Genomic DNA, 72,089 nt, shown 5'->3' on the forward strand with positions numbered 1-72,089 from the left:
CAATCATGCACAACCCCGGTATTGGCCAAGTAATTGTTTTCGCACTCTTACTTTCTCAAACCTTTTTCAACTCTCACGCAATACATGAGCGTGAGCCATGGATATAGCACTATAGGTGGAATAGAGTGTGGTTGAGTTTGTGAGGCAAAAGGGAGGAGATGGTCACATCGACTCGGCGTATCAAAGGGCTATGGAGATGCCCATCAATAGATTTCAATGTGAAAGAATAGGGGTTACCATACAACGGATGCACTTAGAGCTATATGTGTTTGAAAGCTCAAAAGGAGAACTAGTGGGTGTGCATCCAACTTGCTTGCTCATGAATACCTAGGGCAATTTTGAGGAAGCCCATCATTAGAATATATAAGCCAAGTTACATAATGAAGTTTCCCACTAGTATATGGTGGTGACAAAACAAGAGACTATCAATCATGAAGAACATGGTGCTATTGTGAATAACAAGTGTGGAAAAAGATAGTAGCATTGTCCCTTCTCTCTTTTTCTCTCTCTTTTTATTTGTTTGGGCTCTTCGGCCTCTCTTTTTTCATTTTTTGGTGGGAAACTTTGGCCTCTTTTCATTTTCCCCACATGGGACAATGCTCTAATAATGATGATCATCACACTTCATTTACTCACAGCTCAATGCTTAGGACAATGATGACTCTATAGGAAATGCCTCCGGCAGTGTACCGTGATGTGCGATGATCTAGCTTAGCGTATGACATTGAAACATCTCGCTAGCTATCTTACAATCATGCAATGGCAATATGGAAGTGACGGCACATGTCATAAGATGGATCGGTGGAAGTTGCATGGCAATATATCTCGGAATGGCTATGAAAAGGCCATGATAGGTAGGTATGGTGGCTGTTTTTAGGAAGGTATATGGTGGTTTTGTGCACCGGCGAAAGTTGCGTGGCACTAGAGAAGCTAGCGATGGTTGAAGGTGAAAGTGCATCTATACCATGGACTCACATTAGTCGTGAAGAACTCATATACTTATTGCGAAAGTTTTATTAGTAATCCAAACAAAGTGCTAAACGCATACTCCTAGGGGAAGGGTTGGTAGGTGTTAACCATCGCGTGATCCCGACCGCAACACAAAGGAAGGCAATCAATAAATCAATTATGCTCCGACTTCCTAACATAGCGGTTCACCATACGTGCATGTTACGGGATTCACTAACTTCAACACAAGTATTTCTAGATTCACAACACCTTACTAACATGACTCTTAATATTACCAAATCCATGTCTCAAAACTAATTGAGAGGAATCAAACTTATCTTTACTAATCAATGCACATGAATATGGAAGTTTTATTGTATACTCTTTGGATGCCTATCATCTTTAGGACTACTTTCATAGCACCAGCCAACTACCATGCTACTCAAAGAGAGCACTCTCAAAAAGATATAAGTGAAGATCGAGAGTTCTTATTTCTCCAAAATATGACACCGCCGTGCTCTAAAAATATATAAGTGAAGCACATGCGAGCTAAATTGCCTAACTCAAAAGATATAAGCGAAGCTCAATGAGTATTCTAGCAAATTCACGATGAGTGCATGTCTCTCTCAAAAGGTTTGCAGCAAGGATGATTGTGACACAACAAAAATAAAAGACTCCTATAATACATGACGCTCCAAGCAAAACACATATCATGAGGTGAATGAAAATATAGCTCCAAGTAATGTCACCGATGGATTGAAGACGAAAGAGGGGATGCCTTCCCGGGGCATCCCAAACTTAGGCTTTTTGGTGTCCTTGAATTTGGCTTGGGATTACTTGGGCATCCCCAAGCTTGAGCTCTTTCCACTCTTTATCCCACTGTCCAGGAAAACATCACCCAAAACTTGAAAACTCACAACACAAAACTTAATCAGAAACTCGTGATATCATTAGCACAAGAAAACAAACTACCACCTTTTTAGGTACTGTAGAAAACTTGATTTCTATTTATATTGGTGTTATATTACTGTATTCTCACTTTTCCATGGCTAGTACCCCCCGATACTATCCATAGTTTCATCAAAATAAGCAATCAACACAACAAAAAACAGAATCTGTCAAAAACAGACCAGTCTATAGCAATCTGTATACTTCGTATACTTCTACTATATCAAAAATTCTGAACAATTATGACAACTTGGGCAATTGGCATATCAACCGGCAGAAAAATAAATCAACTCAAAAGCTCTTATTGGATAAAAATGAAAAATACTTTCGTGAGCGAAACGTTTCTGTCTTTTTCAGCACGATCAAACAACCATCACCAAAACTAGTCATAAAGGTTTTACTTGGCTCAAACAGTAAAAGAATCACAAATAACATAATCATAACAGAATTATGATGGTGTGTACGCAAAAAAACAGAAAGCAAAAAAGCAAAGATAAATTCATTGGGTTGCCTCCCAACAAGCGCTATTGTTTAACGCCCTTAGCTAGGAATAAGGCGATAGAATCACGTATCGTCATCTTTGGTGCTCAAACCATAAGTAGCCCTCATCATTGATTCATAAGGCAATCTTATTTTATTTCTAGGAAAATGTTCCATGCCCTTCTTTAATGGAAATTGAAATCTAATATTCCCTTCCTTCATATTGATGACAGCACCAATAGTCCTTAGGAAAGGTCTACCAAGAATGATAGGACATGTTGGATTGCAATCAATATCAAGCACATTGAAATCCACGGGCACATAGTTCCTATTTGCAATAATAAGAACATCATTGATCCTTCCCATGGGTTTCTTAACAGTAGAATCACCAAGATGCAGATTAAGAGATGACTGATCAATCTCATTGAAGCCTAGAACATCACATAAAGACTTTGGAATCGCGGAAACACTAGCACCCAAATCACACAAAGCATTGCATTCATAGTTTTTGATGTTGATTTTTATAGTAGGTTCCCACTCATCATGAAGTTTTCTAGGAATAGAAACTTCCAATTCAAGTTTCTCTTCAAGAGATTTCATCATAGCATCGACGATATGACCAGTAAAAGCCTTGTTTTGGGTATAAGCGTGTGGAGAGTTTAGCATGGATTGCATCAAGGAAATACATTCAATCAAAGAGCAACTATCATAATTGAATTCCTTGAAATCCAAAGTAGTAGTTTCATTACTACTCAAAGTTTTGATATCCTCTACTCCACTTTCAATGCTTTTTGCATCAAGATAGATAGACTCCGAATCATTGGGGCGTTTTTCAACCAAAGTGGATTCATATCCAGCACCATCATAATTAGGTTTGACACTAGAAAACAAGGATTCAATGGGAGTCACACCAAGCACTTTAAGATCTTCGTGATTCTCATCACGAGAACACGCCTTTTTAAGCCATTCTTGTCTAGCACGGATTTGGGTGGTTCTTTCTTTACTCTCATTCATGGAAACACGCATAGCTTTCAAAGTTTCATCCATATTGATCTTGGGAGGAGCACATCTCACTTTCAAAGCATCAATATCAAGAGACATTCTATCAACGGTCCTAGCCAAGTCATCTATTTTGAGTAGTTTTTCTTTTATGGACGCATTGAAAATCTTTTGCGAGTTGATAAACTCTTTAATATTACTCTCTAAATCAGAGGGTAATATATTGTATATTCCATGAGCATTGTTGTAGGAATTGCCAAAGTTATTAGAGGGATTACTAGGAAAAGGCCTAGGAGTATAGTTACCTCTAAAAGGATTGTTGTGGCCAAAATTATTCATACCAACAAAATTAACGTCGAAGCTCTCATTGCTACTCTCAATCAAGGAAGACTAGGGCATATCATTAGGATCTAAAGGAGCACCTTTACTAGCAAACAATTTCATTAACTCATTCATCTTAGCACTCAACGAGTTAATTTCTTCTATAGCATGCACCTTCTTACTAGTAGGTGACCTTTCAGTGTGCCACTGAGAATAGTTTGTCATGATATTGTCTAGGAGTTTTGTGGCTTCTCCTAATGTGATTTCCATGAAAGTTCCACCGGAGGCGGAATCAAGGATATTTCTAGAAGCAAAATTCAAACCAGCATAGAAGATTTGTATAATCATCCAAAGACTCAAGCAATGAGCAGGACAATTTCTACTCATCAATTTCATTCTCTCCCAAGATTGTGCAACAGATTCAATATCTGGTTGCTTAAAATTCATGATATCATTACAGATAGAGATAATCTGAGCCGGTGGAAAATACTTGGATATATAAGAATATTTGTACTTGTTCCAACAATCAATACTATTTTTGGGCAAAGATGAAAACCAAGTTTTTGCTCGATCTCGCAATGAGAACGGAAATAGCTTCAATTTAATCACATCATTATCCACATCTTTCTTCTTTTGTATACCGCATATCTCAATGAAGGTATTAAGATGGGATGCATCATCTTCACTAGGAAGGCCGGAGAATTGCTCTTTAGAACAAGATTCAGCAAAGCAACATTGATTTCATATGCTTCCGCACTAGTGGCGGGAGCAATCGGAGTACTAATAAAATCATTATTATTAGTATTCGAGAAGTCACAAAGTTTGGTGTTTTCAGTCATGGCGACTTCAGCAAGCACACAAGCACACAAGCGAACAGAAAGCAAGCGAAAGAAAATGGTGAACGAAAAGGCAAATATTTTTGTAAATTTTTGTTTTTTCAGAAGTGGGGGAGAGGAAAACGAGAGGCAAAAAAGGTAAATGCAAGAGATGAGTTTGCGCGGGTTACTTGGATAAGCTTCACTCAGAATAGTCCCCGGTGCCAGAAATTGACACGTTGGAGGAAGACTATTCTTGACTTGATGCTCCTCGACAACGGCGCCAGAAATTCTTCTTGCTACCTCTTGAGCTTGCATTGGTTTTTCCCTTGAAGAGGAAAGGGTGATGCAGCATAGTAGCAGTAAGTATTTCCCTGAGTTTGCGAACCAAGGTATCAATCCAGTAGGAGTATCAAGCCAAGTCCCCAAAGTACCTGCGCAAAAACAGCAAACTTGCACCCGACACTACAAAGGGGTTGTCAATCCCTTCACGATTGATTGCAAGGTGAGATCTAAAGGCGGAAAGTGCAACAAAGTAAAAGTGTAAGGCTGAAAATATGATGTGGAGTAGACTCGGGAGCCATAGTGTTCACTAGAGGCTTCTCTCAAGATAGCAAATATTACGGTGGGTGAACAAATTACTGTCGAGCAATTGATAGAACCGCGCAAAGTCATGACGATATCTAAGGCAATGATCATATATCTAGGCATCATGTCCAAGACAAGTAGACCGATACTTTCTGCATGTACTACTATTACTCCAGACATCGAGGTCACCGCACGGTATGAACCCAAAACCAAGTACTTCTCCCATTGCAAGAACTATAGATCAAGTTGTCCAAACGAAACCCACAACTCGAAGAGAATTACAAGTATATGAAATCATGCATATAAGAGATGAGAAGAAACTCAAATAAGATTCATAGATAATCTGATCATAAATCCACAATTCATCGGATCTCGACAAACACACCGCAAAAGAGGATTACATCGGATATATCTTCATGAAGATCATGGAGAACTTTGTATTGAAGATCCAAGAGAGAGAAGAAGCCATCTAGCTAGTAGCTATGGACACGAAGGTGTGTGGTGAACTACTCATGCATCATCGGAGAGGCAATGGTGTTGATGGAGAAGCCCTCCTGTCCGAATCCCCCTCCGGCAGGGCACCAGAACGTGCCCCGATGGGATCTTGTGGAGACAGAAGCTTGCGGCGGCGGAAAAGTATTTCCGTGGCTCTCTCTCGTGGTTTCAGATTTTTCGGGGATTTATAGGCGGAAGTAGGGCAAAGGAGCCACGGGGGCCCACAATCCTGCTAGACGTGACCCCTCGAGGCCGCTGCTAGGGGGCTTGTGGCCTCCCCTGGTGCGCTTTGCCTTGGTTCTCAAGCTCCCTGAGTATCATCTGTTCCGGAAAAAATCTTTTCGGAGTTTTTATTCCGTTTGGACTTCGTTTGATATTCTCCTCTGAAAAAGGTCAAAAACACGGAAAAAACAGGAACTGGCACTTGGCACTGAGTTAATAAGTTAGTCCCAAAAAAGATATAAAATGCATACAAAACATCCAAAGTTTGACAAGATAATAGCGTGGAACCATAAAAAAATATAGATACGTTGGAGACGTATCAGAAGGCAGCGCGAAGTGCATCTCTCTTGCCCCCGTCCAGAGCAGGCAAGGCCACAGAGCTTGCAGGCTTGGGGGCCGACACATGGTGCGAACCCCCAGCGATCGGCGCTTGTGGGCTGGAGGATGCACGAAGATGGATGGTCTTCTGGCCAATGGCGATTAGCTCCATGATGTGGTCCGCCCAGGCATCAAAGCCCCCTCGTGTCGGTCGTTGACGGAACATCTCTCTTGACATGCGCAATGCGTCGTGTGCGCTGAGGTCTCCCAAGTTGATGCGGCGCACTACGGGTGCGTGGGCTGCCGCCCAGCCCCCATGCTCCTCGGTAGCACAGGTGGTTGTCACGATGGAGACGGTATTGACGGCCTGGTACAAGCCACCCGGTCCCGCGACACCGACGTGCGAGCTTCTAGCCGCTGTGACGTGGTGGTAGGAGACCAGCTCAACGAGGCACGGAGAAGCTAGTTGGTCCCCCGCCATCGATGGAGCGGCCGGGGAAGGAGGAAGCTAGGAGAAAGCCTGCACACGCCCTCTACCAAGCGCCACAAATTTTCGATTTCGGGCTCCACAAAACCCTAAGAATTCGAACACAGGGGCGTGAACGAAGGTCCCTCCCTGCTTTGCCTCGCCTAGCTCACTACTCAATGGAAACGGCAAAGAACTCACGCGACGGTGAGGAGAACACAGAACACAACAGTTTACCCAGGTTCGGGCCGCTACAAAACGTAAAACCCTACTCCTGGTTTTGGTGGATTGCCTCTCATGGAGATTGGTGGATGAACTAGTACAGTGCTCACGAGCCTTCGGAGGCCAAGTGTCTAGGCGTGTTGCTCTAGGGTTTCAATGATCTGATCGATCCCCCCTCTCAAGTATCCTACCTTCTCTATTTTTAGTGGAGGCCCGGGTCCTCTTCCCTTATCGTAGGCGAGAAGGGATCCCACAACGGCCAGTTTCGGTGGGAGACAAGGGAACATGCTTCCCCTGTCAAAAGTGGTCTTCGCCTGCAAAGCAGCTGCCAGCGTCACAGAGGTGGGCACAAGGATGATGCTCGTCCTACTCGCGGGCGGCCATGGTCTTGTTGCACTTGAAGGGAAACATTTGGAAGATGCCTTTGGGACCCTGATATGTTCCTTCCTCTTTTGCACCAAAGGGGAAATTGTCCCGTCGTGCCATCTGCTGCTTGCCTGTCCTTCCATGGTGTCATCCTTGACTCCTGAGGCCTGGCCATGCCTTGAAATATCCGTCGCTCTGGAGGGGTCCTGAGGAGGCCCCCTGCGGGTCATGATGTCGCCCTTCCTCACGAGGGCCTTGTTCGGGGTGGTGCTATTCCTTGCCGATCTTGCGTTGATGAAGTGGGCCAGCCCTGGGCCGTAGGCAGGCAGGTCTGGGTAACCCCGTTCCTAGAACGTTGACAATCTACTAGCCCACAACCCTTCAAGTCGCCTCGGCGATACTAATGAGATGTGAAGCATGACAATACCACGCCAAGCATATACACCTATCAGCACAAGCACTTCAAACCCTACTGCTCTGGTTGCCATTTTTGGTCTGGGGGCCTGACATCGTCGGTCCCCTCCCCCATGCTACTGGGGGCTTCAAGTTCTTATTCGTCTCCATCGACAAGTTCACGAATTGGACCGAGGTTAAGCCTGTGAGAAAGATAACAATGTAGGCAGTAGTCAAGTTCCTCAGAGGGATTGTCTGCCATTTCGGGGTCCCAAACAGGAATACACTGATAACGTCACAGAGTTGACCAATAGCACTTTCATGCAATACTATCTAGATATCGGCACCAAAGTGTGCTTCACCTTAGTTCCTTAGAGAAACGGGAAAGTGGAGTGGGCAAATGTTGAAGGGCTAGGGGACCTCAAGACTAGTACTTTCGACAAGCATTGCAAGCGCGGAAGGCGTTGGATTGATGAACTTTCGGCAGTTCTTTTGTTGATCTGAATGTTGCCAAGTCAAGCCATCGGCGAGACACCCTTCGCCCTAGTCTACGGGGTGGAGGTAGTTCTCCCCACGGAACTCACATACGGGTCATTGAGAATGGAGGCCTTTGATGAGGACCAGCAAGAGCGGCTACATCATGAAGATACCACGCTCCTCAAGGAAGATCATCTCCACGCCGCATTGCGCGCTGCTAGGTACTAGGAAGCCTAGCACCACTACCATAGCCGCAAAGTATGCACTAGGATTGTTCAGCAACACAACCTTGTCCTTTGACGGATTGAGTCTCCGAAGGGATCAAACAAGTGGACGTCGAAGAGTGAAGTCCCTTACCGAGTACTACGGGTCACCATGCATGGTATAATTTACCTGGAGACCGGGCATGGCACCCTAGTGCAAAACTCGTGGAATATCGACCATCTTCGGAAGTTGTCGACCATCTGCGCAAGTTGTACTCGTGATGCACGGTTGTCCGGTTCCCCGGCAACCACTTTTGTACAAGTCTCGCATCAATGCATGTAATCCATTGTACAAAGCCAGGTGATGACCCTGTGCGCAGTTAATAAACCTAGATATCCTTCAACTTTTTCTTCTGCCCATGTACATATTTTCATTATGTTCATTGTGCTTATTATTGCGGTAGTTCATTCTCAGTATAAGGTCGTTGTCGAACTGCTAAAAGCCCCTAGGACATCCTATTTTTCTCTTCTTTCTTTTCCTCAAAAGAAAGATGGGTTTTCCGAGAAGGGCGCTCCCCGCGCACAAGTCATCCCAGGGGGAGGAGGAGCGACGATGGCGGATGCTTTCGAGAAAACCACCTTGCGGCAAGAAAGTCGGCAGAGGAATGAAAAGATAAGTAAATTGTTTCCCTACTACATAGATACCACCTGTATGAGAGGACCTGGGCATGGTTGGGCCCTTATAAGAATCGTTGCGCACTGTGGGTTGGAAACATGCCGAACACCCCGGGTTGTCGCGATGAGGATAACAAGTCAACCTTGTTGAGTGTAGCGCCACTGAAAGGGTGCTTGGGATCTATCGTTAGAAGCTCCCCGTGTCAAGATAGTGCGCATTGAAAAGCGTTCCCGTTAAGCGTTGAGGTCGGAAGGGTGCGAGGGCGCAACCTTTGCGTTCGGAAGGAAGTCAAAACACATAGATGCAGAGAAGCAAGACAAACCCTTGAAACAATAGTCGTACCCAACGTTTTTCTTTGATTTTCTTTTAGAATTACACTAGGTACTATTCAAATACAAAAGGACAATTCCAAGGTCTGCGGCGACGGTGATGACGTCAAGTCGGAGTACGATTTCCTCTAACATTACTGTCAGCGTATGTGAGGAGATCTTCCACTACGATGTCGTGATTGATCCAAAAATGGTGTTCGGGAACATCGCATCGGAAACAAAAATTTCCCTACTCTCACCAAGATAGATCTATGTAGACTAACATCTACGAGAGGGGGAGTGCATCTACATACCCGTGTAGATAGCCAAGCAAAAGTGTATATAACGTGGTTGATCTGGTCTAACGTTTTCGCGATCCAATCATGATCCGTCTCGCGATCCATCCCGATCTGGTGTCGAACAGATGCACCTCCGCGTTCAGCACACGTACATCTTGATGATGATCTCCACCTACTTGATCCAGCAAGTGAGGGTGGAGAGTTAGATGAGTTCTCCGCCACCACAACGGCATGTCGGTGGCGTAGGTGGAGCTGATCCGGTAGGGCTGCGTCGTGCACTACCGAATCATTGTAGAGGTGGAACGAACTAGAGGAGGGAGAGAGAGAGCTGCGCCATGACCTAATTGGGTGCGGCGGCGCGCCATAACCTTTTCAGGTGTGGCGGCGCTAGCTCCACTCCAATATTTATATGAGGGAGGGGAAGGGGTAGCACCATGACCTAATTGGGTGTGGGGGTGCTACGAGGAGTCCTCCTCCTATTCGGACTCCTCTCCACCTCCTCACTTTGGGTGCATAGGTTCATAGGGGATGGCACCCAGCCCACGAGGGGCTGGTGCGCCACCTCTTAGTCTTATGTGCCCCCACCGGGTTGGGTGGCCCCTTCCGCGGAACCCATTCGTCACTCCGAGTAATTTACTAGTAATGCTCGAAACCTTTCTGAAACCCGTATACCTCCTTCCTATATATCAATCTTCGTTTCCGGATCATTCCGGAACTCCTCGTGATGTCCGGGATCTCACATGGTACTCCGATCAACCTTTGGTCATGAACATACATAACTCAACGAACATAAATAACTCAACTATACCGAAATGTCACCGAACCTTAAGTGTACAGTCCCTACGGGTTCGAGAACTATGCAGACATGACGTGAGACACTCTCCGGTCAATAACCAATAGCGGGACCTGGATGCCCATATTGGCTTTTATATATTCTACGAAGATATTTATCGGTCGAACCACGATGCCAAGGATCCAATCAATCATGTATACTGTTCCCTTTGCCCATCGGTATGTTACTTCCCCGAGATTTGATCGTCGGTATCTCCATACCTAGTTCAGTATCGTTACCGGCAAGTCTCTTTACTTAATCTGTAATACAAGATCTCGTGACTAACGCCTTAGTCACATTGCTTGCAAGCTTACTATGATGTTGTATTACCGAGAGGGCCCTAGAGATACCTCTCCGTCATACAGAGTGACAAATCCCAGTCTCAATTCACGCCAACCCAATAGAAACCTTAGAGCACCTTTATAGTCACCCGATTACATTGACACTTTTGATACACACAAGGCATTCCTCCGGTGCCCGGGAGTTGGATGATCTCATGGTCATAGAAACATATACTTGATATGCAGAAAACAGTAGAAACAAACTGACACGAGCACATGCTATGTTCATAGTTTGGGTCTTTTCCATCACATCATTCTCCTAATGATGTGATTCCATTATCAAATGACAACTCATGTCTATGGCCCGAAAACCTTGACCATCTTTGATCAACGAGCTAGTCCTTAGAAGCTCCCTAGGGACAGTGTGTTGTCTATGTACCCACACATGTATTTGAGTTTGCAATCAATACAATTATAGCATGGATAACAAACGATTATCATGAAAAGGAAATATAGTAATAACTTATTTATTGTTGCCTCTAGGGAATATTTCCAACACTTTCCCACTTGCACTAGAGTCAATAATCTAGTTCACATCACTATGTGATTCATACCCAGTAAGTTCTGGGGTTTATCATGTTTTGCTTGCGAGAGAGGTTTTAGTCACCGGGTCTGAACCTTTCAGATTCGTGTGTGCTATAAAAATCTATATGGCATACTGTAGATGTTGCTACCATGCTCCATTTGGAACTATTCCAAAGGACTCATCCATTATACGAATCTAGTCTGCTACTCAGAGTCATTTGGATTGGTGTCAAAGCTTGCATCAACATAACCCTTTACGACGAACTCTTTTATCACCTCCATTATTGAGAAACATTTCCTTAGTCCTCAAGTTACTAAGGATAATTTTAACCGCTATCCATTAATCCATTCCTAGATCACTCTTGTTCCCCTTGATAGATTCATGGCAAGGCACACATCACGTGCGGTACACAACATAGCATACTATAGAGCCTACGGCTAAGGCATAGGGGACGACCATCGTCCTTTCTCTTTCTTCTGCCATGGTCAATCTTTGAGTCTTACTCAAATTCACACATTACAACACAGCTAAGAACTCCTTCTTTTACCAATCTATTTTGAACTCCTTCAAAATCTTGTCATGGTATGTATTCATTGAAAGTTTTATCAAGCGTTTTGATCTATCTCTATAGATCTTGATTCGTAGTGTTCAAGTAGCTTAATCTATGTTTTCCTTTGAAAAACTCCTTTCAAACCACCCAATATGCTTTCAAAAAACTACATTATTTCCGATCAACAATACGTCAACCACATATACATATTAGAAATTCTATAGTGCTCCCACTCACTTTACTGGAAATACAAGTTTCTCATAAACTTTGCATAAACCAAAAAGCTTTGATCATCTCATCAAAGCGAATATTCCAACTCTGAGATATTTCCACCAGTCCATAGAAGGATCGCTAGAGCTTGCATACTTGTTAGCATCCTTAGGAATGACAAAACCATTTAGGTTGTATCACATACAACCTATCCTCAAGGAAATTGTCAAGGAAACAATGTTTTGACATCCATCTGCAGAATTTCATAATCGAAAAATGCAGCACTATTAACATAATTCCAACAGAATTTAGCATCACTATGGGTGAGAACGTCTCATCATAGTCAACTCCTTGAACTTGTCGGAAACCTCTTTGCGACAAGCCGAGCTTTCTAAATGGTGATATTTACCATCATCGTCAGTCTTCCTTCTAAAGATCCATTTGTACTTAATAGCCTTACGACCATCAAATAGTTCCTCCAAAGTCCAGACTTTGGTTTTATACATGCATCATATCTCGGATTTCATGGTCTCCATCCATTTGTCGGAATCCGGGCCCACTATCGCTTCTCCATAGCTCGTATGTTCATTGTTGTCCAACAACATGACCTCTAAGATAGGATTATCGTAGCATTCTGGAGTAGTACATGTCCTTGTCGACCTACGAGGTTCGGTAGTAACTTGATCTGATGCTTCATGATCATCATCATTGGCTTGCTCTTGAATTTGGTGTAGGCGCCATAGAAACAACTTCCTGCGCCCCGCTACACTCTATTTGAAGTGACGGTTCAACAACCTCATCAAGTTCCACCATCTTCCGACTCAATTCATTCGAGAGAAACTCTTTCTCGAGAAAGGACCTGTTTTGATCAACAAATACTTTGCTATCAGATTTGAGATAGGAGGTATACCCAACTGATTCCTTTGGGTATCCTATGAAGATGCAATTATCCACTTGGGGTTTGAGTTTATCAGGCTAAAGCCTTTTGACATAAACATCGTAATGCCAAGCTTTAGGAAATGACAGCTTAGGTTTCTCCAAACCATAGTTCATACGGGGTCATCTCAACAGAATTACATGGTGCCCTATTAAAGTGAATGTGGTTTCTCTAATACATAACCCCAAAATGATAGTGGTGATAAGTGACTTCATAGTATGCACCATATCCAATAGGCGCGGCTACGACGTTCGGACACACCATCACACTATGGTGTTCCAGGTGGCATGAGTTGCGAAACAATTTACACATTATCTTAAGTGTATACCAAACTCGCAACTCAGATATTCATCTCTACAATCATATCATAGACATTTGATCGTCTTGAGACGACGATCTTCAACTTCACTCTGAAATTTATTGAACTTTTCAACACTTCAGACTCGTGTTTCATCTAGTAAATACACATGTATGTACTAAAATCATGTGTGAAGTAAGTACATAACGATATCCACTGCGTGCCTCAACACTCATTGAACTTCATACATCAAAATGTATTATTTCCAATAAGTCACTTGCTCGTTCCATCTCACTGGAAAACGAGGCCTTTAGTCATCTTGCCCATGTGGCATGACTTGCATGCCTCAAGTGATTCAAAATCAAGTGAGTCCAAAAGATCCTTCTGCATGGAGTTTCTTCATGCGTTTACACCAATAGGCATGGTTCGTAAGTCTGAAACGATTCAAAAATGAGTGTTTCCAAAGATCCATCAGCATGGAGCTTCGTCATGTGTTTTATACCAATATGAGTTAAGCGACAATGCCACAAGTAAGTGGTATTATGATTATTACTTTGTCTCTTTTGGCATCAATATTATGAACATGTGTATCACTACGATCGAGATTCAATAGTCCATTCATATTAGGTGCAGGACCATTGCATGTTTTATTCATGCAAATAGAGTAACCATTATTATCTTTAAAGGAATAACCGTATTGCAATAAACACGATCCAATCATGCTCATGCTCAACGCAAACACAAAACAACATTTAGGTTTAACACTAATCCCGAAGGTAGAGGGAGCGTGAGATGGTGATCACATCAACCTTGGAAACACTTCCAACGCACATCGTCACCGCGCCTTTAGCTAGTCTCCGTCTATTCCGTAGCTCTTATTTCGAGTTACTAACATTTAGCAACTGAACTGGTATCTAATACCCATGTGCTACTAGGAGTACTAGTAAAGTATACACGTATATCTAATATACTTCTATTGACATTGCGAGCCATCATATTTACCAAGTGTCTAGGGCATTTCTGACTCAGTGATCATTCCCCTCATGATAGAAGAACATAGTCTCGGGTTTGGGTTCAACCTTGGGTTTCTTCATTGGAGTGACAACTGACTTGTCATTCTCAAAGTTTTCCTTCTTTCCCTTGCCCTTGTTGAAACTACTGGTTTTACTAACCATCAACACTTGATGCTCCTTCTTGATTTCTACCCTGGCGGTGTCAAACATCACGAATAGCGGAGGAATCATCTTCTCCATCCCTGGTATGATATAGTTCATCACGAAGCTCGGTAGCTTGGTGGCAGTGACTTTGGAGAAATATGCCAATCACTATCTAATCTGGAAGATCAACTCCACTCGATTCAAGTAACTGCAACACCTAGAAAATCTGAGCACATGGTCAACAATTGAGCTTTTATTCTCTACTTTGCAGGCAAAGAATCTTATCAGAGGTCTCATACCTCTCAACACGGGCACGAGCCTAAAATCCTAATTTTAGCTCTTGGACCATCTCATATGTTCCACGAAGTTCAAAACGTCTTGAGCGCCTAAATTCTAAGTCCTAAAGCGTCACGCACTCAACAATCATGTAGTCATCAAAACGTGTGTGTGAGATGTTCGTAACATCCATAGACGATGCGTGGGGTAGCTCACCGAGCGGTTCATTAAGGACATAAGCCTTCTTTGCAGCATTGAGGACAATCATCAGTTTACGGACCAAGTCCACATACTTTCTACTATCATCTTTCAAATTACTTTTCTGTAGGAACATATCAGCATATAGGGGAGCTATAGCGCAAGCTAATCATCTACGACATAAATTGCGAAGACATTTTGACTATGTTCATAATAATGAGTTCAATTAATCATATTACTTAAGAACTCCCACTCAAATTGGCATCCCTCTGGTCATTCGAATGGTACATGATCCAAATCCAATAACCCATGTCCGTTCATCACGTGATATGAGGTGGCTTCAATGGTGAACATCCCGATGTAAGATCAAATCTACTATATGCTCATGTTTGACCTTTCCGCCTCCTCTGTTTCGAGGCCATGTATGTACATGCTAAGCTCGTTAAGTTTAACCCGAGTGTTCCACGTGTGCAAAACTGTCTTGCACCCGTTGTATGTGAACATAGAGTCTATCACACCGGATCATAACGTGGTGTCCCGAAACGACGAACTATTGCAACACAGCACACTCGGGGAGAACACAATTTTATCTTGCAAATTTAGTTAGGAATCACCTTATAATGCTACCGTTTTCCTAAGGAAAACAAGGTGCACAAAAAGGATTAACATCACATGCAAATCTTAAGTGACATGATATGGCCATGAACTTGTACTTTTTGATCTCCATCTTCAAAGCACCGACATGGTCTCCATCGTCACTGGCACAACACCATGATCTCAATCATCATGATATCCATCATCATTTTGGCATCAAGGTTGTGCGCCAACCATGCTTGTACCACTATTGCTACCGTTTAGCGATAGAGTAAAGCATTACATAGCGTTTAATGATTGACACGCAAGTCATACAATAATTAAAAACAACCCTACGTATCCTGTCGGTTCTCGTAGCATCGACATGCAAGTCGTTATTAACTATTACAATATGATCATATCATAAATCAAATATATATCATCATGTCTTTGGCCATATCATATCACAACATACCCTGCAAAAACAAGTTAGATGCCTCTAATTTGTTGTTGCTTGTTTTACGTGGCTGCTCTGGGTAACAAGCAAGAACGTTTTCTTACCTACACAAAACCACAAGGTGATATGCAAGTTGCTATTTAACCTTCTACAAGGACCGCCTTTTCGTGGAACCCAATTCAACTAAAGTAGGAGTGACAGTCACCCGCCAGCCATCTTTATGCAACAAGTTGCATGTCAGTCGATGGAATCGTCTCTCGTACGCGGACAAGCAAAGTTGGTCCGGGCCGCTTCATCCCACAATACAACTGAACCAAGAAAAGACTAAGGAGGGAAATGATCTAAATATGAAAGGCCCACAAACTCCTTTGTGTTCTACTCGTGATGTCATCTACGCATAGACCTAGCTCATGATGCCACTATTGGGGAATGTCGCATGGGAAACAAAAAATTTCCTACTCTCAACAAGATTAATCTATGGAGACTAACATCTACGAGAGGTGGTGCATCGACATACCCTTGTAGATCGCTTAGTAGAAGCATATATAAAACGGTTGATGTAGTCGAACGTCTTCGCGTTCCAATCACGATCCATCCCGATCTAGTGCCAAACGGACGGCACCTCCGCGTTCAGCACATGTATAGCTCGATGACGATCTCCACCTCCTTGATCCAGGAAGAGAGGGTGGAGAGGTAGCTGAGTTCTCCATTAGCACAATGGCATGGCGGTGGTGTTGGTGGAGCTGATCCAGCAGGGCTGCGTCGTGCGCTACCGAATCAACCTAGATGTGGAACGAACTAGAGAAGGGAGAGAGAGCTGCGCCATGACCTAATTGGGTGCGGCGGCGGGCCATAACCTTTTCGGGTGCGGCGACGCTAGCTCCTCTCCAATATATATAGGAGGGAGGGGAAGGGGTGGCGCCATGACCTAATTGGGTGCATGGGCGCTAGGAGGAGTCCTCCTCCTATTCGGACTCCTCTCCATCTCCTCACTTCGGGCGCATAGGCCCATAGGGGCTAGCCGCCCAGCCCACCAGGGGCTAGCCGCCCAGCCCACTAGGGATTGGCCGAAACCCTATACCTCCTTCCTATATATCAATCTTTGCTTCCAGACCATTCCGGAACACCTCGTGATGTACGGGATCTCATTTAGGAACTCCGAACAACCTTCGGTCACCAACATACATAACTCAACTATACCGAAACATCACCGAACCTTAAATGTACAGACCCTGCAGGTATGAGAACATTGCAGACATGACACGAGACACTCTCCAGTCAATAACCAATAGCGGGACCTGGATGCCCATATTGGCTCCTATATATTCTACGAAGATCTTTATCGGTCGACCCACGATACCAAGGGTTCAATCAATCTTGTATATTGTTCCCTTTGTCCATCGGTATGTTACTTGCCCGAGATATAGTTGTCGGTATCTCCGTACCTAGTTCAATCTCATTACCGGCAAGTTTCTTTACTCGTTCCGAAATACAATATGTCGTGACTAACTCCTTAGTCACATTGCTTGCAAGCTCATTATGATGGTGTATTACCGAGTGGGCCCTAAAGATACCTCTCCGTCATACGGATTGACAAATCCCAGTCTCGATTCACGCCAACCCAAGATACGCCTTCGAAGATACGTGTAGAGCACCTTTATAGTCACCCAGTTACGTTGTGACGTTCTATACACACAAGGCATTCCTCCGGTGCCCGAGAGTTGCATGATCTCATGGTCCTAGAGACACATACTTGACATTTAGAAAACAGTAGCAATAAACTGACACGATCACATGCTATGTTCATAGTTTGGGTCTTGTCCATCACATCAAATGACAACTAATGACTATGGCCAGGATACCATGGCCATCTTTGATCAGCGAGCTAGTCCTTAGAGGCTCACTAGGGATAGTGTGTTCTCTATGTACGCACACATGTATTTGAGTTTCCAATCAACACAATTATAGCATGGATAATAAAATATTATCATGAAAATGGAATATAATAATAACTTATTTATTTTTGCTTGTAGGGCATATTTCCAAAAACGGCCCCATAGGCGGGGCCTCGCCTTCCGGATCCCTCAACGGCACCGGCCGCGCTACTCGGAGTCGTCGCTCTCAAGCTTGACTACGAGAACGTTCTTGTCCTCGTCTTTGTTGCTTGAGGAGTGTAGGACCAAAAATATGTCTAGAAGGGGGTGATTAGATTACTTGACAAGATAAATTTTTGGCATTTTCCCAATTTTAGTTGAGAGGCAGCTGTGGTAGTTATAACAAGTCAATAACACCCTACACAAGCAGTTCTAAGAGTATATCAGCGTAAGTAAAACATACGAGTGTAAAGTAAAGGAGTAAGGTAGGGAGATCGAAAGCATGAGGTTGACACGACGATTTTTGGCATGGTTCTGATAGATGGTGCTAACGTACATTCATGTTAGTGGAGACTTCAACCCACGAAGGGTAATGGCTGCGAGAGTCCACGGAGGGTTCCACTCACAAGGGGTCCACGATGAAGCGGCCTTGTATATTCCATCATGGCTTCCGCCCATGAAGGACTGGCCTTACTCACGGTAGATCTTCACGAAGTAGGCGATGTCCTTGCCCTTACAAAGATATTGGTTCAACTCCACAACACGAAGTAGGAGGCTTCCAAGCGACACCGAACTAATCTAGGAGGCACCACCCTCCAAAAGGTAATTAATGTGGTAGATCAGTGAACTCCTTGCTCTTGTGCTTCTAAAGACGGTCTCCTCAACACAAAATCACTCTCTCACAGAATATGCATGGGTAGCAGAGATTGATTTGGTGGAAAGCAGTTTCGGGAGGTAGAGATCAAGTTTCAATTGGTTGGATTGGAATGTCTTGGTCTCAACACATGAGTAGGTGGTTTTCTCTTAGAAAATGAATCTAGCAATAAGTGTATGTTCTGAGTGCTTCTCCCACAAGTGATAGGTGGGTGAAGAAGTATATATAGGCAGCACACAAAATCCAACCGTTACACCTAAAGTGGCAAACTCGGTGACACCGAAGTTACAAACTCGGTGGTACTGATTAGTACAAAACGTGGAACTTTTGAATCTCAGTGGGACCGATATACACAACTCGGTGAACCGAAAAGGGGGCTAATGGTCAGATGGAGAAACTCGGTGGCACCAACACTCAATCTCGGAAATTCCGATTTTGTGTACCGAGGCAATAGATTGTTGGTCGCACCGAACTCGGTAGCACCTATTAGGATTCAGTTGTATCGAGTTGGTGGGAACGGCTAGTGTTTCTGTCTGAGGTCAAACTCGGTGGGTCCGAAATGTGGAAGTTGGTGACACCGAATTTGAGTATGTGGAATTTGACAGAATGGATATGTAGGAAAATGACCGAGTACTTTGGTGGCTAACTTTGAGCACCTTGAGCAATCAGTTCATTTTACTACCTAACCCCCTTTTAATAGTATTGGCTTTCCTATGGCCTCAAAAGTGATTTCTAAAAAATATAAAATAAACAGTCTTCTAGCTTGAAGCTTGAGCCAATCTTATTCCTTTCTTGCATCAAGGGGCATCTCCACATAAGCCTTATCCATCGCATCTTTTGAACTTTTCTAAAATATAATATGAAAACATATTAGTCCAACGATGCATATGTTGTGATCAATTATCAAAACCACCCTAGGGAGAAATTGTGCTTTCAATCTCCCCCTTTTTGGTAATTGACGACAACATATAGATCAAAGCTTCGACAAAAGATATAATCAATGATTTGCATCAATGCTTGAGAAGTATGTGAAAAGGAAGAGCCCCCCTAATATGTGCATTATTTAAAATTTGCGCTTGAATGCAAATGCACAATCGATTAGGATCATGGGTCACTCTTCCAGGTCACATACATCTTGGTGGTGTGCATACAAGATAAAAATGAATAGTAATGCACATGACACCAACAAGATAAGTGAATGATCATCACAAAGATAGCTAAAAGGATAATAGTGTAGCATCAATACGAGAAAGCGTATGATCAACCACAGTTAACGGAGTAAATTCATACAAAAGACCAAATTTTTTGAAACTAAATGATAGAAAATAAAGTCAAAATATATATCTCTCTCAAAGTCTATGATCTATACATTTCTCCCCCTTTGGCAAAAAGTTACCAAAAAGATCAAAAAGTATAGAACTACTCGTCTCTCTAAGCAGCTGATGACGGAGTCGACAGAAGAGCGTCCATGAAGGCATTTTCTGAGTGTCCTGGAGCTGGAGGAGTGGATAATGGAGGTGCTTGAGATGGAGCGGGTGCTGAAGGAACTGATGCTTGAGCTGAAGATGTGTGTCTTGTCTCCTGAGCAAGAACAACAGCTGATCTAGGCTGAGTGCTGAACTGGGTGGTAGTGAGAGAAGGTGACTCTTCTTCATCGTCATCTTCATCATCTGAGTGCAGGATCTTCACTGAGTCAACTTCATGTTGAAGCTGTTTGACTATAGTGGTCAACTCAATTACCTTCACATCCATGCCATGAAACTTAGTTTCCACTACTCTCTCAAGGCTTTTTTGACTTTGCAGTATCTCCTGGATGTTCTTCTCCATGCCTTGGACAAAGCTAACTAGAAATGCCATTTTCTCAACTTGAGTTCCGAGTTGTGGAACTAGTGGTGGCCTATTTCTAGCAGCCTCAGCTTTTGCTTCCTCTAGTGCCATTCTTGCTCCAGCTGAGCTGGGATCATTTTCATCCATCACCACAACATTATCTTCAAATTCTAGCTGAAGGGGTAGATGGGGATGATCAAGAAGATATGCATGCTTGCCTAGCTTGGCATTGATAAGCATCTGAATGTAAGGGGCATATCCACATGATCTTTTCTGATCAGCAGCAGTCCTCCAGACAGTCGCTACTATCGAGTGCATCACTCTGAATCTAGTGTGAGAGTCCAAATGGTGCAGCGGGTTGACGGAGTGACCTCGAATCATCCTATCATCACCTGATTTAGGCATCAAGGTGTGTCTCGGAATAGTTATAGTGGTGGGTATCCCTGCTTGTAAAAAGTATAATGAGCCAATCTTGTTACTAGCCAAATAATCGTAAGGAATTGGCTTGTTCATATTGGCCATGGTGTTGTGGCTCATCTTTGCGTAAGAATAGACGTCCACATCACTATCTTTCTGCTTGGGGGCACCAATTATTGTGGCCCACTCATCAATTGTAGACTCATATTTGTGACCATCAGTCATCCAGACCAAAGAACCATCTCCATATAAATTAACACTTGAGTAAAATTGCATGATCCGCTCATCATTCCATGGAGTCATCTCTTTTCCAACAAAGTCTTCGATGTTCACTAGCCTAAAATTTTCTTGGACATGGGAAAGAAATTTTCATTCTCCTTGATATATTATCAGTCAACATATCTCAAATCGCTCACCGTTGGTCTCTTGCCAAATAGGACAGTCTCATAAAAATCTTGTTGTTCCTTCGCGTGTAACCTTGGATCAACAACAATTCTTCTCTTGATAGGATATGTCTCAACATCTCTCCCTTTCCTCGAACCTACACCGTTCCTCTTCCTCATATCCTCTGCTTCTTGGTGAGCAGCATTGTGTACTGGCAGAGTTGGTTGGAGCTTTCTGAGAATAGGTGCATTCTCATCTTCTTCCTCCTCTGCAGCAGGGTGCTACCTCTTGAGCTTGTGTTGGTTTTCCCTTGAAGAGGAAACGGTGATGCAGCAAATTAGATAAGTATTTCCCTCAGTTTGTTGAGAACTAAGGTATCAATCCAGTAGGAGGAACAAGCAAGGCCCCAATAGTAGTACCTACACAAATAATCAAACACTTGCACCCAACGCTATAAAGGGGTTGTCAATCCCTTCAGAGTTATTTGCAAGGATGAGATCTGATAGAGATAGGTATAAAAGATTGCAGAAACAAAAGTAAATAAATTGCAGAAAAGTATTTTTGGTGTTTTTTGTTTATAGATCGGAAAATATAATATGGAAAATAGACCCCGGGGCCATAGTTTTCACTAGATGCTTCTCTCATAAAGGAAAATAATACAGTGGATGAACAAATTACTATCGAGCAATTGATAGAAGAGCGAATAATTATGAAGATATCTAAGGCAATGATTATGCATATAGTCATCACGTCCATGTCAAGTAGACTGAAACGATTCTACATCTACTACTGTTACTCCACACATCGACCGACTCGTGCCTACATCTAGAGTATTAAGTTCATGAAGAACAGAGTAACGCATTATTTATACATAGCACATATAATTCATAACACATATATAGGTCACAACACATATTCATAGCACAAAGTTTCATCCATATTCATATGAAATATATAGGTCACAACACATATACATATAGTTCCACATATACTGTTCATCCATATATACATATACATATAATTCCACATTGTTCATCAACTCAAATGAAAACTAGAACTAAAGCACTCCATCAAAGCTAGCTTCCATGCATCTAGTACATCCAATCTGCAAAATGGGAATAAGAAAGTCAGAAAAAGAACAACAACAACATATATATGACAAATAAGCTAAATTGAAGAAGAAAGAGAAGAAGCAAGAAGAGAACAAGGAGAAGAAAAACAAGGAGGAGGAGGAGGAGGAGGAGGAGGGGAAGGATAAGGAGAAGGAGGAGGAGAATAAGAAAAAAGAAGAAGAGAAGAAGAAGGAGAAGAAGGAGGACAAGAAGGAGGAGAGAAGAAGAAGGAGAAGAAGGAGGGTTCCTTCTCCTTCTTCTCCTCCTTATCCTTCTTCTTCTCTTCTTCTCCTCCTCCTTCTTCTTCTTCTCCTTCTCCTTCTCATTCTCTTCTACTTCTCTTCTTCTTCTTCTTCTTCCTTCTTTTCATTTCTCCTCTTCTCCTCTTCTTGGAGCTAAATTAGCTAACTATGTCTTTTTGCAGCTAAATGGGCTAATTATGTCATTATAGAGGAAAACAAGCTAAGTATATAATATTAATGAGCTAACCAAGGTTCTTATGCCATTTTATTGAGCTAACCAAGGTTCTTATGACGTTTTTACCTAACTAAGCTAATTACGTCATTTTGGATGATAATTGGCTAAGTATGTATTTGTTGGGGAAAATAAGCTAAATTGAAGAAGAAGAGGAGAAGAAGGAGGGAATAAGAAGCAGAATAAGGAGGGCTCCTTCTCCTCCTTCTCCTTCTGCTCTTCTTCTTCTCCTCCTCCTTCTTCTCCTTCTCCTTCTCTTCTCTTTCTCTTCTTCTTTTGTTCTTCCTTTTCATTTCTCCTCTTCTCCTCTTCTTGGAGCAAATTAGCTAACTATGTCTTTTTGGAGCTAAATGGGCTAATTATGTCATTATAGAGGAAAACAAGCTAAGTATATAATATTAATGAGCTAACCAAGGTTCTTATGCCATTTTGAGCTTATAATGTCTTTTTGGAGCTAAATTGGCTAATTATGTCATTGTTGGGAAAATTAAGGCAAGGATAATATGAAAGAGGAGAAGAAAGAGGAGGAGGAGAAGAATAAGAAGAAATAAAGAAGAAGGAGGAGACGGAGGAGGAGGAGGAGAAGGACTAGAAGGTCCTTGGTCTTCTCCTCCTTCTCCTCCTCCTCCTCCTCCTCCTTCTCCTTCTTCTCCTTCTCCTTCTATTCTCTTTCTCTTCTTCTTTTTGTTCTTCCTTTTCATTTCTCCTCTTCACCTCTTCTTGGAGCTAAATTAGCTAACTATGTCTTTTAGGAGCTAAATGGGCTAATTATCCCATTTTAGATGAAAACAAGCTAAGTATATAATATTAATGAGCTAACCAAGGTTCTTATGCCATTTTGAGCTTATAATGTCTTTTTGGAGCTAAATGGGCTAATTATGTCATTGTTGGGGAATTTAAGGCAAGGATAATATGAAAGAGGAGACAAAAGAGGAGGATGACAATAAGGAGAAGAAATAAAGAAGGAGGAGGAGGAGGAGGAGAAGGACTAGAAGGTCCTCGGCCTTCTCCTCCTTCTCCTTCTCCTTCTCCTCCTCCTTCTCCTTCTTCTCTTCTTTTTCTTCTTCTTCTTCTTATTTCTTTTCATATGTCCTATTTCTTCTCCTCTTGTCCTCTTCTTGGAGCTCAGTTAGCTAACTATGTCTTTTTGGAGCTAAATGGGCTAATTATCCCATTTTAGAGGAAAACAACCTAAGTATATAATATTAATGAGCTAACCAAGGTTCTTATGCCATTTTGAGGTTATTATGGCATTTTAGAGCTAAATGGGCTAATTATGTCATTGTTGGGGAAATTAGGGCAAGGAGAATATGAAAGAGGAGAATAAAGAGGACGAGGAGAAGAAGAAGAAGAAACCAAGAAGAAGGAGGAGAAGGAGGAGGAGGAGGAGAAGGACTAGAAGGTCCTTGGCCTTCTCCTCCTTCTCCTCCACCTCCTCCTCCTCCTCATTCTTCTCTTCTTCTTCTTCTTCTTCTTTCTTTTCATTTTTCCTATTTCTTCTCCTCTTCTCCTCTTCTTGGAGCTCAATTAGCTAACTATGTCTTTTTGGAGCTATATGGGCCAATTATCCCATTTTAGAGGAAAACAAGCTAAGTATATAATATTAATGAGCTAACCAAGGTTCTTATGCCATTTTGGGGTTATTATGGCATTTTGGAGCTAAATGGGCTAATTATCTCATTGTTGGGGAAATTAAGGCAAGGAGAATATAAAAGAGGAGAAGAAAGAGGAGGAGGAGAAGAAGAAGAAGAAATCAAGAAGAAGGAGGAGAAGGAGGAGGAGGAGGAGAAGGACAAGAAGGTCATTGGCCTTCTCCTCCTTCTCCTCCTCCTCCTCCTCCTCCTCCTTCTCCTTCTTCTCTTCTTCTTCTTCTTCTTCTTCTTTCTTTTCATTTTTCCTATTTATTCTCCTCTTCTCCTCTTCTTGGAGCTCAGTTAGCTAACTATGTCTTTTTGGAGTTATATGGGCTAATTATCCCATTTTATAGGAAAACAAGCTAAGTATATAATATTAATGAGCTAACCAAGGTTCTTATGCCATTTTGAGGTTATTATGGCATTTTGGAGCTAAATGGGCTAATTATGTCATTGTTGGGGAAATTAAGGCATGGAGAATATGAAAGAGGAGAAGAGAAACTTACCGTAGTGGTCATCAAGGAGGAGAAATACCTGGAGAAGGGTCGTGCGATGTCTTAGTTAGCATGATGACACTCAATTATTAATACTAGTTTATAATGAAACTCACCGTGTCAATCGAAGAGAAGACAGGCATCGGTGGAGGGACTTGACCGCTCTTCTCGCACACACCATGAAGAGTGGGTCGTATTAGTTAGTAATGAAAGAGACATTACACACTTGATTTGGCTAATGTAAAAAAAACTTACCACAAATAGCTCGTACAAGGCCCGTTGACCCGCCTCATTCCGGGCCCTCTCCTCCTCAATCAATCGTGCTGTGGTCTGGTCCCTCTCATCAAGAGCAGCATGAAGAGCAGCCTGGCTTGCTAATCTCTCTTTCTCAAGAGCAGCCTGGTTTGCCAATCTCTCTTTCTCAAGAGCAGCCTGGTTTGCCAATCTCTCTTTCTGAAGACCAGCCTGGAACACCATTCCTCATTACCACAGTAATGATCTATGGTGACACACATAATGAAATGGATGAAAGTTTTCTTAGTCTGTACAACTAACCTCGATGGCAAGATCGACTGGCTGTGGACGACACGTTATCTCAGGACAGCTGCTCGACTGGCGCGCCTTGATCGCCGGGAGAGTGAGTGGACAACGTATTATCCCATCTCCAATGGCTATCGAGCCATGGGGCCTCCCGCCACCAGATATCATCACCAGCTCTGGATCGAAAGGTTCTTGGCTAGGGTTAAAGTCATCCCCTTTCGTAGCCTTCCCCGTGTCCCTGTATGTCACGAGCTTGTGGTGGGATGATATGTTGGTGAAGTTATTTGGATCATCCAGGTCAGACTTAGAGAATGCCTTCGCCTTCTTGTACGAGGCAGTATGGGCCATGCCATAAAGGTCGTACAAGGGTGGCATCTCCGTCTTATTGAGATACGCCTAAAAGAGAGGAACAAAATATTAGCATGAAGAATGAATTGCATGAATCATGAAGCAAATCACATACCCAGTTTCGTCCGAACTGAAGTAAGTTGGCGCTACCTTGATGGTGTGGCACACCAACCATTTGGCTACACCGATCCTTCGCATTCTCGTGGATGGCTCGCCACCTGCCTGTGCACCACTCATCAACCAACTCCTCCCAACAATCCATCTTATCCGCACACCATCTCGGGGGCACCTGTAAGTTATTAGAAAGAATTTTGAGCGCTACGCCTATGAATGAAATCAAGAAAACTACGTAGAAGGACTTAAGAATAGGTAACTACCTTCATGTATTGCTCCTTCTTCAGAAACTTTCCGCGGCAATCCTTCTTCTGCTTCTTAATACCACGCGTGGCGTAGTAGTCTCGAATAGCCTGCGGCCGAGCCTCGTGGCGTAAGTTCTGTAGTAACCGCCTACACTCGGCCTCGAGAACCTTGGCCGCCTCTTCCTCATATCCATCCTCACACCTATAGAAGGTCTGCAATCAAACGTGAAAACACCGATTAGTACAATAATTAGCTATATTGTTAATTTTAGATTGTCTAAAAGGATAATTTACCCAAAAGCTCTTGATCACCATCTCGGCCCTCGTGTGGCACAAGACACCATCTATAATCTCCTCCGGCGGGGCCTGCACAGCCTGGTAGTGCTCCCAGGAAAATCCTAGTGTAGGAGCCTGACCCTCACCAGGCAACGTGACAAACCCTGGAAAATTTGTCCGGCAAAGCACACCAAGGACGGATTTTGGCCTGCGGACTCCAAGAGGGTGTACCCATCCCCTGCAGTATGATAAGGTCAACGCATTAGATATTTGAACAAATTTGAAGGCAAAAGCTAAAAAAGAGTAAATGTACTTACCTATCTCCTTCAGGTTTAATCACCGGCCTGTGCTCGTGGGTAGCCGGCACGACCGGGAGACGTGTACTACCATGCTTGTACACGATGGCCCCGTCCACCTGCACATCGCCCTCACTATCCGTAAACTCATCCCCACCATCCCACCCCTTGAGCCACCCGGACCCTCGGTCCAATCCGGCAACTCGGTCCGATCCGGCCAGGTATCCCATCCGAGCCTCTCCACGTCGGGTGAAGCCTCCGGAACCGTAGTCTCGTGGGCCGAATGCACCTCGACCCGAGGCTGATCCTGGACCGGAGTCTCATGGGACGAATGCCCGTCAACACCAGGCTCCTGGACCGGAGTCCCCGTAGCCTCCTCCGCAAACGGGTCGACCATAGTAGTCCTATGCTCGGGTGAATGAGCTGGTGGTGGTGGCGAGGACGGCTCAACAGTCCTCCTAGATCTTCCGCGGCCACCACCTCGCCCTGTACCCTTCCCCTTCTTCCCTACCCGACCAGCACCTCTCCCAGTGGGCAATGCCGCCGACGAAGAAGAACCCACGGGTGGTGTCGACAGACTGTCTGCCAAGGCTCTACGGAGAGATAGGGGTGGAAGGGAAGTACCACCCCTCGTGCTGGGCGGCTGGGAAGAACCCGTCGAGTGCTCTGGACCAGCGCCCACCATCTTTCAATACCTGGTGACCTGCCATGATAAAGATTAAAAGAAATTAGTACAACATAAAAAAATTGAATAACTGACATGAATGATAATAATTACATGAATAATAAAGATTAAAATATATATATTTAAGTTGTGAATCTTACAAACTAATAATCATCATCAATAAATGCATCATCATCATCAGTATCACGCATGTCTTCATGAATGACGTGCTCGTCTGGTTCAATGGCGTGAAGTTGTGAAAGGCCTTTCTTTAATCATTGAAGCATTGACAGGTCATCCGCATCAGTAAACTCTACGAGTTCCAGGTCTTCTGGTTCCGGCTCAGGGGTGGAGTCGGATTCATTGTCGCTGTCTACTTCCATGTTCTTGGGTGAAGCATGGCGGTTCTTGAAACGTTTCTTGGAAAGACGTGTTTCTTGGAAGAATTCTCCATCATATGTGTCTGGGTTAATGTGAGGTTCATAATCATGTTCATCTGGGAGAGGTGGTCTGACATGTGGCGGCACTTCATAAACAACATACCAACCTTCCAGATTCTTATCCGTTTGGCATGCCATTGGTAGATAGAAAACTTGGGTCGCCTGTTGAGCCATAATATAGACATCGGGAACATCTAAATGGGTGTTTGGATTGATTTCGACTAGTCCTATATGTTCATGAGTCCTTATAGTCTCCTTCGGCTAGAACCAATAACATTTGAAGACTACGACGTTCGATGGGTTTTCACCATAGAATTGAAGTTCATAAATTGCTTCAACTCTTCCATAATACTCGATAACACCTTCGCCGATAGAAGAGACACCACAATTTGTAGATTTCCGATCGGGCATAGATATCTCTTTGCCAAAGGTACGAAAGAGATACCCGTTGATGTTGTATTTCTCAAATGAACGGACCTTATAGTAAAAACCATTAGCGACTTGTCTCAATTCGGCGTCCATAGACTCTGAATTAGCCTACAAGTTTAATACAAAACGATTGTTGCATTAGCCGCAAGTTAGACCAAGAAATGAAATGGTCCATTACTGATAATTACCGTTTGTTCGAACCAAGAGATGAAACTGGGATAGCCCCCTCCTGTCTTTGACAGAAGCTCATACTCTTCGACGGAATCATTTTCGATCACCGCTCCATCCAAGAATTTGGCGATGGAACGGCTGTTTGAAATATCCGGGAATAAGAGCAGTTCAAATGAATTAGAAGTTACAGGAAAATATGCAGAGAACTCACTCGATGTACGGCCGCACTTCTGTTAGGTCGTTGAAGATATACAACGAAATGTTCCGCCATTCTTCGACATCGAACGTTATTGGTTTCAAAGCACCGGCTAGTGCGAGCTTCCCTTTGAATAGGTTGAGGTTGGACCCACCTTTTTTATGGTCTGCATCATTGTGCCGAGGCTTCGGATTATGCAAATGATGATTTTTGGCTTCGTAGTGTGCTGTCACAAAGTTTGCCACCTCCTCAGTAATGAATGCCTCAGCCATCGATGCTTCAATTCTACGCTTATTTTTACATTTAGGTCGAAGGGTCTTCTGCATCCTCTCAGTTGCATAGCACCAACGATCTTGCACGGTCCCACCCAATCTTGCCTCGGTCGGTAGATGTAAAATCAAATGCTGCATTGGATTAAAGAAGCCCGGTGGAAAGATCTTCTCTAAATTGCACAACAACTCCAGTGCAAACTCCTCCATGTCTTCTGCCACGCCCGGCGACAATTCTTTCGCACAAAGAACACGGAAGAAATAGCTCAGCTCCGCCAGTACTAGCCATTCATCCTCAGGAATAAAGCCACATAACATCACCGGCATTACCCGCTCTAGCCATATGTGCCAATCATGACTCTTGAGACCAAAGATTTTTATTTTTTCAAGACTCGCTCCCCTCTTTAGATTCGCTGCCTACCCATCGGGGAACATCAAGTGCATTTTGACCCACAAGATAATTTCGCTCATAGTTAGCCTTCCAAGATTGAACCAGGCCTTTGGCTTCGACCTCTTATACTTTCCTTTGCCTTCTCGCATGTTTTGTAATGGTCTATGACATAGTGTCTCTTGATCGACTCTAGTCTTAGTATTATCCTTTGTCTTCCCATCTATGTCGAACAATGTACCAAAAATAGCCTCTCCGATATTATTTTCACTGTGCATCATGTCGATATTGTGTGGAAGAAGGAGGTCTTTGAAGTAAGGCACATCCCAGAAGCATGGCTTGTGAGTCCAGGCGTGTTTTGAATTATACCCCTTGAAATACCCTGGACGCTCTGGATCAGGCTCGAGGGCGTTCAACTGATCCAGGATCTATTGGCCTGTCAACGCAGGTGGTGCCAAGTTTTTGACAACTTTACCTTTGGTAAAGTTCTTCTTGTCTTTTCTGAACTGATGGTGAGGATCCAGGAACTGTCTATGCAAGTCAAAGCAAGAATACTTCCGACCCTCCTGCAACCAATGAAACTGAAGAGTTGCCTTGCATTGGGGGCACGGGAACCTTCAATGCACACACCATCGAGAGAATAGTGCATACGCCGGCAAGTCATGCATAGAGTACATGTACCACACATGCATTTTGAAGTTTTGTTTTCTAGCGGCATTGTATGTCTTGACCCCATTATCCCAAGTTTCTTCCAATTCATCCTTAAGCGGCTACAGGTACACATTCATATTCTTCCCCGGATAATTGGGCCCTGGAATTATCAACGTCAAAAATATGTTATTCCTTTGCATAATCTGTCCCGGGGGGAGATTGAGTGGAATGACAAATACAGGCCAACAACTATATCTGGTTGCTGTCATGCCGAAGGGATTAAAACCATCCGTGGCAATGCAGACTCGAGGGTTCCTTGGATCTGCCGCTTTATCCTGATGCAATCCATCAAAATGTTTCCACGCTTCCCCATCCGATGTGTGTACCACCATGTTATTCCCATCCGCATCTAGTTCGGTTCTTTTGCCCAATTCGTGCCATGTCATCTGTCTGGATGTCTCTTCGACCATGAAAAGACGTTGAAGTCTTGGTACGATTGGCATATACCGAAGAATACTAACTGCGATTTTGGTCTGCCTCTTCTCACCCATACCGTTGGCTACGACAAGATACCTGCAAGACTCGCAATTGGGACAATAGTCCAAGTGTGCATACTCCTTCATAAATAAGACACAACCTTTCTCACATGCATCTATCTTCTCATAGGGCATCTTAAGTACACCAAGTATTTTGTCCAACTAGTACAGGTTTGCAGGCATGACATGGCCTTCTGGTAGGAAGCGTCCAAATAGTGTCATCATCGCATCGTAGCATTCTCTAACCAAGTTGAACTGAGCCTACAGAGCCATTACTTGTGCAATTGCATCCAGCTGACAGAGCTCAGTGTGCTCATGGAGAGGACGTTTTGAAGACTCCAACATTTCATCAAAGGCCTTTGCAGATTCCTCCATCTCATCTTCCGAATCCTGAGCATCATCAAAGTCTTGCACCATGTCTTCGATCCCGGTACCATGCTCGTCGGTGTGACGATGGACCACCTCAGCTTTTGTGCGTTGTATAGACTCACCATGAAATGTACACACCGTATAATTAGGCTTAAACCCCTCCTCTGTAGGTGTTTAATCATTACAGCTTCTGTCGTCTTTTTGTAGTTGTCGCATCGAGGACAGGGCAATAGTTTCTTTCCTGGCCATTTGCGAATGCGGCTTTCACAAATTCCTTTGTTTTTACAAACCATTCTTTCGTTATCTCTTTCTGACTAGGGTGAACGGTATACATCCACGCACGATCACTCATCTTGCCTAGATACTAAAGACAGAAGAAATATATTTATATATAATTTAGCATTTATATTCATCGGTTAATCAGGTTCGCCATTTTTATTACGTCCACGCAACCTACACGCTAATAGGTAAAGATAGGTCCTAATCCCACCCGAGTATGTGGAGATTGGGTTCGTTTTCCCATGCTCTACTCCGGATCCAACGCAAAATTTTGGCAGCACCTCCCCGTTGTTCTCTTGATACACGTCTCCGCAATAAACAGAGAGGATGTGCATCCGGAGAACAACAGGGAGGCACTGACGAAATTCTGCATCGGATCCAGAGCACAGCATACGGGAAAACGAACCCAATCTACACATACTCGGGCTGTCCATGGATAATGTTCGACAATTCGAAAGGATGGCGGTTATAAATATGCAAAGACATATATATTTATAGATGTCGCCCTTTTGAACGGGAGACGCATACTGGTCACGCATACTGGTAAATTAATTTAATTACCTAATCTAGAAAGTTTCATCCGGAAATCGAGCCACAGTAAATGAAGGGGTGAGGAGGAGATGAAATTTGTACTGACCCACGAATGTAGGGGCAGAGCTCGTACAACGCACGGGGAGGTCTTCGGACAACAGACCTCACAGCGACGAGACAACTATCACATGTAAAACGCATGGGGAGGTCTTCTAATTATGTCTAATTATGTCATTTTTTAGGAAAACAAGCTAAGAATATAATATTCATGAGCTAACCAAGGTTTTTAGCTTATTATGTCATTTTGGAGGATAATTAGCTAAACAAGCTAAAAAATAAGAAAGAGGAGAGAAGAAGGAGAAGAAGGAGAAGAAGGAGGGCTCCTTCTCCTCCTCCTCCTTCTCCTTCTTCTTCTCTTCTTCTTCTTTTCATTTTTCCTCTTTCTTCTCCTCTTCTCCTATTATTTTTCTTCTTCTTCTTATTCTCCTCCTCCTCCTCCCCCTCATGTTCTCCTCTTCTTCTTCCTCTTCCTCTTATTTCTATTTCTATTTTTCTTTATCCTCTTCTTCTCATTCTTCTTCTTCTTTCTCTTCTTCTCCTTCTTATTTTTTTCTTATTCTCTTCTTCTCTTCTTCTTTACTTCTTCTCCTTCTTATTTTTTTCTTCTCTTCTTCTTCTTCTTCTTCTTCTTCTTCTTCTTCTCCTTCTTATTTTTTTCTTCTTCTCTTCTTCTTCTTCTTCTTCTTGCTTCTTTTCATTTTTCCTCTTTCTTCTTCTGTTCTCCTCCTCTTCTTCTTCTCGTCTTCCTCCTGCTCCTCTTCCCTCTTCTCCTCCTCCACCTAACTAAACAAGCTAACTAACTAACCTAACTAATTTAACAAGCTAACTAACTAGGCTAACTAACCTAATAAACTAAAAAACTAACCTAGCTAATTTAACATAAATAAAAATAAGGATAAACAAAATAAAAATGGGGGGACTCACCGGCGGGGGCGGCTGGGGCGTCGGGGCGGCGGGGAGGACGGGCGCGACGGGGCAGTGGGGCATCGCCGGGGGCAGTGCGGCGGCAGGGGCAGTGGTGGCGGCGGGGGGAAGTAGTGGCGGCGGTGGGGTGCAGTGCGGCGGCGGGGGGCAGTGGTGGCGGCCGTGGGGGGTAGTGGTGGCGGCGGTGGGGGGCAGTGCGGCGGCTGGGGCTAGTACTGGCGGCGGTGGGGGCAGTGGTGGCGGCGGTGGGGGGCAGTGCAACGGCGGGGGCAGTGTTGGCGGCGGTGGGCTTCGGGGTGAGAGAGAGAGAGGCCAGGATGGGGGCGGGACGGCCGTTAGTAGATGTTAGGGCTTTGCCGTCTGCTGCCGAACGGCAAATAGTCTAGACTCTTTGCCGTCTGCCTCTGGCCTCTTCGTCGTCCGCTAGCAGACGACAAATAAGGGACTCCAGTTTGACCTAACGTCCCTGCGGTCAGGTGGGCCCCCCTACAGCTTTGTCGTCTGTTGTGCGGCCCTTTGCCGTCTGTGGCTGACGGCAAAGAAGTGGCTGATGGCACACACCTACTATGCCATCAGCCAATTCTTTGCCATCTGCTTTGTGGCAGCTGACAGAAAAGACACTCTTTGCCATCAGCTAGCAGACGGCAAAGATTTGGCACATGGCAAAAAACTGATTTCCAGTAGTGAATAGTCCTTAGGAAAGGTCTACCAAGAATGATAGGACATGTAGGATTGCAATCAATGTCAAGCACAATGAAATCTACGAGTACATAGTTCCTATTTGCAATAATAAGAACATCATTGATCCTTCCCATAGGTTTCTTAACAGTAGAATCCGCAAGATGCAAATTAAGAGAGCACTCATCAATCTCATTAAAGCCTAGAACATCACATAAATACTTTGGAATCGTGGAAATACTAGCACCCAAATCACACAAAGCATTGCAATCATAGTTTTTTATCTTGATTTTGATAGTAGGTTCCCACTTATCATGAAGTTTTCTAGGAATAGAAACTTCCAATTCAAGTTTCTCTTCAAGAGATTTCATCATAGCTTCGACGATATGATCGGTAAAGGCCTTGTTTTGGCTATAAGCGTGTGGAGAGTTTAGCATGGATTGCATCAAGGAAATACATTCAATCAAAGAGCAACTATCATAATTGAATTCCTTGAAATCCAAGTAGTAGTTTCATTACTACTCAAAGTTTTGATATCCTCTACTCCACTTTCAATGCTTTTAGCATCAAGATAGATAGACTTCGAATCATTGGGGCGTTTTTCAACCAAGGTGGATACATATCCAGCCCCATCATCATTAGGTTTGACACTAGAAAACAAGGATTCAATGGGAGTGACACCAAGCACTTTAAGATCTTCGTGATTCTCATCACGAGAACACACCTTTTTAAGCCATTCATGTCTAGCATGAATTTGGGCGGTTCTTTCTTTACTCGCAATCATGGAAACACGCATAGCGTTCAAAGTATCATCCATATTGATCTTGGGAGGAGCACATCTAACTTACAAAGCATCAATATCAAGAGACATTCTATCAACTCTCCTAGCCAATTTACCAATTTTGAGTAGTTTTCCTTCTATGGACGCATTGAAAATCTTTTGCGAGTTGATAAACTCTTTAATGTTACTCTCTAGATCAGAGGGTAATTTATTATAATTTCCATGAGCATTGTTGTAGGAGTTTCCAAAGTTATTAGAGTGATTACTAGGAAAAGGCCTAGGAATATAGTTTCCTATAAAAGCATTGTTGTTTCCAAAATTATTCCTACCAACCAAATTAACGTGCAAGCTCTCGTTGCTACTCTCAATCAAGGAAGACAAGGGCATATCATTTGGATCTAAAGGAGCACCTTTACTAGCAAACAATTTCATTCACTCATCCATCTTAGCACCCAACGAGTTAATTTCTTCTATAGCGTGTACCTTTTTACTAGTAGGTGACCTTTCAGTGTGCCACTGAGAATAGTTTGTCATGATATTTTCTAGGAGTTTTGTGGCTTCTCCTAATGTGATTTCCATGAAAGTTCCACTAGAGGCGGAGTCCAAGATATTTCGAGAAGCAAAATTCAAACTAGCATAAGATTTGTATAACCATCCAAAGACTCAAGCCATGAGCGGGACAATTTCTAATCATCAATTTCATTCTCTCCCAAGATTGTGCAACATGTTCATGATCAAGTTGCTTAAAATTCATGATATCATTACGGAGAGAGATAAGCTTAGCCGGTGGAAAATACTTGGGGAAAGATGAAAACCAAGTTTTTGCTCGATCTCGCAATGAGAATGGAAATAGCTTCAATTTAATCACATCATTATCCACATCTTTCTTCTTTTGCATATCGCATAACTCAATGAAGGTATTAAGATGGGATGCGGCATCTTCACTAGGAAGGCCGGAGAATTTCTCTTTCATAACAAGATTCAACAAAGTAGCATTGATTTCATATGATTCTGCACTAGTGGTGGGAGCAATCAGAGTACTAATAAAATCATTATTATTAGTATTCGAGAAGTCACAAAGTTTGGTGTTTTCAGTCATGATGACTTCAGCAAGCACACAAGCACACAAGCGAACAGAAAGAAAGAGAAAGAAAAGGGCAAACAAAAAAGGCAAAAAAAATGTAAATTTTGTTGTTCACAAGTGGAGGAGAGGAAAACGAGAGGCAAAAAAAGTAAATGCAAGAGATGTGTTTGCGACACTTGGATAAGCTTCACTTGATGCTCCCCGGCAACGGCGCTAGAAATTCTTCTTGCTACCTCTTGAGCTTGCGTTAGTTTTTTCCCTTGAAGAGGAAAGGGTGATGCAGCACAGTAGCAGTAAGTATTTCCCTCAGTTTGAGAACCAATGTATCAATCCAGTAGGAGTATCAAGATGAAGCACCGATGTACCTGCGCAAAAAAGCAAACTTGCACCCAATGCTACAAAGGGGTTGTCAGTCCCTTCACGATTGATTGCAAGGTGAGATCTGAAGGCGGAAAGTGCAACAAAGTAAAAGTGTAAGGCGGAAAATATGATGTGATGTAGACCCGGGGGCCATAGTGTTCACTAAAGTCTTCTCTCAAGATAGCAAATATTACGGTGAGTGAACGAATTACTATTGAGCAAATGATAGAACCACGCAAAGTCATGACGATATCTAAGGCAATGATCATACTTATAGGCATCCCGTCCGAGACAAGTAGACTGATACTTTCTGCATCTACTAATTTTACTCCACACATCGACCGCTATCCAGCATGCATCTAGTGTATTGAGTTCATGACGAACAGAGTAACGCCTTAAGCAAGATGACATGATGTAGAGTGATAAATTCAAGCAATAGATATAAACCCCATCTTATTACCCTTGATGGCAACAACACGATGCGTGCCTCGCTACCCCTTCTATAACTGGGTGAGGTCACCGCATGGTATGAACCCAAAACCAAGCACTTCTCCCATTGCAAGAATCATAGATCAAGTTGGCCAAACAAAACCCACAACTCGAAGAGAATTACAAGGATATTAAATCATGCATATAAGATATCAGAAGAAACTCAAATAAGATTCATAGATAATCTGATCGTAAATCCACAATTCACCGGATCTCAAACACACCGCAAAAGAAGATTACATCAGATAGATCTCCATGAAGATCATGGAGAACTTTGTATTGAAGATCCAAGAGAGAGAAGAAGCCAACTAGCTACTAGCTATGGACCCGAAGGTCTATGGTGAACTACTCACGCATCATCGGAGAGGCAATGGTGTTGATGAAGAAGCCCTCTATATCCGAATCCCCCCTCCGGCAGGGCACCAGAACGTGCCCCAGATGGGATCTTGCGGAGATAGAAGCTTGCGGCGTCGGAAAATGATTTTCGTGGATCTCTCCCATGGTTTTGGATTTTTGGGGGATTTATAGGCGGAAGAAGTATGGCAGTAGAGCCACAGGGGGCCCACAAGCCTGCTAGGCGCGCCCCCTAGCCACGCCTAGGGGTCTTGTAGCCTCCCCTGGTGGCCTCTGCCGTGGTTCTCATGCTCCCTGCGTATCTTCTCTTCCGGAAAAAAAATCTTTTCGGAGGTTTTATTTCGTTTGGGCTCCGTTTAATATTCTCCTCTGAAAAGGGTCAAAAACATGGAAAAAAACAGGAACTGGCACTTGGCACTGAGTTAATAAGTTAGTCCCAAAAAGATATAAAAGGCATACAAAACATCCAAAGTTTGACATGATAATAGCATGAAACCATCAAAAATTATAGATACATTGGAGACGTATCAATTATCGACCGGTTAATCTGGTCACGATAAAGAACAAATACCCGCTCCCGAGGATCATTGATCTGTATGATCACCTCGCTGGATCTGCAGTCTTTCCCAAGATGGATTTGAGATTAGGTTATCATCAATTCAAAATTAGGAACGGGGACATTCCTAAGACGGCCTTTGTCACTCGTTATGGCCAATACTAGTACACCGTCATGTCCTTCGGTCTAACTAATGCCCCTGCCACCTTCTCTTGCTTAACGAATTCGATCTTCATGGAGTACTTGGACAAATTCGTCGTGGTTTACTTCAATAATATTCTGATTTACTCAAAGAACGAAGAAGAACATGCTGGGCATCTTAGGCTGGTATTGATGAAACTTCGAGAGCACCGCCTTTACGCCAAATTCTCTAAATGTGAATTCTGGTTACCAGAAGTGACCTATCTAGGCCACGTAATTTTTGCGAAGGGTAATGTTGTCAATCCCGAGAGAGTTCAGGCCGTTCTTGCTTGGACTCCACCTGAATCGGTGAAGCAAGTTAGGAGTTTCCTTGGCTTAGCAAGCTATTGTCGCTCTTTCATTGAGAACTTCTCCAAAGTTGCCAAACCTCTAACTGAACTCATCAAGAAAGATAAGAAGTTCGAGTGGACCCCATGGTGTGAGGAAAGTTTTGAGGAGTTGAAAAGACGACAGACTATTGCCCCGGTACTTGTGCCGCCGGATTTCACAAAGGACTTTATTATCTTCTGTGATGCCTCGCTCCAAGGACTTGGATGCATTCTTATGCAAGATCGTCATGTGATTGCATACGCATCTCGACAGTTGTGACATGAGGAGAATTATCCAACACATGATCTGGAACTTGCCGCTGTAGTTTATGCACTGTTAACCTCGCGACATTACCTTCTGGGTAATCGTTGTGAAATATACACTGATCACCAAAGTCTCAAGTATATCTTCACCCAACCGTATTTGAATCTCAGGCAAAGATGTTGGGTTGAGTTGATCACGGACTACGACTTAGGAATATCTTACACCCCAGGCAAAGCCAATGTCATGGTTGATGCACTAAGTCATAAATCCTATTGTAACAACCTCATGTTGCTACAAAGTCAACCACTTCTCCATGAGGAATTTCGTAAGCTTAATCTTCACATTGTTCCTCAAGGATTCCTTTCCACCTTGGTGGTGAAACCAACTCTTGAGGATCAGATCATAGAAGCACAGAAACATGATACGGAAATTTCCTGGATCAAGAGCAGCATTGCAAAAGGAGATGCTGGTCGTTTCTTGGTAAATGATAAAGGTGTTGTATTCTTTGAGAATCATTTAGTGGTTCCCGAGAAGCAACAACTTCGAGAATTGATCCTCAAGGAAGCTCATGAATCTCCTCTCACAATTCATCCCGGTAGTACTAAGATGTATTAGGACCTAAACCAGAGGTTCTGGTGGACCCGGATGAAAAGAGAAATCGCTCAATTTATAGCTAGCTGTGGCCTTTGTCGTCGCGTTAAGGCAGACCATCAAAGACCTGCTGGCACCCTTCAGCCCTTGGCTATTCCCGAGTGGAAATGGGACAAGGTCGGTTTGGATTTCATCATCGGCTTTCCAAAGACTAAGAAAGGGAATGATGCCATCTTCGTGGTCATCGATCGTCTTTCGAAAGTCGCTCATTTCCTTCTAGTTCGAGAGAGTATAACTGCTAGTCAGTTAGCAGACCTATATATTTCTCAAATAGTTTCCCTTCATGGTGTTCCTCTGGAAATAAATTCACACCGTGGAAGTCTTTTCACCTCTCGATTTTGGGAAAGTTTCCAAAATGCTATGGGAACTCATCTCTCCTTTAGCATTGCTTATCACCCTTAGTCAAGTGGTCAAGTAGAAAGAGTTAATCAAATTCTCGAGGATATGCTCAGAGCTTCTGTTATCTCTATCGGAATGAACTGGGAGAAATGTCTTCCATTTGCCGAGTTTGCTTATAACAACAGTTTCCAGTCTAGTCTGGGCAAAGCTCCTTTCGAGGTTATGTATGGACAAAGATGTCGAACGCCATTAAACTAGTCAGAAACCGGTGAAAGACAATTCTTTGCACCGGATATGACCCAGGATGCAGAAGAGCAAGTTCGCATCATTCGTGAGAATTTAAAAACCGCCCAATCTCGTCAAAAGAGCCAATATGACCGTCGTCATAAGGAAGTAAGTTATGAAGTTGACGAGAAGGCTTACCCATTGTTTCGGTATCAAGGGCAAGTTGGCTCCTCGTTACATTGGTCCTTTCTGCATTATCGCTAAACGAGGAGAAGTTGCCTACCAATTGGAACTGCCCCCTCAGCTTTCCAAAGTTCATGATGTGTTCCATGTTTCTCAACTCAGGCGTTGCTTCAAGGATACTATCCGTGAAGTGGACCACGAAATGCTTGATCTCCAAGATGACCTTTCCTATCGAGAATATCCCGTTCGTATTCTTGATGAAACCGAAGCACTCGACATCGCAACATCAAGTTTCTGAAGATTCAGTGGTCTCATCATTCCGAGGATGAAGCAACCTGGGAGCGTGAAGATCGTCTTCGGCTTGAGTTCCCCAATCTATTCCCGACTACGCGTCAATCTCGGGACGAGATTCTTGTTTAGTGGTGGTGAGTTGTCACAACCCTTGTTTTACTTTGCTTGCCAAGCATTCATGCATGCATATTTAAATTCTTTTGAATTTGAAATGGGGAAGTGATCAAGCCTCAGGACCCAAAAATTTGTGAAATATGCAATATAAAAATTGCTTCAAATTGTTCCAGGAAAATGTCCCTAGTTTTCCAATAGATTATTGGCATGATATGAATTTGCCAACCAATATTTTTGGATCACAGAAACATTTTATTTTGGACTTTTGATTTAATCTAATAATTATTTGCAATGGAATTATATTTTCTATATATAAAATATAGTTCCAAAATTCCTGAAAATAAATGTGTGGCATTAGATAATTATATTATGCCACCTAAAAATATCTTAGGGTTTTATGAAAAATGATTTAAATTATTTTCAAATCAAAACAAATAACAGAAAAGGAAATAAAAGAATAAAAATAAAAAAGAGAGCAGGAAGGCTTACCTGGCGCCAGAGGCAGGCCCAGCCCACCAGGCCACCTACTCTGTTGTCTTCCTCCTCTTGCCAATAGGCAGAGTGGAAGATGAGCACAGCGGCTGGACGTGCCACATCCTGCTCCTCCGTGGCGCCTCCCCCTTGCCTCCCCGCGGCAACGAGGACCCCCTCTCCCTTATCCTCTCCTCCTCTTCTCCATTCCCCTGCTCTGCTCTACTCTCCTCGCTGCCATTAGTGAGCTTTTCTCGAGCTCACCATCCTCGCCTCTTCGGACGCAGCGAAGCCCCCCCCCCCCCCGAGGAGCCCTTCGACTCCGCCTCCCCGAGCAGCTCCTCCACACCGAAGGAGTTGAGTCAAAGCCCCCTGTAGCATCGCCGCCGTCGCCGTTTTCCCCTTCGGCAACCGAAGCTCATCGTCGTCGATTCGTTCTATCCCGAGCCTCCCCGAGCTCGTTGTTCTTTTTCCCCCATTTTCCCATGCTCTCCCGTGCCCCTAGCCGCAACCCCATCAAGGCCGGACTCCGGCCGCCGCGCGCCTCGACGCCGGCGCCTCTACCCCCCCCCCCCCCCCGCAACCAGCCGTTGCCCCGCTAGATCGGGCGCTTCGCCAGCATCCCATAGCCGCAAACCCCGCTCGATTTCATGTCCTGTAGCGTGATTCTGGCCAACTCCGACGAGCCTCCGCCGTGGTTTTAGTCACCCGCGACCACCCTCCGGTGGGGGTCGATGTGGTCGGCCATTAGCGCCTAACCACCCCCCCTCATCCACTGCCAGAGGGCCCCACGCCTGGTCAAACCCCAATTAGGGGCTGGTCAGCGCGGGTTTAGCCCTCGGTCACTGACCAATGGGCCCCACTGGTTAGGTTTGACCTGGACCGGCTGGTTGACCTGCTGATGCAATAATTCAATTTCTTGTTTGAAATAATTCCAGAAAAATAGAAAATTTTGAAAATTCATAGAAATTAAAATATAACTCGGATGAAAATAATTTATATATGAAAAATTATCAAAAAATGCAAGGAATCCATTGGTACCATTTTCATGCATGTTCGAGCAATTTAAACTTGCTGAATAGGACAATGACATAATAGGCATATAAATGCTTATATTGGAGTTTAGAATTGATCTATATTGATCAATAAAACCCCAATTAACTTGTGATCACTTGCATTAGCTAAAACCAGCATCATGTTAACATGCCATGCTCATGCATCATTGTGAAACATTTGTTGTGCTCAATTTGCTCTATGTTGATTCTGTTGATAGACCTTGCGAGATGTAGTTATCACCGACATCAAAGAACAGCTGAGTTCTTCTGATCAACACGCAAGCAAACCCCCTTGAGCATTCCGATACAATCCCACTCTCTCGCTCCTGCTCTCATTTCAATGCATTAGGACATAAAGATTCAACTACTACTTATGTTACGGTAGAGGAACCCATTCCTTAGCATGACCTATCTTTGTCACAGTAAATAGTTAAACCAAGCAACCTAGCATACTTGGTAGATGTTTGAGCCATGTTGTGCCATTACCCTATTATGCTTGCTATGCTTAGAGTCGAGCTGGTTTGATCATCTGGATGATGAATTGGAATGATCATGTCCTATAGATGAGAGTTAAGTGTATGAACATGTTTTGGTAAAGGTAGCAATGAGAGGCCATGTAGGAGTACATGGTGGGTTGTCTCATTGTCGCCGCACTTAGGACCTGAGATCTTGTGTTGGTGTTCCAAGACTAGCTACTGCCGCACATTGGGTTCCCGTAACTCGACCCCTCTCGGCCTATTAACTACTCTGTTCTCAGTCCACGAGTCGCAGTAGTTCAAAACGTTCATAGTTGTGGCACGGCCTGCTAAGTGGATGAACAGTCCAACCGGGACTGGCTTGGGGCCCTGCTCACATCGTCTGAGGCCATGTTGGAAACCTTGGCCGGACATCCATCATGGGTTCCAACTTAGATAGGCGAGTGCCTTGGGCGTGAGTCATTGTAGGTTAACATCCGTGGCCGACTCCCTCACTGGGCTTCCGCTTGAAGATTGCCAAGGTGCTTGTTTTTATGTGCACTTGGCGATAAGTGGCGGAAGCATGTGTGAAGAAGTACACCCCTGCAGGGTAATTATCTATTCGAATAGCCGCGTCCTCGGATATGGACTACTTGGATACTTGTCAACTTTGGATGTTTTGTATGCATGAATATGCTATTTTATATCTTTTTTGGGACTAACCTATTAACTCGGTGCCAAGTGCCACTTCCTGTTTTTTCCGTGTTTTTGACCTTTTTCAAAGGAGAATATTAAATGGAGTCCAAACAGAATAAAACCTGCAGAATGATTTTTTCCATAACAGAAGACACACAGGAAACTTGAGAACCAAGGCACGGGACCTCGGAGGAGGTCACAAGCCACCCAGGCCCATCCTACGGGGGCGGGCCTAGTAGGCTTGTGGTCCACCTATGGCCCCCCTGCCCTACTTCTTCCGCCTATAAATTCCCTAAAAATCTGAAACCACGGAAGAGAGCCACGAAAATACTTTTCCACCGCCTCAAGCTTCTGTCTCCGCAAGATCCCATCTGGGGCACGTTCTGGTGCCCTCTCGGAGGGGGGATTCGGACACGGAGGGCTTCCTCATCAATAGCATTACCTCTCCGATGATGCGTGAGTAGTTCACCACAGACCATCGGGTCCATAGCTAGAAGCTAGATGGCTTCTTCTCTCTCTTGGATCTTCAATACAAAGTTCTCCATGACCTTCATGGAGATCTATCCGATGTAATCTTCTTTTGCGGTGTGTTTGTGGAGGTCCGATGAATTGTGGATTTATGATCAGATTATCTATGAATGTTATTTGAGTTTCCTCTGATCTCTTATATGCATGATTTCGTATCCTTGTAATTCTCTTCGAGTTGTGGGTTTTGTTTGGCCAACTTGATCTATAATTCTTGCAATGGGAGAAGTCCTTGGTTTTGGGTTCATACCGTGCGGTGTCCTCACCCAGTGACAGAAGGGGTAGCGAGGCACGCATCGTGTTGTTGCCATCAAGGGTAAAAAGATGGGGTTTATATATTTTGCATGAATTTATCCCTCTACATCATGTCATCTTGCTTAAGGCGTTACTCTATTTGTTATGAACTTAATACACTAGATGCATGCTGGATAGCGGTTGATGTGTGGAGTAATAGAAGTAGATGCAGAAAGTATCGGTCTACTTGTCTCAGACGTGATGCCTATATGTATGATCATTGCCTTAGATATCATCATGATATTGTGCGGTTCTATCAATTGCTCGACAGTAATTTGTTCACCCACCGTAATATTTGCTATCATGAGAGAAGCCTCTAGTGAACACTATGGCCCCCGGGTCTACTTCACATCATGTTTTCAGCTCTACACTTTCACTTTGTTGCACTTTCCACCTTCAGATCTCACCTTGCAATCAATCGTGAAGGGATTGACAACCCCTTTGTAGCGTTGGGTGCAAGTTGCTTATTTTTGCGCAGGTACTTTGGAGACTTGCCTTGATACTCCTACTGGATTGATACCTTAGATCTCAAACTAAGGGAAATACTTACTGCTACTGTGTTGCATCACCCTTTCCTCTTCAAGGGAAAAACCAACGCAAGCTCAAGAGGTAGCACCTATTACATAAATGATGAGCCATAGAGTTATGTTGTGATGCCATTGTTGTATCTATACATATCATGCATATTTTGAAATGCATTGGTATGTGTGGGATTCGACACCTAGTTGTGTGCCTCTAGTAGTACTCTTTACAGGGAAAGGCTTCTTTGTGCTTCCTCTTGGTAGCGTGCTACTGTTACAGACACATTGATTGACTGGCATGTATCCTTCTTAGCTGTTGTTTCTGTCACCTTGGGGAAATGCCACGTGATGTAATGGAGTCCTTGTAGCTTGCTACGACTCGTCTACACATGATGTTGACCGACACCTACTTTGCTGGGTTATGTATGCCTGTCCCTGTACGGATGTACCACCTGGGTTCATAACTAGCCATGTCGACCCGGGTTCTCTGACGTATGATTGCTAGCGACATAGTCATATACGCGATCCAAAACGCGCAAATAGTCCCGGCCAAGGTAAGGTGGCAGCCGTGGGGATTACCGTGCGTGAGGCCACAAAGTGATATGATGTGTTCCAAGTTGGAATCGTGTGGCTTAGGATCAGGGTCCCGACAGGTGCACCGTCGGAACACCATAAATAGGGCCTCCCCCTTGCTCCAGCACATCCATCCCACCTCTCTAGTGCCTAAATTTCACCCCTAGCCTCTCCATTTGAACACGGCGAGCTCCTATGCTCGAGATCGACCGAGGCCCCGCTGCTTCAGAGCTCTGTCGATCTCGGGCTATGGGCCAGCACCGCTACTCCTTTCACCTCCTCCGTGATCCTAGTAACCTCGGGGAGCTTCCCCATCACCTCCCCGAGCTAATCCACGCCCATAGCACCTAGTTCATCAGCCTCCCGAAATAGCTCCGCGTAGCCACCTCGTTGCATTTCTTCCTTCGGTTGGGCTTGAGGACGTCGGTACCGTCGCCGGCGTGCCTCACCTCCTCTCTGTCCCGAGGTCGAAGACAACCCCGACAGGTGGGGCTCACCTGTTGGTGGCTCCTGTCTCTGCCCCTCTCTCCTCTGTGCCACTGAACGCACGGGCCCGCGTGTCAGGTTTGAACATGGTCGCGCGCGCGCCTGGGCTGGTTGGTTGGTTGGCCGGGCCGGTCCAAGCCACACGACGAGCCAGGCCTAAGCCCCAGCCCTTTCCTTTTTCTTTTTATTCTGGTTTTCAAATATTTTTATAAAAATAATTATTTCATATATTTTTATTATTCTTCCACCATAACTAGCAGGGTTACCCGCGCATTTGCTCGGCTAGAATATAAATATGCATTTTTCCGATAGTTACGCGCGACTATTTTACGTATTTTTTTCCATTACCTATTATTTGCATCAAATAAATTTTGATAATGTTCCTATGTTGTACTAAGTCGGTGTTAAGATCTTCACGTGTGATAGTGGAAGACAAAATAATCTGATACTATTCCATAGCCTTTAATTCTCGATTCAATTCCCTGTCGCATAAGTGACCACATTGCAATTTCGTTATTCTAATAATATTATACCATACATGATCTACATGTTTCGACGTCTTCTCATCTTAAATCTGAATAAACATAATAACTGGTAGATGGTATCAAAAATGGTAAGATCTTTTGTCCCATGCGCACCATAACTTGCTTTTTTTTGTTCCCACAATATTTCTTTCTCTACCGGTGTCTTCCTTAGCAGACAATCGTTATGCGATTTAATTGTTCAATCAAATTGGCAATGATAAATATATAACAAATTATGGAGGAAAACTATATAAATATTTATATTAAGTGTACTTTGTTAGCAAACTGATATACTAAGTTGTTTTTATTTAATACTGTGACCAAAGATATAAAAGTATGCCATGTTATTTATTGGGAATTCCTATATTACATGAGGAATATACGAATGAACTCTATACTAAGTTGCAATGTAATATCTTAGATTTCACTACTCTGCGTAATGCATTGTATAGTTCTTTTTGGAATCATGCTAAAGTGTATCGTGTCTGTGTACATGTGCATGATCATATGTGTTTTTATTACCATATATCATATGTGGGGAGCTATAAAAATGTTTTTGATGAGAATTTGTTTAATTCTCATCCATTAAAATACATAATTAGCGGATCATGCATTTTGACCTATTTCAAATCACGTCGAGGCTAGATAGATAGATTTGTGTTGATTTTTTTGGAATAAAATTTGTCTTCGTATTTGTATTTGTGCGTGTGTTCTTGCATTTTTGTTGACAAACATTTCACTGTTTGTAGCTTATATTTATTGTGTATTGAATATTTATGACTTCCTGCAAAAGAAAAAAAATCCTATGTATATGCTTTATAATGTTATTAATATTAATATTTCAAATGTCTCTATGTATTATTTTGATTTATTTATTTTTGCCAAAATCTGTCCATTAGATTTTTTTGCACAGCCATATCATTCTTATCTCTCCTTCCACGATATGCTCCTCGTGGCTTAATTATGTGCCAAGTAAGCCCCTATGAAGTAAAGAAAAATTGGCTAATGAGGCAAAAAAGTTTATGCTTGCTGCCTTCTCTCATGCCAGCATCAAAGGCAATTAGAATGTTTTCGCTGATGCGTAGAAATTAAAAAGGGCTAGATAAAAAAGGGTTGGCATCTCCTTTCTTGCTGATGTCCGAACAAATTGGCTCTTCATACAGATTAGGAAGTGATGACATAAAAAAACATATAGTATGTTTTTTTCCCAGACGTGATTTTGTGCTTGGCCTTCAAATATGATCCGACCAGGTAGAGAAGCAATGTAAAAATGTACATGAGGCAGTACCTTTGGTTAATGCTTATGATGTGTTTACGTGAAAATCATTTATGATGACTTATGTAATGAAAGACACGTATATAATGTTCTCTAGCTTTGCCACTTGCATATGAATCCTTCCAATCGTGTGAGCAATGTGAATTGTTTTTTTAACATATGGGATTAGGAAAACACGCATGGGTATGTTCGTTTGAACTCGTGCTTAGCTTCTCCGACAGATTTTAATATTGTAAGCCTAGCGATTTTTTTTTTCTAGGAACACATGGGAATAGGAACTCGTGCTTTGCTTCTCCGATAGATTTCAGTACTGTAAGCCTAGCGATTCTTTTTCGAACGTAAGGGAATATAAAACATGCATGCGTACGTTCTTTTTACCTCGTGTTTTCCTTCTACTACGGATTCTAATGTGGCAAGGCTAGCGAATTGTTTTTTTTTTGAAACGTGTATGATTAAGGAACATGCATGCGTAGGATTCCACTATTGCAAGGGCAGCAAATTGTTTTTTTAAACGTGTACGATTAAGAAACATGCGTACTTATTTCTTTGTTATAAATCATAACCGTTCTTTTAAACTCTTTTTCTATTGTTTCATCTGAGTCGTCCGTTTTCTATCGTTTTAATAATATAATAGATTCTTCTAAAAATGAGTAGTATTTAATAGAGCCTTTGTATAAATTTTTCAGATAACTTTCAGTTTTATAATAATTAAAAAGGCTATTTGGAATGGTTTCGCATCTGTTAAAGTGATTTTAAAAACAATCCTTTCAATAAAACCAGATAGAAATATTTTGAAATAACAATATGGATTCATCAGAATTAAGCAACATTTTCAAAATGACTTTGTGATATGTTTTTTTTGTGAGCTACTTATTGCTTTTTTACGAGGATAGAAACCACGTTTGACGAAGTAGTTGGACTTCAAGACCCCGAAGACGCCGGATACTTACCGTATCAAGGCAAGCAGCCCTTTGACCATGTTTTAGAAAATACTATATTGCATGCTAAGTAGAACAAATATTTCCGTTGCATGTGTGATCATAAATATTCGATAAATCATCGAAGCGATTTTACCGAGGGCTCCTCCGGAGCACTTGCATTTTGAGCATGATCCTACCACCTATGAGGGTCACGCTAATATCATGTTGACAAGTAGAGCTAAGCATAGTAGAAGCATGAGCATGATGATGGTATAAATCAAAGGTTCATGAAAACCCCGTCGGGTGCCACTAATGCCCGAGGGTTATGATGAGTTAGGTGGCCACTTTTGGTGAAGTGGTGCACCAGGTATTTTGGTGTGAGTGGTTTCGGAAATGGGAATATATTTATGATGTGTAGACCGTCCTAACCTTACATGTGCGACCACGTTACCCCTTTATGGGACGGGGCTATGTTGATTACTCTGGTTGGTGCTAGCAAAGAGCCACATCAGTAGTGGCGGGAGTGATGTGTGGTCACTCTCGTGACTGGGTCGTGCCAGGTAGGGCGACTATGTCGTTTTTACGTGTTTCGGGCACACCGTTGGTCCCCGCATGGATGATATTGTGCAGAGTCGGTGCTCATAAGACTTATAGCATGTGGGCAGGGTACCAATCGAGTGGACTTCTTTACTTGTATCGTCAGGGGAAAGGCATTGATCGGGTACTTACCTCGGGTATGTTATATACCGCGAGTCGTGGATGACACGGAAGTTTCCCGGATCTCGTGGGTACAGCGTACAACCTCTCCACAGTGTACAACTATTCGAATAGCCGTGTCCATGGTCAAGGACAGTTGGGTAATCCTGCTTCAACTACGTCCAATCGTTTCCGCATAAACTAAGAGTGTGTGTGTGTGTGTTCTTAATAGTGATATGTGAGAAAGAGTTGATATGACCAAGTTTGGTGACTTGGCATATCGGGTGAACCGGAGTGTTCAACCCTTGACAGATATATTGATATCTGTAACATGTTCTTCTAAATACCATCTAGCTTATGTTGTAAATCCATGATCATGTTTATTTACAGTTGAGCTGCTATCCAACAATACATGCATATTTCTCGTTATCCTACCAGTTGTATTATTCATATCATGGGCTGCTTGCGAGTACATTCAAAGTACTCATTGGCTTTCCACTTGTTATATTATTTGACCAGATGTGGAAGGACCAGATTTTGGAAAAGAGTAGGTCATCGGAGATGGCCACGCGAACTAGGACGCTTCCCAGTCAGCATGCGTGTTGGTGTAGGCTGATGGCATGGGCACCCGCTTAGCCCCGAGATTCCCGCTACTAGTTGTATCAGTCTGATTTGGCCTTATAGTCCCTACCTTCTGAACTTGACCTTACTAGTCATATGTTGTATTAATTTGGTACGATGGATGTAAGACTCTTATTATTCAGCATATGTGTGTTCCTTGAGCATTGATCTCTGGGGTCACTGAGAACGTTCATTCGGCGATCTCGACTCGTAAGTCGGGGTCCCCACACAGCTGGTATCAGAGCCATCCTGACTATAGGAAGCCTTAGGTAGCATGGACGATAGCCAAGACGAGTAGTCCACTCGGCCCTTACACTTGAGATTTCTGCACCCACCAAAAATTTCTAACCCTCTCCTACAACCTTGTAGATGGCCATCGTACGTGAGATGCTTCTAGAGACGGGCTTTCCCATACTTTTGGGAGATAGCCTCGAGAAGTGTCAAGTGCGCCGCATGCCCATTTTCCTCTACCACGAGCACTGGGTCAATAATACCGACACCAAGGAATATCGCGTGGATGTGATAGTGAAGGCTAACGATTCCCCAACTAGTTGGTTCTTTGAAGGACCACAGATGGAGAATCTCATGTTGGCAGTGGAGACAGCCGCACGAGAGGCGCTCATGCGTCTCCGCGACATACTTCCCAAGATGGCTAACAAGGTAGCTACTCGTCACCTACCTTTTATTAGGGATGGGATTTATGGGAATTGGACATTCAACCTATCTTCAGAGGACGAGACGCCACTCAGGTTTCAGACCTACTTCAGCCTCTCCACCGACACCTTGACTAACCTTCTGATCAAGGAGTCGAGGACGCTTCACCCTGAGCTGCACCAAGTCAAGGACCTACTTCGCGTGGAAAAGATGAAGACCCGCAAGGTCAAGAAGGAAGGAGCACCCGGAGGTTAGTCAGCTATTGCCTTCCAAGGAGGGATACCACCGCTCCAGGCCACTCCTATTCAGAGTCGTTGTCTGACCGCGGAAGAATACACAGAGCTCCTCACCTCTTCACCGACTAAGAGACGCTGTGATGGACCACTTTCGTATCCCACACCTCTGAAGGAGGGAGGTACCGATGAGGATGAAGACGAAGACCCTGTAGAGCGTGCCTATGTGACCAAGAAGTCTGCCGCTTAGAAGTACGACTTAGGTAATTAGGAGTCTTCCCCAAGCGTAGTTGAGTCCGTGTATCGGTTCATGTGAACCATGAGTGTTGTGTGAACATGTGTGATGCAAGCCGCATTTCTGCCTTAGGCAGCTTGTAAGCGACTAAATCACTTGTTTTAATTCAATGCATTAGCTCTCCCAAAAACCTTTGTTTAAAAACCTCACACTAGAACAGTACCAAACCCCCTTATTTGGAGCATCATCCCTTATGATTCCTAGACAATTCGGCATGTTGACATATCTACTCCCCTGATAGGATGGTGATTTCAACTCGCACCAGCACCTTCGGCAACCCCGGCTCTGCCTCCTCTGGCCAGCAGCAGGGAACCGATGGGAACGCTCAAGCTGGAGATCACCACAAGCAGCAGCAAGGCGATATACCTCCGCCACCGCCTCCTCCGTAGAGCCTGACTATGGCTAAGTTCATCCAAGATCTCCGAGAGGAACGTCAAGCCAAGAATGCCGCCATCCAATAGCTGGCTGAAGTCTTGGTGAAAAATCGGCCACAAAACGGAAATGGCAATGGTCGCTCTACTCTATCTGAGTTTATGCGGACCACGCCTCCTATATACACAGAGATAACTAAACCATTGGATGCCGATGACTGGATCCGCAGTATCCAAGACCTCCTCGCGCTGGTCAATTGCACCGATGAATGTGAGAAAGTCCTCTATGCTTCTAACTATCTCGGAGGCAAGGCCAGAGCTTGGTGGGACGGGTTCCAGATCATGCGAGAAGGGCAAGCTATCACTTGGGACAGTATTCAAAGAAGGATTCCATGCTGCTCACATTCCTCCTGGAATGATGAACATAAAGAAGCGGGACTTCTGAGCTTTAAGGCAAGGTAGTGGAACCGTCAAGGAGTATCTGCAAAAGTTCAACCTCGTGTCGAGATATGCACCATAGGATGTCAACAGTGTGGCCGCAAAAGTGGAACACTTTATGGAAGGACTGCAACAGTCACTCCAGTATCAACTGGTTATTTGTGAATGTCGTTCGTTCTGCGATCTGGTTAACAAGGCCCTCATGTTGGAGGATTAGCGTCGTGCAATGGACAACACCCATAACTGCAAGCTGATGGGTAGTGGAGGACCTAGTAACCCGAAACCACGCCCATGGCAGTCAGCTCTAGCAAGACCCAGTTATCAGCAAGAGTAGTACACGACACCAACATTCTGCCAGAACTACCAGCCCCACCAGCAAGTCAACACCAAGCCATCATTCAACCCACAGAATAATAGTGGAGTCAAGACCAACATCCCGAGACAGGTTACCTGTTTTGGATGTGGGCAAGCTGGGCACTACTCCAGGCAGTGCCCCAACAAGAAGCCCGATGCGCCGCGCCCCAATGCGCAAATGAGGGACAAGGTCAAGGAGCGCCAGGCAGGAACTAAGCTTCCCGCAATCAGCAGTACAACAGCAGGGGACGTATTAATCACATCTCCGCAGAATAAGCACATCACATTATTTTGTTACTCAGAAGTTTGCGGGAAAATGTGGTTTGAAGCTTACCCTACTTAACGGGCAAACGGCAGTACATAGCCCTGGAGCAGGGCTAAGGACCAACCTTGGATGTATAGGAGTCGGGATTAATATTAATGGGAGAAGCTTCTCAGCAGATCTCATCGTCAATAAGTCACAAGGCTTAGAAGTGATCCTTGGGATGGATTGGTTGGCCAAGCACCAGAGCATCTTAGACTGTGCCAACAGGACTATTACCATGACAAGCGACCAAGGGGTCAAAGTCAAGTATGTCTGTGAGCCTAGTCCGCTCAGGTCCCGCACGTAAATTGCCTATCGGGAGAAGAGCTGGATCGAGTGTCGATAGTCTGTGAATACACGGACGTCTTTCCTGATGAGCTACTGACACGTCTCCATCGTATCTAGTTTTCCAAACTCTTTTGCCCTTGTTCTGGACTCTAATTTGCATGATTTGAATGGAACTAACCTGGACTGACGCTGTTTTCAGAAGAATTGCCTGGGTGTTGTTTTTCTGCAGAAATGAAAGTTCTCGGAATGTCCTGAAAATTTACGGAGAATATTTATGGAAAATATGAAAAATACCTGCGCAAAGATCCACCAGAGGGGATGGGCCAGTGGGCCACAAGCCTTGTAGCCGCCACCCCCCTCCCCTGGTGGCGGCTAGCAAGCTTGTGGGGCCCACGTGGCCCTCCCGTCCCCAAACTCAGCTCTATAAATTCACTTTCATCCCAGAGAAAATCAAGAGAGAAGATTTCGTCGCGTTTGTGATACGGAGGCGCCGCCACATCCTATTCTTTATCTGGAGGGCAGATATGGAGTCCGTTTTGGGCTCCGGAGAGGGGAAATTGTTGCCATCGTCATCATCAACCTTCTTCCCTCACCAATTCCATGAAGCTCTTCATCGTTCGTGCGTAATCTATTCGTAGGCTCGCTGGGCGGTGATGAGTAGGATGAGATCTATCATGTAATCGAGTTAGTTTTAACGGGGATTGATCCCTAGTATCCACTATATTCTGAGATTGATGTTGCTACTACTTTGCCATGCTTAATGCTTGTCACTAGGGCCCGAGTGCCATGATTTCAGATCTGAAATTATTATGTCGTCACCAATATATGTCTGTTTTAGATCCGATCTTGCAAGTTGTAGTTACCTACTATGTGTTATGACCCGGCAACCCCGAAGTGACAATAACCGGAACCACTCCCGGTGATGACCATAGTTTGAGGAGTTCATGTGTTCACCAAATGCTAATGCGTTGGTCCGGTTCTTTATTAAAAGGAGAACCTTAATATCCCGTAGTTTCCTTTTGGGCCCCGCTGCCACGGGAGGGATGGACAATAGATGTCATGCACGTTCTTTTCCCTAAGCACGTATGACGAAACACGGAAGGCATGCCTACATCACATTGACGAACGGGAGCTAGCCACATATCTCTCCATGTTATGACTATTGCATGATGAATATCATCCAAACAAATCACCGACCCATTGCCTACGAGTTTGTCCCACTGCTGTTGTTACTTGTTTTGCTCTGCTGCTATTACTAATGTTGCTGCTGCTGTTACTTGTTTTGCTCTGCTGTTGTTACTACTATTACTGCTACTGTCACTTGCTTGCTCTGTTGTTACTTGCTACTGTTGCTACTTGCTACTGCTGTCACTACTGCTGTTCCTTGCCATTGCTGCTACTCGTTACACTGCTGCTACCTGCTACAATACTGGTTCGCACGACGTTGACGAGAAAGAATATTTCCCGTCTACTGGCAACTTCTGGCTCCATTGATACAATCATTAGGAATAGTCTGTCGTCAACAAATCGTTTCTGACACCGTTGTTGTCATATTACTTTGTTGTTGATACTTTGCCTGCAGATACTAATCTTTCAGGTGTGGTTGAATCTGACACATTCATCTGCTAATACATGAGAGTATCCTCTCACTTCCTACTGGCGAATCAACAAATTTGAGTTGAATACTCTACCCTCGAAAACTGCCTCGATCCCACGCGCTGGTGCGTTATTGCAAGACAATTTCTAATTATTGAGCAATCGAGAATAGCATTTGTCTAGCCATTGCCACAGATCTGCTAAACAGCTACCAGGGATGCCTCCCGACCAAGACATCGAGTTCATCATTGAGCTCATGCCAGGGTCAACGCCTATCTATCAGAATCCTTATAGGATGGGATCCGAAGAGCTAGCAGAGCTGAAGAGGCAGCTGGATGAGCAACTCAAGAAAGGGTTCATTAGTCCGAGTGCATCACCTTGGGGATCACCTATTCTGTTCGTGTCCAAGAAGGATGGGACTATCAGACTCTGCATCGATTACCGTTCTCTCAATGAAGTCACGATCAAGAACAAGTACCCACTCCCCAAGAGTGAATACTTGTTTCACCAGTTAAATGGAGCCAAGGTATTTTCCAAGATCGATCTCCGATCGGGATATTACCAACTGAAGATCCGACCAAAAGACATACCCAAGACTGCATTCCTGACCCAGTACGGTCTATACGAGTGCTTGGTCATGTCATTTGGGTTGACGAATGCCCCAGCGTACTTCATGTACCTCATGAACAAGGTCTTCATGGAATACCTGGACAAGTTTGTCGTCGTATTCATCGATGACATATTAATCTTCTCCAAATCCGAAGAAGACCATGAGCAACACTTGAGGTTAGTGTTGGAGAAGCTTCGAGAGCACCAACTTTATGCCAAATTCAACAAATGCCAATTCTAGCTGCACGAAGTTGGATTCTTGGGTCATACCATGATGGCAAATAGGTTGGCGGTCGATCCTTCCAAGATTTCAACGGTAACCAACTAGGAGTCGTCAATCAATGTGAAGGAAGTGAGGAGTTTTCTCGGACACACGAGATATTACCGCAAGTTCGTAGAAGGATTCTCCCGCATCGCTCCACCAATGACTCAGCTCTTGAAGAAAGGCAAGAAGTTCGAATAGACGCCGGTGTATGAAGCAAGCTTCCAGGAGTTGAAGAAGAGATTGACTACCGCCCCGGTATTGGCTACTCCTGATATCAGCAAGGAGTTTGTGATATATTGTGATGCCTCCAAAACCGGGATCGGTGGAGTCCTAATGCAAGACGGCAGAGTCGTGGCATATCTATCACGGCAACTGCACCCGCATGAGGAAAACTATGCCACCCATGATCTCGAGCTGGCAGTAGTAGTGCATGCCCTGATGACAAGCGATGTCAGATACACACTAACCACAAAAGTCTGAAGTATATCTTTACTCAAAGGGAATTGAATATGATGCAGCGAAGATGGTTAGATTTAATCAAAGACTACGACCACAGCATTCAATACCACACTGGTAAGGCCAATGTGGTGGCTGATGCCTTAAGCCGGAAGGCCAGCACCTTGAATGTTATGCTCAAGGAAAGGCTACCCGCCTTGTATGAAGAGATGGAAAGCTTCGGGATGGCGCTAGTTCAACCAGGATTCCTAGCTAACCTCGAAGTTAAACCCTCGCTGGAAGACGACATCAAGGAGGCCCTGAAGGGGCACAAGAGCATCGAAGGCATCAAGAAGAAGATATAGGAAGGAAAGGCCTCATAATTATCGGTGGATGAGCAAGGAGTAGTGTGGTTTGGGAAGCGTTTGTGCGTACCCAACAAGCCAGAACTCAAGGACTCGATCCTGCCGGGAGCCCATGACACACCCTACTCTATTCACCCCGGTGGCACCAAGATGTATCAAGACCTCCGAAAAAATTCTGGTGGCACGACATGAAGAGGGAAATAGCGTCTTCCGTCGCCAAGTGCGACATATGCCAAAGTGTCAAGGCTGAACACCAACGACCTGCTGGATTGCTACAACCTCTGCAAGTGCCCGAATGGAAGTGGGACCGAGTCGGCATGGACTTCGTCACCATCTTGCCCAGGTCCAGAAGAGGCCATGACTTTATATGGGTCATCGTCGACCATCTGACCAAGGTGTCTCACTTCATCACAGTCAGTACCACCTATGGGGGTGACAAGCTGGCTAGCCTCTACATTGAGCGTATTGTGAGCCTTCATGGAGTTCCCTAGGAGATAATATCTGACTGAGGCACGGAGTTCACCTAAAGATTCTGGAAGAAGTTCTAAGAAGCTCTTGGAACCAAGCTCTCTTTCAACACCGCCTTCCACCCGCAGATGGGCGGATAGACGGAGAGAGTAAACAAGATACTTGAAGATATGCTTTGCACTTGTGTCTTGGCACATGGTGCTAAATGGGAAGACAGTCTGCCGTTCGCTGAGTTATCATACAACAATACCTACCAGTCCAGTCTCCAGATGGCCCCATTTGAAGTGTTATACGGATGGAAGTGCCGCACCTCGCTCAACTGGTCCAAAACCGGCGAATGATTGATTTTCGGGCCGGAAGTTCTGCAGGAGGCAGAAGACAAGGTGCAACTTGTTCGAGAAAACATGAAGGCAGCCAAGTCGCGACAAAAGAGCTATGTAGACTCTCACCGCAGAGAATTGGAGTTCAACCTCGAAGACTAGGTGTACCTCCATGTCGCACCTCTCAAGGGAACCAAGTCTTTCCATGTCAAGGGGAAACTCGCTCCAAGGTTCGTTGGACCTTTTAAGATCACGGCAAGGCGTGGAGAAGTTGCTTACTAGTTGGATCTACCTTCGGAACTTTCGGGAGTGCACAACGTCTTCCACGTGTCACAACTCCGGAAGTGTCTGCAAGCCGAACCGTCCAGATCTTTATAAGAACATTGACCATCAGGCCATCGACCTCCACACAGAACTCACTTATTGTGAGAGACCGATCCGCATCTTGGATAAAGCAAAGCATTGCACCAGAAGCCGCACCATCAAGTATTTCAAGGTTCAATGGAGCAACCACGCCAAAGCAGAAGCAACATGGGAGCGTGAAGACTATCTTCGATCAAAATTTCCGTACCTTTTTAGCACCTAGTTTAGGAATCTCGGGGATCAGATTCTTGTAAGGGGGATAGGTTTGTCACTCCCTGTTTTCACCTCACTTTCAGTGTAATTTAAAAAATCTGAGTTTATTAAAAAATTAAAAAACCAATATTGCGAGTGCCTTGGTTGTCATTGTATGCTTGTATGCTTGATAGAGTGGTATCAAAAACCAAATTTTTCATAACGTAAATATTTCCAAAATTCTTTTTCTTATTTCTGAATATTTCAAACCCTCCTTTGGGTTGCACTCCAAGTCCTTGATAACAAGGGTGATCTTTCACCCAAAGATGGTGATCTGGTTATAAAACTATGTTTACTCTCCAAAACCAGAAAATATTTATTTTATAAATTATTTTCCTATTTTATTTGCATGTTAATTTCTGAGGCCAGAAATGATATTCCTATACGGAAAATTACTTTTCTCCCTTAGAAAAATCTGAGAAAATTTGAAGATACTCAGAGGACATATATTTTCCATACATAAGATTTTCAACCCCTATTTATATTAGAAATATTTGAGAAAAGCTCTGAAAACCTATTGTGTCTATTTTGAACTTTTATAATATTTCCAAAGGAAATATTTCCAATAAAATCCCATAAAATTCCAGCAACCTTCCCAAGCTATATTTAGTGGCTACATCAAGTTTAACCTCATTCCAAGGTCATTTGGTTTACTAAATAATTCTAAAACCTCTTTGTCTAGAACCAAGTTGAAACATCTGTACATTGCAAAGTTTATCCAAATGGGTTGTAACTTTGCACGAGTGTTCAACACCCCAAATGAGGAGTCTCTGCCAAAAATGGGGTTTCTAGGAGGTAATCTACCCACATTCCCTTTGGAAGGGACATATCTGCCATTTGGGGGGTGATTTCGAGTTTGCATTGCCAAACTTGTCCAATGAGGCTCAAATTTGGTGGAGTATCTTATTTCTTCATCAAAGTTAATCCTGTTAACTCTCACCACTAGTGGTGAGGTGTTGCTACACCAAACACATGTCGAACACCTTCTGCCATATTAGCAAATCAGCCCTACCCCACTCCACACTTAAGCTCTTCCCTCCAAACTATCTGACCAAGCAGCCAGAGTCAAGACCAACTGCAGGAGAGTGGCCCCACATTGAATGCAAGCAGAAGGCCCCAAAATCCCCATTCTAAGATCTGAGCCAATGTTGGTATCTCTTGTTTCCTCTCTCCGCATGGCCAGCAGTGAGTCCCTCGACACCCAAACGGCGAGGAATCTTCAATCCAAGCCTCAGGTACCCCAAACACGGCTAAAGCGCCCAGAGCGCGCCCGCATGCTGTGGCATGCCAAAACTGCGCTCTCGGCACACTGTTGGGCACACCCGAGGCTAGCCCGGTCGGTTCAAGCCTCCCCCTGATGTCCATTCTAGTCCCCGACCGTCTCTGTGTATCAAGGCAGCCCAGGGTCCCTCCTCCCTCACTTTGTTGACTGGAGCGACGCATGCCCACGCACGCCAGGTCCAACCAGAACACCATGGACACGCGTGCACGCTCCTCCTCGCGCTCTCTCTCTCCCTCTCAGTGGGTCACGCAGTTCCTAAACGACGTCCGCATACCGTGGTTTCGACCCCATGCACTAACTGCCTCTCCTACGATCAGTGGTGAAACCATCGGCGCCAACGGCTCGGTGCCCCGTCGGGAGCCTATAAATAGGGCATCCCCTCGCTCCAGCACCTCCATCCCACCTCTCGAGCGTCTAAATTCCACCCCTAGCCTCTCCATTTGAGCACAGCAAGCTCCTATGCTCGAGATCGACCGAAGCCCTGCCGCTTCGGAGCTCCGTCGATCTCAGGCTATGGGCCAGCTTCGATGCTCCTTTCACCTCCTTTGTGATCCTAGCAACCTCACGGAGCTTACCCATCACCTCCTCGAGCTCATCCACGCCCATAGCACGTAGTTCATTAGCCTCCCGAAACAGCTCCGCCGTAGCCACCTCGTCGCCGGTGAACCAGGGCCGCCCCATCGACCCCTCGACCACCAACAGGTAGGCGACTGTGAGCTGGTTGCATTTCTGCTTTCGGTTGGGCTCGAGGACGTCAGTAGCGTCTCTAGCGTGCCTCCCCTCCTCTATGAACTTAGGTGGAAGATGACCCCGACAGGTGGGGCTCACCTGTCGGTGGCTCTTGTCTCTCCCCCTCTCTCCTCTGTGCCACTGACCGCACGGGCCCGCGCATCAAGTTTGAACCTGGCCGCGCGCATGCATGGGCTGGCTGGCTGGCTGGGCCGGCCCAAGCCACAGGCCGAGCCAGGCCTGAGCCCGAGCCCTCTTATTTTTCTATTTATTCTGGTTTTAAAAGAATTTTATAAAAATAATTATGCAATATATTTTTATTATTCTTCCACCATAATTCTTCCAAAAATGAGTAGTATTTAACACAACCTTTGTACAAATTTTTGAGATAAATCTATGTTTTATAATAATTAAAAAGGCTATTTGGAATGGTTTTTCTTCTGTTAAAGTGATTTTAAAAATAATCCTTTCACTAAAACTAGAGACAAATATTTTTTTAAATAACAATATAGAGTAACCAGAATTAAGCAACATTTTTAAAATGAGTTTGTGATCAGTTTTTGAGTGAGCTACTTATTGTTTTTTATATTTACGATGATAGAAACCACGTTTTATGAAAGAGTTGGACTTGAAGACCCCGAAGACCCCGGATACTTAGGTGATCAAGGCAATCAACCCTTTGACCATGTTTGAGCAAATAATATATTGCATGCTAAGTAGAACAAATATTTCCGTTGCATGTGATCATAAATATTCAGTATATCATCGAAGTGATGTTACCGAGGGCTCCTCCGGAGCACTTGCATTTTGAGCATGATCCTACCACCTATGAGGGTCACGCTAATGTCATGTTAACAAGTAGAGCTAAGCATAGTAGAAGCATGAGCATGATGATGGTAAAAATCAAAGGTTTATGGAAACCCCGTCGTGTGCCACTAATGCCCGAGGGTGATGATGAGTTAGGTGGCCACTTCTGGTGAAGTGGTACACCGGGTATTTTGGTGTGAGTGGTTTCGGAAATAGGAATAGATTTATGATGTTTCGACCGTCCCAACCATACATGTGCGACCATGTTACCCCTTTATGGGACGGGCCTTTGTTGATTACTCTGGTTGATGCTAGCAAAGAGCCACATCACTAGTGGGGGGAGTGATATGTGATCACTCTCGTGAAAGGGTCGTGCCAGGTAGGGCGACTATGTTGTTTTTACGTGTTTCGGGCACACCATTAGTCCCCGCATGGATGATACTGTCGAGAGTGGTGCTCGTAATATGTACATCATGTGGGCTGCGTACCAATCGAGTGGATCTCTTGTCTAGTATCGCGAGGGGAAAGGCATTGATCGGGTACTTGCCTCGGGTATGTTATATACGACGAGTCGTGGATGACACGAAAGTTTCCCGGATCTGGTGGGTATAGCGTACAACCTCTGCAGGGTGTAAAACTATTCGAATAGTCGTGATCATGGTCAAGGACAGTTGGGTAATCCTGGTTCAACTACGTCCAGTCATTTCCGCATAAACCAAGAGTGCGTGTGTGTGTGTGCGTGTGTGTGTGTGTTTAATAGTGATATCTGAGAAAGAGTTGATATGAACAAGTTTGGTGACTTGGCACATCGGGTGTACCGTAGTGTTCAATACTTGATAGGTATATTGATATATGTAACCTGTTCTTCTAAATACCATCTAGATTATGTTGCACATCCATGATCATGTTTTTTACAGTTGATCTGCTATCCACCAATACATCCATATTACTCGTTATCCTACCAGTTGCATTATTCATATCATGGGTCGTTTGCGAGTACATTCAAAGTACTCATTGGCTTGCGAGTGGTTATATTAGTTGATGAGACATCGAAAGACCGGAGTTTGGAGAAGAGTGCGTAAAGCGGAAACTCGCTCCAAGGTTCATTGGACCTTTTAAGATCACTACAAGGCGTGGAGAAGTTGCTTACCAGTCGGAGCTACCTCGGGAACTTTCGGGCGTGCACAACGTCTTCCATGTGTCACAACTCCGGAAGTGTCTACAAGCGCCGAACCGTCCAGATCTTTATAATGACATTGACCATCAGGCCATCGACCTCCAGCCAGACCTCACTTATCGTGAGAGGCCGATCCGTATCTTGGATGAACCAAAGCATTGCACCAGAATCCGCACCATCAAGTATTTCAAGGTTCAGTGGAGCAACCACACCGAAGCAGAAGCAACATGGGAGCGTGAAGACTATCTCCGATCAGAATTTCCATACCTTTTTAGCACCTATACCCGCCGTCCGGTAATAAGTGTATTTTTCCTTTTCCGTCAGTCAAACTAGTTAAACTTTGACTAACTTTATTGAGGAAAGTGCTAGCATTTATGACATCAAATTAGTATCAATAGATTTGTCTTTACACGAGGTTTCCAAATATATCATTTTTATGCCATATATGTTGCTACTATTTTCTATAAAGTTGGTCAAATTTTAAAAAGTTTGACTAAGTACTAATATATATGTACACTTATTTATGGATGGAGGGAGTATCTTAGGAATCTCGGGGACGAGATTCTTGTAAGGGGGATAGGTCTGTCACACCCTGTTTTCACCTCACTTTCAGTGTAATTTCAAAAATCCGAGTTTATTAAAACTTCTAAAAAACCAACGTTGTGAGTGCCATGGTTGTCATTGTATGATTCTATGCTTGATTGAGTGGTATCAAAACCCATATTTTTCACAACATAAGTATTTCCAAAATTCTTTTTCTTATTTCTGACTATTTCAAACCCTACTTTGGGTTGCACTCCAAGTCCTTGATAACAAGGGAGTGCTTTCACCCAAAGATGGTGCTTTGGTTATAAAACTATTTTTACTCTCCAAAACCGTAAAATAATTATTTCATAAATTATTTTCCTATTTTATTTGCATGTCCATTTCTGAGGCCAGAAATGATATTCCTATATGGAAAATTACTTTTCTGTCTTAGAAAAATCTGAGAAAATTTGGACATACTCAAAGGACATATATTTTCCATACATAAGATTTTGAACCCCTTTTCATATTCAAAATATTTGACCAAAGCCCTGATAACCTATTTTGTCTATTTTGACCTTTTGGAATATTTACAAAGGAAATATTTCCAATAAAATCCCATAAAATTCCAGCAACCTTCCCAAGCTATATTTAGTGGCTACATCAAGTTTCACCTCATTCCAAGATGATTTGGTTCACTAAATAATCCTCAAACCCTCTTTGTCCAGAACCAAGTTGAAACATCTCTACATTGCAAAGTTTATCTAAATGGGTTGAAACTTTGCAGGAGTGTTCCACATCCGAAATGAGGAGTCTGTGCCAAAAATGGGATTTGCGGGAGGTAATCTACCCACATTCACAACATTGGTTTTGCTTCTATTAAGGTGATTTTAAAAATAATCCTTTCACTAAAACCAGACACAAATATTTTTAAAATAACAATATGGATTTATCAGAATAAAGCAACATTTTTGAAATGAGTTTGTGATCTGTTATTGAGTAAGCTACTTATTGCTTTTTCATTTTTACAACGATAGAAACCATGTTTGACGAAGGAGTTGGACTTGCAGACCCCGGAGACACCAGCTACTTAGCTAACCAAGGAAAACAGCCCTCTGATCATGTTTGAGCGAATACTATATTGCATGCTAACTAGAACTAATATTTCCATTGCATGTGATCATAAATATTCGGTAAATCATCGAAGTGATGTTACCGAGGGCTCCTCCGGAGCACTTGCATTTTGAGCATGATCCTACCACCAATGAGGATCAAGCTAATATCATGTTGACAAGTAGAGCTAAGCATAGTAGAAGCATCAGCATGAAAATGGTGTAAATCAAAGGTTTATGAAAACCCCGTCGGGTGCCACTAATGCCTGAAGGTGATGATGAGTTAGGTGGCCACTTTTGGTGAAGTGGTGCATCGGGTATTTTGGTGTAAGTGGTTTCGGAAATGGGAATAGATATATTATGTGTCGACCGTCCCAACCTTACATGTGCGACCACGTTACCCCTTTATGGGACGTAGCATTGTTGATTACAACGGTCGGTGCTAGCGAAGAGCCACATCACTAGTGGCGGGAGTGGTGTGTGCTCACTCTCGTGATGGGATCGTGCATTACAACGGTAGGGCGATTATGTCGTTTTTATGTGTTCCGGGCACATCATTGGTCCCCGGATGCATGATACTGTCCAGAGTTGGTGCTAGTAAGACATACATCATGTGGGATGGGTACCATTCGAGTGGACGTCTTGTCTTGTATTGTTAGGGGAAAGTAATTGATCGGGTACTTACCTCAGGTATATTATATACCACGAGTCGTGGATGACACGGAAGTTTCTCGGATCTCGTGGGTACAACGAACAATCTCTGCAGAGTGTAAAACTATTCGAATAGTCGTGTCCATGGTCAAGGACAGTTGGGTAATCCTGCTTAAACTACGTCCAGTCGTTTCCACATAAACCAGGAGTGTGTGTTTGTGTGTGTGTGTTTAATAGTGATATCTGAGAAAGAGTTGATATGACCAAGTTTGGTGACTTGGCATATCGGGTGAACCGGAGTGTTCAACCCTTGACGGATATATTGATATCTGTAACCTGTTCTTCTAAATACCATCGAGCTTATGTTGCACATCCATGATCATGTTTATATACAATTGAGCTGCTATCCACCAATACATGCATATTACTCGTTATCCTACTAGTTGCATTATTCATATCATGAGTTGTTTGCGAGTACATTCAAAGTACTCATTGGCTTTCCACTGGTTATATTATTTGATCAGACATGGAAGGACCGGAGTTTGGAGGACAGTAAGCCATCAGGGACGGCCCTGCGAACTAGGACGCTTCCCCGTCAGCATGCTTGTTGGTGTAGGATCATTACATGGATACCCTCTTAGCCCCGGGATTTCCGCTACGAGTTGTATCAGTGTGATTTTCCCTTATAGGCCCTTACTGGTCATATATTGTATTAATTCGGTACGATGGATGTAAGACTCTTATTATTCAGCATCTGTGTGTTCGGTGAGCATTGATCTCTGGGATCACTGAGCACGTTCATAAGACGATCTCGACTCGTATGTCAGGGTCCCCACAGATCTGGTATCAAAGCCATCCTGACTGTAGGAAGCCTTAGGTAGGATGTACGATAGACGAGACGAGTAGTGCACTCAGCCGTTACACTTGAGACTTTCTGCACCCACCAACAATTTCTAACCCTCTCTTACAACCTCTTATATGGCTGCCGTACATGAGATGCCTGTGGAGACGGGTTTTCCCCTACTTTTGGGAGATAGCCTCGAGAAGTGTGAAGTGCGACGCATGCCCACTTTCCTCTACCATGAGCACCGGGTCAACACAGACACCAAGGAATATACAGTGGACGTGATAGTGAAGGCTAACGACTCTCCAACTAATTGATTCTTTGAAGGACCACAGATGGAGAATCTGATGTTGGCAGTGGAGACAGCCGCACTAGAGGCGCTCGTGCATCTCCGCGACATCCTTCCCGAGATGGCTAACGAGCCAGCTACTCGTGACCTACCTTTTATTAAGGACGGTATTGACTTGAGTTGGACACTCAACCCATCTTCAGAGGACTGGACGCCACTCAGGTTTCAGGCCTAGTTCAGCCTCTTCGCCAGCACCTTGACTCACCTTCTGACCAAGGATTCGATGATGCTTCGCCAGGAGCTGCACCAAGTCAAGGACCTGCTTCGCCTGGAAAAGATGAAGAGCCACAAGGTCAAGAAGGAAGGATCACCCAGAGGGCACTGAGCTATTGTCTTCCGAGGAGGGATACCACCGCTCCAGGCCACTCCTATTCAGAGTCGCCATCTGACTGCGGAAGAATACAGTGAACTCCTCACCGCTTCACCGACTAAGAGACGCCGTGATGGACCACTTCCTTCTCCCACACCTCTGAAGGTGGGAGGTACCAATGAGGATGAAGACGAAGACCCTGCAGAGCCTGCCTATGAGACCAAGCAGTCCGCCTCTTAGAAGTACGACTTAGGCAATTAGGAGTCTTCCCCAAGCGTAGTTGAGTCTGTGTATTGGTTCATACTCCATTACCTCCAGACTGGGGACCTGCCCAAGGCACACGAAGAAGCAGAAAGAGTAGCCCGTCAGTCCAGCATGTACCAATTCGTGGACGATGCCCTGTACAGAGGACGACTGAACTGTGTGAAACTGAAATGCATTCCCCAAGAGGAAGGGAAGGAGATGTTGGCCGAGATACATGGGGGATATGTGGCTCCCACATAGGGTCGAGGGACTTTGTCGACAAGGCATTCCGGCAAGGCTTATTTTGGCCCACGGCCCTCCAGGATCCAACTGTGCTAGTAATCATGTGTGAAGCATGCCAGTTTCATTCAAGGAAGCTTCATCAACCAGCCCAAGCTCTCTAGACGATCCCTCTCTCTTGGCCATTCTTGGTTCGGGGGCTCGATATTCTCGGCCCTTTTCCCCGCAATGTCGGGGGCTTCGAGTACTTGTATGTGGCAATCGACAAGTTCACAAAGTGACCAGAGGTAGAGCCAGTGAGAAAGGTGACCGCTCAGTCAGCCGTCAAGTTCTTCAAAAGAACTGTGTGCCATTTCGGAGTCCCAAATAGGATCATCACGGACAATGGCACCCAATTCACGAGGCACGCCTTCATGAATTACACCCAAGATTTTGGGAGCACAATATGCTTCGCTTCTGTTGCCCATCCTAGGAGCAATGGTCAAGCTGAAAGAGCAAATGCCGAGGTACTCCGGGGGATCAAGACAAGAACATTCGACAAGGTGAAAAGACACGGAAAGCACTGGATTTATGAACAGCCGGCGGTTCTTTGGTCGATCAGAACGACACCAAATAAAGCCACTGGCCAGAGACCCTCCTCCCTGGTCTACGGGGTGGAGGAAGTTGTTCCGACGGAACTCATCTATGGGTCACCTCGAGTGCTCGCTTATGATGAGCTTGAGCAAGAGCAATTGCACCAAGACGTCGCAGTTCTCCCTGAGGAAACCCGGATTCACGCGGTTGTGCGAGCTACTCGCTATCAGCAAGCCTTTGGTCGCTATCATAGTCGCAAGGTCCAAGCCAGAAGTCTTGAGGAAGGCGACCTTGTTCTTCAGCATGTTCAGTCAGACAAGAATTCAAACAAATTGATGCCGAAGTGGTAAGGCCCATATCGGGTAGTACGAGTCACCAGGCCCGGATCTGTCCACCTGGAGACCGCAGATGGTACATCGGTGTGCAACTCCTGGAACATTGAAATCTTCGAAAGTTCTACCTGTAGGGAGAGGTTGCCTGGACTCCCGACGACCACTTTTTGTTCAAGTCTTGCCGAAGTCGCATATGATCCTTTGTACAAAGCAAGGCGAAGACCCTGTGTGCAGTTAAATAAAGCTTAGCGTTCCACAGCATCGTTTAGATTTTCATGTTAGATCATATGCATGCATAATATGAGATTTTGTGAAGCGCCTGAACTAATGGACTACCGAGGTCCCAACACATATTTTCCCTCTATATTTTTCATAAAAGACGGATACAAGCCCGCGCACAAATTTGTTGGAAATATGCTCAAGAGGCAATGATAAATAGTTATTATTATATTTCCTGTTTAAAGATAATCGTTTATTATCCATGCTATAATTGTATTGAATGAAAACAAAGGTACATGTGTGGATACATTGACACAACAATGTCCCTAGCGAGCCTCTAGTTGGCTAGCTAGTTGATCAAGGAAAGTCAAGGTTTTCTGGCTATGTGCAAAGTGTTGTTGCTTGATAACTGGATCACAACATTAGGAGAATCATGAGATGGACTAGACCCGAACTATGAACGTAGCATATTGATTGTGTCGTTTTATTGCTATAGTTTTCTGCGTGTCAAGTATTTGTTCCTATGACCATGAGATCATATAACTCACTCGCACCGGAGGAATGCCTTGTGTGTATCAAACGTCACAACGTAACTAGGTGACTATAAAGGTGCTCTACAAGTATCTCCGAACGTATCCGTTGAGTTAGTATGGATCAACACTGGGATTTGTCACTCCGTGTAACGGAGAGGTATCTCGGGGCCCACTCGGTAATACAACATGACACACAAGCCTTGCAATCAATGTGACTAAGTGTAAGTCACGGGATCTTGCATTACGGAATAAGTACAGAGACTTGCTGGTAACGAGATTGAAATAGGTATGCGGATACCGACGATCGAATCTCGGGCAAGTAACATACTGAAGGACAAAGGGAATGACATACGAGATTATATGAATCCTTGATACTGAGGTTCAACCGATAAGATCTTCGGAGAATATGTAGGATCCAATATGGGCATCCAGGTCCCGCTATTCGATATTGACCGAGGAGTACCTCGGAGCATGTATACATAGTTCTCGAACCCGCAGGGTCTGAACACTTAAGGTTCGACGATGTTTTACTATAGTTGAGTTCTATGCGTGGTTACCGAATGTTGTTCGGAATCCCGGATTAGAGCACGGACGTCACCAGGATTTACGGAATGGTCCGGAGATGAAGATTGATATATAGGATGACTTCATTTGGTAACTGGAAAGTTTTCGGGCATTACCGCGAATGCACCGGGAGTGACGAATGGGTTCCGGAAGTTCACCAGGCGGGGGGAAACCCTCCCGGGGGAAGCCCAAAGGACTTATGGGTGGTGCACCAGCCCTTAGTGGGCTGGTGGGGCAGCCCAATAAGGCCTATGTGCCATGTAAAGAAAACCAAAGAAAAAAAAGGTGGGAAGGAAGAGAAGGACTCCACTTTCCAATCCTATTTTGAGTAGGATTGGAGTAGGAGTCCTACTCCTCCTCTTGGCCGGTTCACCTTGGGAGCTTGTCCCTCAAGGCAAGTCCCTCCCCCTCCCTCATATATATACTGGTGATTTAGGGCTGATTTGGGACAACTTTCCCACATGCAACTCAGATCTAGACACCATAGTTTTACCTCTAGATCATATTTCTGCGGAGCTCGGACGGAGCCCTGCAGGAGTAGATCCTTCACCACCACCGGAGTGCCGTGACGCTGCCGGAGAACTCATCTACCTCTCCATCTTGCTTGCTGGATCAAGAAGGCCGAGATCATCGTCGAGCTGTACGTGTGCTGAACGAGGAGGTGTCGTCCGTTCGACACTAGATCGGAGCGGATCGTGGGACGGATCGCTGGACGGTTCGTGGGACGGTTCGCGGGGCGGATCGAGGGACGTGAGAACGTTCCACTACATCATCAGCATTTCTTAACGCTTCCTGTTGTGTGATCTACAAGGGTACATAGATCGAAATCTCCTCTCGTAGATGGACATCACCATGATAGGTCTTCCTGCGCGTAGGAAAATTTGTGTTTCCCATCCGATGTTCCCCAACAGTGGTATCAGAGCTAGGTTCATGCGTAGATGTAATCTCGAGTAGAACACAAATGGTTTTGTGGACGGTGATGTTCGATTTGCTGCCCTCCTTGGTCTTTTCTTGATTCGGCGGTATTGTTGAATTGAAGCGGCCCGGAGCGACATTATTCGTACGCTTACGAAAGATTGGTTTCATCGCTTGACATGCAACCTCGTTGCATAAAGATGACTGGCGGGTGTCGGTTTCTTCAACTTTAGTTGAATTGGTTTTGACCGAGGAGGTCCTTGGAGAGGTTAAATGGCAATTTGCACATCTCCGTTGTGGTTTTTGCGTAAGTAAGATGTGATCTACTAGATAGCCATAGCAGCCACGTAAAACATGCAACAACAATTAGAGGACGTCTAACCTGTTTTTGCAGGGTATGCTTGTGATATGATATGGCCAAAGACGTGATGTGATATATTGGATGTATGAGATGATCATGTTGTAATAGTTAATATCGACTTGCGCGTTGATGGTACGGCAACTGAAAGGAGCCATAGGGTTGTCTTTAAACTAACATTTGTGTTTGCAGATGCGTTTACTATATTGCTAGGACATAGCTTTAGTAGTAATAGCATAAGTAGCAGGACAACCCCGATGGTGACACGTTGATGGAGATCATGATGATGGAGATCATGGTGTGGCGCCGGTGACAAGAAGCACATGATTATGGCCATATCATGTCACTTATGAATTGCATGTGATGTTAATCCTTTTATGCACCTTACTTTGCTTAGAACTACGGTAGCATTATGAGGTGATCTCTCACTAAAATTTCAAGACGAGATTGTGTTCTTCCCGACTGTGCACCGTTGCTACAGTTCGTCGTTTCAAGACACCATGTGATGATCGGGTGTGATAGACTCAACATTTACATACAACGGGTGCAAAACAGTTGCACACGCGGAACACTCGGGTTAAGCTTGACGAGCCTAGCATGTACAGACATGGCCTCAGAACACATGAGACCGAAAGGTCGAGCATGAATCATATAGTTGATATGATTAGCATAGAGATGCTTACCACTGAAGCTATCCTGAACTCACGTGATGATCGGACTTGAGCTAGTGAAATTGGATCATGTACCACTCAAATGACTAGAGAGATGTACTTTTTGAGTGGGAGTTTAGCAAGTAATTTGATTAGTTAAACTCTAATTATCTCGAACATAGTCTAAGTCCACTTTGAAAATATTTGTGTTGTAGATCAATGGCTCACGCGACAGTCACCCTGAATTTTAAAACGTTCCTAGAGAAAGCTAAGTTGAAAGATGATGGATGCAACTTTGTAGACTGGGCTCGTAATCTTAAGTTGCTCCTGCAATCTGGGAAGAAGGATTATGTCCTTAATGCTGTGCTAGGAGATGAACCACCCGCCGCGGCTGACCAAGATGCTAAGAACGCTTGGTTAGCATGCAAGGAGGACTACTCAGTAGTTCAATGTGCAGTCTTGTATGGCTTAGAGCCGGGACATCAACATTGCTTTGAGCGTCATGGAGCATATGAGGTGTTCGAGGAGTTGAAGTTTATCTTTCAGAAGAACGCCCGGATCGAGAGGTATGAGACCTCCCATAAATTCTATGCTTGCAAGATGGAGGAGAATTCATCTATCAGTGAACATGTGCTCAAAATGTCTGGGTACTCAAACCGTCTAGCTGAGCTGGGGATTGAACTCCCGCAAGAGGCTATCACTGATAGAATTCTTCAATCACTCCCACCTAGCTATAAGAGCTTTGTGTTGATCTATAACATGCAAGGGATGAACAAGTCACCCGGCGAGTTATTCGCGATGCTGAAAGTCGCATAGTCAGAACTCCGTAAAGAGCATCAAGTGTTGATGGTGAATAAGACCACTAGTTTCAAGAGAAACGACAAAGGAAAGAAGGGTAATTCAAAGAACAGCGGCAAGCCTGTTGCCAATCCGACGAAGAAACCCAAAGCTGGATCTAAGCCGGAAATGGAGTGCTATTATGGCAAGGGTATGGGTCACTGGAAGCGCAACTGCCCCAAGTATCTGGCTGATAAGAAGGCGGCCAAGGAAAAACCACGTATATTCATTATGCATGTTATTGATGTGTACTTAAGCAGCTCTCATAGTAGTGCGTGGGTATTTGATACGGTCATGTTGCTCATATTTGCAAATCGAAACATGAACTGCAGAATAAGCGAAGATTGGCGAAGGATGAAGTGACGATGCACGTGGGAAATGGTTCCAAGGTTGATGAAATCGCCGTCGGCACAGTTTCACTTCAGTTACCATCAGGATTAGTTATGAACTTAAATATATGTTATTTTGTGCCTGTGTGAAGCATGAACATTATATCTTGATCTTGTTTATTGCGAGACGGTTACTCGTTTAAGTCAGAGAATAATGGTTGTTCTTTTTCTATGAGTAATATCTTTTAGGTTCATGCACCCAATGTGGGAGGATTGTTCATATTGAATCTCGATAGTGATAATACACATATACATAATATTGAGACCAAAAGAGTTAGAGTTAACAATGATAGCGCCATGTTTTTATGGCACTACCGTTTAGGTCATATTGGTGTAAAAACCATGAAGAAACTCCATACCGATGGACTTTTGGATTCACTTGACATGTGCGAACCATCCCTCATGGGCAAGATGACTAAAACTCCGTTCTCCGGAACAGTGGAGCGTGCAAGTAACTTGTCGGAAATCATACATACCAATGTATGTGGTCCGATGAGTGCGGAGGCACACGGTGGATATTGTTATTTTCTCACCTTCACTGACGATTTGAGTAGATATGGTTATGTCTACTTGATGAAGCACAAGTCTGAGATGTTTGAAAAGTTCAAGCAATTTCAGAGTGAAGTCGAAAATCATCGTAACAAGAAGATCAAGTTCCTACGGTCTGATCGTGGGGGTGAATATCTGAGTTTCGAGTTTGGTGCTCACCTAAGAAAATGGGGAATTGTTTCATAGTTGACACCGCCTGGAACACCACAGCGTAATGGTGTGTCCGAACATCATAATCGTACTTTATTAGAGCTGGTGCGATCTATGATGTATCTTACCGATTTGCCGTTATCGTTTTGGGGTTATGCATTAGAGACAGCTGCATTCACTTTAAATAGGGCACCATCAAAATCCGTTGAGACGACACCATACGAACTGTGGTATGGCAAAAGACCAAAGTTGTCGTTTCTTAAATTTTGGGGATCTAATGCTTATGTCAAAAAGCTTCAGCCTGAAAAGCTAGAACCCGAAGCGGAAAAGTGTGTCTTCATAGGTTACCCAAAAGAGACAGTTGGGTATACCTTCTATCTCAAATCCGAGGACAAAGTGTTTGTTGCTAAAAATGGATCTTTTCTTGAGAAAGAGTTTCTCTCGAAAGAATTGAGTGGGAGGAAGATAGAACTTGATGAGGTTGTCGAACCTCTAAATCCTCTTGATGGTGGCGCAGGGCAAGGGGAAACCCGAGTTTCTGCGGCGCCTATTAAGGACCAAGTTGATGATGATGATCATGAAACTTCGGATCAAGTTACTATCGGACCTCGCAGGTCCACAAGATCATGTAATGCTCTTGAGTGGTACGGTAATCCTGTCTTAACGATTATGTTGTTGGACAACAATGAACCTGCGAGTTATGAAGAAGCAATGGTGGGCCCGGATTCCAACAAATGGCTGGAGGCGATGAAGTCTGAGAAAGGATCCATGTACGAGAACAAAGTATGGACTTTAAAAGTGCTACCTAAAGGCCGCAAGGCTATTCAGAACAAATGGATCTATAAGAAGAAGACATACGCAGACGGTAATGTGACTGTTTATAAAGCTCGACTTGTGGCAAAGGGTTTTTCAGAACTTCAAGGAATTGACTACGATGAGACTTTCTCACCGGTAGCGATGCTTAAGTCTGTACGAATCATGTTAGCAATAGCTGCCTTTTACGATTATGAAATCTGGCAGATGAATGTCAAAACAGCGTTCCTTAATGGTTTTCTTAAGGAAGAGTCGTATATGATGCAACCTGAAGGTTTTGTCGATCCAAAGAATGCTAACAAAGTATGCAAGCTCCAGCGATCCATTTATGGACTAGTGCAAGCATCTCGGAGTTGGAATAAGCGCTTTGAATAGGTGATCAAAGCATTTGGGTTTATATAAGTGGTTGGTGAATCTTGTACTTGCAGGAAAGTGAGTGGGAGCTGTGTGGCATTTCTAATATTATATGTGGACGACATATTGCTGATTTGAAACAACGTGGAGCTTTTGGAGAGCACAAAAGGTTACTTGAATAAAAGTTTCTCTATGAAGGACCTAGGAGAAGCTGCTTACATTCTAGGCATTAATATCTATAGGGATAGATCAAAACGCGTGATAGGA

The sequence above is a fragment of the Hordeum vulgare genome, chromosome 4H, assembly GCF_904849725.1.
Source record: "Hordeum vulgare subsp. vulgare chromosome 4H, MorexV3_pseudomolecules_assembly, whole genome shotgun sequence".
In the NCBI taxonomy this organism is placed as follows: Eukaryota; Viridiplantae; Streptophyta; class Magnoliopsida; order Poales; family Poaceae; genus Hordeum; species Hordeum vulgare.